Genomic DNA, 72,089 nt, shown 5'->3' on the forward strand with positions numbered 1-72,089 from the left:
ACTTCTAAACAAATATTTATTAATTATAACTTTTATCTGAAGTAACTCATGAATGGTGATGACCTTAAAAGAAAGATCCCAACTAAATGACTTTTTAATAGTTAAAAAGTGGAAGACCACCACCCCCCAAAACATACTACAAATATGTACAGACTCTATGTACATGCACTTTACAAACACACACACACACACACACACACACACACACACACCACACTATGGAAACCAACACATAAAGGCCTATTTTGGGAAAAAATAATAAATCTGACTGTTTAACTGTTAAACATTTTTATTGTGTAGACTTATTACAGGACATGCAGGATAAAAAAAAGTGTAAAATATCAGTAAGCATATAAAAATTTCAGCAGTCTTTTGGACCAGCACTTGATTTGCACAAGGGACTAAGCATCTATATAGAACAGACATGTCTTGGGATACACAGTTTACAGATTGAATCACAAAACAATTTCCCAAGTGATTTTCCTCATATAAAGATAAAAAAATCTTTGTACTTAAAAATTATTCAGTATAGTACATTTTCAGTTATGTACACAGTTTAAAAGTAAAACTATGTCCATGCCAGTGTCTGTTTTAATGCAGAAAACCTAAATAGGTAATAGGTTGGCGATTAAAGTGCCAGGAAAACTGGAAGAGGCAAAAAAAGAAACCAAGCAGAATTCCAACAGGTGTATGGAAATAAAAGCATAACTGAAGGTTAAAAATAAAGTCCCCCAGGGAAGAATCTTACTATGAGCAGGAGGAATAAAAAGCTTTTGGATGTACCAGGCAGCTTTCTGTATGACTCAGGTTTACAGGTAAAATTCCTCAGTTTGAATTCAGAAGAATTTGAATTTATTCCAGCAAAATTACCTCCATCTTTTATTGCTGCCTCCTCCCCCATCTTCTCTCTGAGCAAAGTGATGCTTGGCTTAAGTCCAAAGCTCATGGCAGGGGGAGGGGCCATGTGTCACAGCATAACAGACAGTTGCAAGTGCTTTAATTTGAAGGGGTCACATTTGCAACAACTCTGACAGTCTCACACAATGGCCTCCATTTTATGAGCCCTTCCCCCGGAGGCCCACTGATCAGCTGAAAAGGGAACACAATGTTCAGCCACTAAACCACCCCAGTGATGGATTAGTTTGGAGTCAGGAAAGCGTGATTATTCTTGAAAATAAACGAAGCTGAATAGACATGCTGACCTCATTCAGCTAGTGAGAGGCAGGGAAAGTTGGCTTCCACTTCTGCCAGCCCAGAGGGCTTGGCCCCATTTATTCACCTTAATTCATTTAATGGGGCTGATGTGGACCATACTCAATATGGATAAAGATGTTGTGTGATCAAGTACAGACATGAACTTCATCTGATCCCATATCTTAGAGTCGGAAATAAGTGTGAAGAATTAGGTAATGGATTTTTCTAATTTTGGTCTTCAGGAAGGCTGCTGACCTAATGAAAGTTGATGAGGTGGACCCTATTTTAAAAGGAAAACCTGAAGAACAGGAAGGCACTTAGGTGTCATCATCTATATAACAAATATCCAGGCATAGAAGTATCTATCACAGGTTAAAATTTCAAGAAAGTAAGGCAATAGATCATGTGCAGATTATGTTTTCTAACTTGATGAAGATCACTAGATCCCATTGAATTATTACAGGGAATGGCAGCAATTCACTAAACACTTCAGAGGGAAGAGTTTGCTTAAGACTGCCCACATATCTGTACTCTCAGTGACAATAGCCTGGAATACTTGAATACTTCCCTTACCATAAAATGATCGACATTTTAGAACAGGCAGTTGAGGTTGTTAGTTCTTTTCTTCCTCCTCAGTTCTTTGTATTTCTCTCAAGTTATCTTTCAACAATAGGTTCATATGTCAGCCAATAGAACAATGATCCAAATGAAAGAAAAATATTTTAAATGGGTTTTAAAAGTTCAGACAACCCCCAACATAGATGAAATAGAGGAGAAAAATAATAGTTATGAAAACTGAGAGAGTGATATCTTTGTTCTGAACCAGGAAATTCATTCATATGTTGTTGCTGTACTAGCAACTTGAAATTGGCACTGAGAAAATTAAAAGGGAAAAAAGAATCATATATACTTCTATCCTTGAAACGTCATTTATATTTCTTTCTGCATGTTGATGCGGATATTGCTGAATATTTTGCCAATAGCCTCAAATAGCGGGTCACAGAAGGTGTGGACGTAGATGGAATAGACACGGCTGATGCACTGAATCTCAATCAGGAAACTCTTAATGCACGGTACAACTGCCCAGATGTGCAGGAAAGAGAGAATGGCAAAGTAGATGCCCCAGATGAGTGCCATTGGGATGCCAAAGAGGGCAGACAGCAAACGGTAAAACCAGTACTTTGTCACAGTGAAGGTGGTGAAGCTGGCCTTCCAGATGCCGTCGAAACTGTGTGTTCCTTCTGGTTCTGCAATCACATCTTCAAAATCAATCTGAAAAGAAGAAGTGACACAACATGAGCTTGAAATAGAAGAAAAAAGAAAAAAACCATTTCTGAGTATGCATAAATATATATTAGCTTTTATGTACAGGTTCTGTGTAAAATGCTTAAAGGCACCCAGCAGCATCAGCCTCACTTGGAATTTGTGGGAAATGCAGATTTGGGTTCCACCCAGACCTCTAGGGGTAGTGTCAAGGTGGATTTCTAACATGTTCTCTGGGTGTCTCTTTGCTATGTGAAAGGTTGAGAACTGCTGCTCTAGGGAAAACTAAAGGGATATGATAAAATTCTCGCCTTCAAGTAAAGCCCAGCAACATGGATAAGTATACTAGGCATTCAGTAAAATGTAAATAACATGACCTAAGTTAACTGCATTCCAAGACAACTACACAAACAATGTTAAGAGGTAGTTAGTCCATATGTACTAAGTCACTTCAGTCGTATCCGACTCTTTGCGACCCTATGGGTTGTAGCCTACCAGGCTCCTCTGTCCATGGATTTCTCCAGGCAAGAAAATGGGTGGGTTGCCATGACCTCCTCCAGAGGATCTTCCTGACCCAGGGATCGAACCTACATCTTACATCTTCTGCATTGGCAGGTGGGGTCTTTACCACTAGCCCCACCTGGGAAGCAGTTCATGACTGATTATCAACTCTCCAACACTCAGCTGGTAGAATATCTTCAGGAAATTAGATCATTGTGGGCTCTGAGGATTCAATAAATCTTCATGGTGTGATGGGATTTGAGCAGGGATTGGAAAATGGGGTATGACTTGGAAAGGAAGGAAGAAAGGCTCTGGAAAACGCTGTGAGCAAGACCCCAGGACAAGGAAGGATGATGCAGTGAGTGTCACAGGCAGATAGACCTGTGTGGCCATGGCTGAAAAGAAAGGTTAAGGCCAGACTCAGTTTTACTTTATATACAGTGGTGATGGGGGTGGCGGGGGGTGGGGGGTAGGGCGGTGTCTGTTGAAGATGTTGGAGCAGAGGAATGCAGCCACAATCCAATTCAGTTATTTACCAACATGAATTTGATAGCAGTGTCTAGGCTGGGGGAAAAGGAAAAGAGACTCAAGGCAGAAAGATTCTTGCAGTATCCCAAGTTTGAGATGGCAGGGCCAAAACCGGAATAGTGACCATGAAAAAAGAAAAGAATGAATTTCAGGGATGTTAAAGGAAGAGTCCCCAGGACTTGGTTACTTCAAAGATAGGGAGAGAGAAAAGCCTAAGATGAACTTTGAGCTTCAGGCATGCCTGCTAGAGAGAGTTGTACATGCATGCCAAGTTGCTTCAGTCGAGTCCAACTCTTTGCAACCCTATAGATCATAGCCCGCCAGGCTCTTCTGTCCATGGGATTCTCCAGGCAAGAGTACTGGAGCTTGTCTGGATTGCTGCTTAATCTTGAGCTTTAAGGATTAAAGCCATGCCCTCTTCCAGGGGATCTTCCTGACCCAGGGGTTGAATCTGCATCTCTTATATCTCCTGCATTGGTAGGCAGGTTCTTTACCACTAGCACCTCCTGCGAGGCCCACTACAGGTTGAATTTGTCTTTATTCAAAACTTTACTGTTTCTTCAATTCAAAAACTAAGTTCTCTCAACATTTTCTTAACTGCCTTCCTAATTTTCTTCTTGGTGTTAATGTCACCTCTGCTCTCTTTAGGGGCTTCCCAGGTGGTGCTAGTGGTAAAGAACCATCTGCCAGTGTAGAAGACATAAGAGATGTGTGTTCAATCCATGGGTCGGGAAGATCCACTGAAGGAAATCATGGCAACCCACTCCAATATTCTTGCCTGGAGAATCTCATAGACAGAGGAGCCTGGCAGGCAATGGTCCATAGGGTTGCAAAGAGTCGGACACCACCGAAGCAACTTAGCAGCAGAAGCAACACCTGTACTAGTCCCTTTTGGTGGCCACTAGGAAATAACCAAATTAGTTTGTAGTCATGTAGCAGTTAGCTGTTACTAACTGCTTCTACATGCATTGTCTCCATGTGATCTAGGGTTTCAAACTAATCTGGGAAGGTAGGTTGTCATTTTACAAAAGAAGATAATAGATTCAGAGACATAATGGTGGCTTGCTAAAGTCAAACACAGAGCAAAGGTGGGGACAGGATGCAAGCCTGGCCCCTTTCCCAGTAGCATTCTTTCCCACAGAATTAATTTTCAGGAGCTTTTATCCATCTGGAAGGATTATATAGACTAAACTGAAGCATGGGGTAAAAAAATTACCACCAGAAGTGTAGGACAGAGCCAGTTTAACTGCAGAGTGGTGGCAGCTATATGAAGGAATCTAATGTGCTTTGAAATATAAACAAGTTGATGACTGCTAGCAGCAATCCAGGCAAGCTCAGGATTAAGGAATGAGGATTTATGTGACTCCATGGAGCCTCTCAGTGCCAAGGAGCCACTTTTGGTTAAACACAATTAACTTCTTTTGGAAAAAAATACATGATGCTTACCAATAGTTAAGGTTTATTTTCTAAAACATTCTGTTTCTTGATCTGTTGTCCAGTGTCCCAAGAATATGTAATACATGAAAAAGGTATGTCCATAATTATCTAAAGAAGTTAAATAAATTTATTGTTGTTCTAATGTTTCTTTCCCGGTTTAGATCTAGACTCAGAAGTAAACATTTGTGTGTTTTAAAAGATTGTTCTAAATGTGTGGCAAGTCAGATCAATCTTTTAATGAAGTTTCTGTGCAGGTACTTGTTTACTATAGGATTTTGCTCTGGTACTGGATTTTCCCAAAGCTGTTAAAAATAAAGGTCTGTGCTTTTCCTTCAAAAGGTCCCCAAATAATTTTATTTTAAAAAGATGACCCTATTTTGTAAGAGGATTTGGTGAAGTCAAAATGAATGCACTAGAGCAGGGTATTCTTAATCTGAATCAAAGGTTGGGCAGTGGTGGTCCATGAATGCCCCGAAGTGGGCACTTAATAGAAGGCGGCCATCACTTTTATAGAAAATAGGGAGTCTATTGCCAAGGAAGGCTGGTAGGGACTTTACAAGAACCAAGGATTCCTGTCTCTTTACAGAACAGAATTTAAGCATGTTTGCCTACAGATTCTTTTCCAAGGGAATGGATAGTTACTAACATTTGTTGACTGGCTATCATGATCAAACGCTGTTCTCATTTAACTCACAGCAACTCTGTAATTTATTATTGCCATTTAATAGAAAAATGTGAAGTTTAATAAATTGTCCAGGTAAATAAGAGGTAGATTTTAATTTCCAATCTGGTTTGAAAGTTATTGATTCTTTCTTTTAATACCACATTGCTTAAAAAATATTTTTAAAATTTTCTCTAAGGCAATTAGTATTTCATAATTAAAAGGCACATTGACCAGAAAGAAAAAAAAAGAGAGAGATTATTGAGTTTAACCCTCTGGTAACTGTAAGAATTCCCACAGCCTGGTCTCTGAGAACAGTGTTAGGATGAGGTCATACACACATATACACGATTGGTCCTTAGCGAAGATCTATAAACATGTGCCATATGTGTAAGATTTCTTACTGATAATTTAACTTTTCTAAGCATAAATATAAATGCTTTTTTTTAGTGAACATTTTGGAAATTCTTAAGTTTTGTTTTAAGTTAGTTAGAAAATTTGAGTGGCTACTTTTTTAATGCTTTCCAAAACAGCAATGAGTATGATTTATCTTCAAATATCCAAGTGAATTTAGAGCAAGTCTCCAGGGGTGGAAAGCAACATGACAAAAATAACATGTTATATAAATATATTCCTTAGTTAGTTGCTGCTTTAGTCTTAAGAATGTAACGTGGCTTAAAATAAAAGTAACAGCAATTAGGCGCAATTGAAGAGAGAAAAGGCAGGTTAAAGAAACACAATGAAGCCAGAAATAATCTTTAGTTTCTCTCTACCTCCATTTCTACAACAGTAATAGTAATATCGATAGGTGTTTGTGAGGAGGACATGAGAAAATTTATGCAAAGTGCTTGGCATGGGGATAGAGCATTGCAATATAGTAAATGCTCAATAAACAGCATTAAAAATTACTTGTTCTGGATGACTATGTTTTTTAATAAGCAATTGAAATAAGAGAAACTACCAGTTGCAAAGTACATGGTGGCTGTAAATTCAAACCTCATCAGTGCTTCCAGAGAACTAACTTCCATCTATAATCATCTTTACCACAACCTCTGAGGTACATGCCATTATCCTCATTTTACATAATGAGGCTACTGTTGGAGGTTAAGAAATTACTCAAGGTCACACAGATGATAAGTGACAAAACTGGAACTTGTCCTTCTCCAAGTCTAACTTCCTTTTGCTTTTGTATCCCTGGGACTATAAGCTCTTCTAATAGACCTATTTGCTTAATTTTCACCCAGAATGATATGTTTCCTGAAACATTCACATTTTGATTATTAAAGAAATTACTCTTGTTAATGTTTCTATTTTAAGTTAGGACATCTAGTAACTAGGATGTTTTGCCTTTTTGGTAGTGACTGAATTTCCATGGTCCTGCACATCATGTTCTCACAATCCTGGGCACCCAGCCAAGAATTCTCTGTCTAATTGGCAGATAAGGAAACTGAGGCACGATTTAAATGGACCAGATTTCTCAAGGTCCCAAGTGAATCAGTGGAAAAGCTGAAATTAGAACTCTAATTTCCTGATTCCCAGGCCTAGGTCCACCCATGCCCTCCACACTATTTCCCTACAAATGTACATCTTTCTCCTTATGTCCCTTCTCTGCCTACCCCATTCCTATCTCTAGGTCTCCTGTAAGTCTCTCATTGTCTTCTAAGACATAGACTTGAAATATATCACTGTGTGAGGTTAGGAGAAATGTCCTTTTCTCAACATAAATATAGGCATTTCTGTATACCTATATAGGGTGAATAGGTGAAAACCAGAGGGAATATTTTGAAAAATATCCTTATTTTTGAAACATTCATAATTGATTGAACCCAACAAAATTCTGTTAATCAGTCATTCCATTTAAAGGCAGTTCACAAATTCCATCCAAGCATAGTTGCCTTAGCAGATTCATAGATATTTAAAGCTGAAGGGATTCTTAAAGAAAAGGAGATCCATTTGAGAGAGATAAATTGATGGACAAAGCTGTTAGATGACCAGATCAAGAACAGTTTTCCACTTAATGGCAGACACAGGCTTGGAATTCAGGCTTAGAAACTTTCCTGGGCTTTTCCACTACTGACTGCTATCACCACACACCCTGCATCATCTGGATGCTGCATTCCATAGCCAGTTGAAAAGGTGACTAGGCTTGTATGTAAATTTGAACATCATTGAATGAAAAGTGGTGCCTTTTTCTGATTATCTCTAGTGTGCTCATTGTTCATATGCATCATCGGTTTGATTTATCCCTCATCAAAGCTGTCACTCTGGAGTCCCATTCCTCAGGGACGTGACCCTCTTACCCCTCTAGAGGAAGTCTCAGAGTAGGTGTTACTCAGAGCGAACTGTATTTGCTCACCTAGATTTGGAGCAGAGCGAGAATTAGAGGTTTCCTTTCGGACAAACATAAAAGCCAAGACATGCAGGTGCCATTTAGTTTCTTAGAATGGGGATGCTTCAGATGAGGTTGAGCTGCTCCTCCATGAGCTGATTTTCAGTTCTGTAAACTATGGAACAAGTTGCCCTTCTGGCAAGAATCAGACTTCAAAATCAAAGGCATAAATAAAGTTCAGTATTTGTATGTCTTAATAGATGCTTTATAAGGAGTCAAGAGTTTATGTTATTAGATTTTTATAAATGACATTAAATACTTTTGTAAAACATTGACTTATGATGCTATAATTTTTGAAACATAAGTTAGCAAAACTCTAGCAGGAGACGTCAAGAAAAGCAGTCTGTCTCACTGTGTTTTAATAATAGTGGTTGGCTAGTGCAGTAAGTCATTTTGTTAAATGTATGTGATGGAAATATTCAAAAAATTTTTTTCCATGTACACAGGATTAAAAAACATGGGCTCATTTTTTTGTCTCAAAATTTGGACATTTTATTTCTGGATAAAGAATTTCCAAGAAGGAAACTTTAAGTACATTTGGGATTTAATAAGCAAAGATGCTTGCCTGTTTCCATGGGAAAATATCATTTTAGATTTTTGTGAAAACTGTGATAAAATTATGAAACTGTGATTATACTGGATATATGGAACACATAAGTAATAACAAACAAGATGTTTATAGAAGATGTGTGTTGTCTTCCTGACACCCACAGTCCCACTTTTCTGCCAGTGAAGCTTCATTTGTTCAGGTCATGGAAATAATTCTTTTATCTTAGAGATAAGTTATAGATGGTTTAGACTTGCCATGGTAATCTTAATCTCCTTGTCAAGTGGTCAGTTTAGAGTAGACATGTGACCCTCTTCTAGCCAATGAGATTAAGTGGAAGTCTGAGGGGCTAGACTTCCAGAAAGCTTTAGCTTTCTTATGAAAAGAAACAGAGGCATTTTGTATGGCCCTTTGCCCTTTTCCTCCTACTTAGAAAATGATGTATTGCCTTAATGTAGAGAAGTCATCTTTTGACCAGGAGGTGACATATATAATTAAAAGACCAAGAGACTAGAAGATGCTGCTTTTGCTCTACCAATCTACTGAAACAATTCAGTAGCTGTCTGCCTCTAGACTTCTCCTTATGCTTTTATTTTTAAGCCACAGCTATTTAGATTTTCAGTTACCTATATCAGAAAGCCTTCTGAAGTGATATAGTAACTAACACTCTTTCCTTTTGGTTAGCATAATAGGTGTACAACTCCTCATTTAGAAACCTAAGTTCAATTAGTCACTTCAGAATCTTTTCAGCACTACTATACTCTACCCACAGAATATACTCCCTAACCCGTATCAGAAAAGTTTTACATTTACATTTAGTTTTAGCAAACCATAAGTAGGATGATAAATTGACAATAAAAAAACCAAATTCATGTGTTCTGTGATAGACAACATCTAAGATGGCTCCCAGTGATTCCCTCCTCAACTTCTTGGTATTTATGCCTTTGTGTAACTTACCCCCACTTTAGAGTGGGCTGGATTTGTTGATTTGCTTCTAAATGATAAAATGTGGCAGAAATGATGGTGTCGTCACTTCCATGACTAGGTCACAAAAGACCATGGTATCATCTTCCTTCCTTTCTTGCTCTCTTGCTTGCTTGCTCTGCGGGAAGCCAGGTGCCGAGTCATGAGCTGCCTTATGGAGAGGTGTGTGAGGAAGTTAACTGAGGCAGAACTCTAGCCAGTCGCCACTGAAGAACTAAGTCCTCAAACCAGAACCCTGGGAGGAGCTGAATCCTACCAGTGGCCATGTGAGTGAGCTTGGAAGTAGGTCTTCCCCAGTTGGGCCTTGAGACGAACTCCAGCCCTGCTACCTGGATTAAAGCCTGTGAGAGGCCCTGAACAGAACCACTCAGCTAAGTCACATTTGGATTTCAGACACATTGTTAGATGATTTAAATATTTGCTGTACTAAGCCACCGAATTTTGAGGTCATTGGTTATGCATCTATAGATGACTAATACAATTCTAAAACAAACCACCTTTATTTTGATGATCATGTTTTATTTTCCATTATATTTTTTTTGTTATATAATTCCATTTTCATGCTTATAGAAAAATATACACAATGAATGTATGTAAATATCCTGCAGTTTGGTCCTAGAGCAAAGTCCAGAAATATATGAGAAGGAAATACAGTATTTTAGACTTTCAACAATTCATATTAAACTGAATATTAGAAACACTGTACACAGTTGATAGTGCTATCAGCTCATGTTGCTAATGTGCTTGGATTTCTACCCATATATGCACCAAAGACTAAGAGTCAGCTCCACCTTGAAGACATGCCACTGAATCTGGACTTTTGAATATAATGTGTTGAATGCACTGGCACAGTGTGTGGGTAGTGTGGCAAAGGTTAATGGGAGGGAGGGAGGATACCTGTTAAAATGCAGATTCTTAGGCTCCTTTCAGACTTAGATCACACTCTCTGGGTGGGCCTGGTGAATCTTATACAAAAAAGTGAACCTAGTGAATGACAACATCTGTATGGATTTAATGACAGCTTCTTTCTGTTGTCAATACTCTTTTCCCTCTGTGCCTGGAAGCCCTAGTCTGCTTCCTGCTTCTTTCCTGAAACTCCTCCAGTGCTGGCTGGCATATGGAAGTTTGTGGACAAAGAATGAATGGAAATCCTCTTGAAAAGCTTTTCCTAATTTAAACCTATAAATATTTATTGGACAAGGATGAATGACTTATTTATTATGAAAAACACAAAAACTGGCAATAGAAATCCTGATTTTTTTTATGATTTTAAACCCAGTATAAACAAATGAATGTTTTAAAAATCGAATATGTACTTCTAAAATCCTACCCTGCATGAACCAAATCCACACATGCAGAAAGAGGGTTGAAACTAATTTCAAACTCCCCTCAGTGTTCCCACACATATTTCCAACATGTTGAATGGCCTTTGAAGTCAGTGGAATAAATGTGGTCCATGAGTGTGTGGGTGTAGACAGGGTTGAGAACCAGCACAATTAAATGTTACCAGAACACAGGAACTTGCCCTAATGCCTCTGTGTTTTCTCAGGGGCAAGGGCAAATATCCATTTGTTTACTGAACTGAACTGGCATCATTGAGGGGAAAAAGCCGCAGTGAAAGCTGCAGTGTTCTTGCAGCCTCGACTGAAAAGAGGAGGCCTGTATTGTATCCTTAATGCTTGTGATTGTTTGGACTTCCAGAGAATCTACACGGAGAACTAGGAAGAATTTAAACCAGGGGTGGGAACACTGAAGCGTTCCTGGATTGCCTTGGGGTAGCAGGTGCTAGGCAACTTCACCCTATGGGAGAGCACTGGGCTGCCTTTGGACCTAAAGGGAGAGGGCTGCATTAGTAGTCAGAGTTTCAAACTGGAGAACAGGAAGGTGGGTATTTGCATACCTCTGTGAGTGACAGCAGAGGGCTGGGTGTACAGGGCAGAGTGCAAAGGGCACCTGCAGTCCTGGACCTGGGCCTCTAGCTGGAACCCTTGTCTCTCCCTCTGGATTGCTTCTCAGACATTACAGAGACCTCAGAACAGACATTGTACACATTTAGTGTCCTATTTCACTCGTCTGCTTCTCTTCACAAACTTGTGAAGTTCTAGGTTATTTTCATAATAAGAATAGGAAATTGTCTTTTATTTCCCTGACAAGAAAAGGTCACTTAACTAATGAATGAATGGAACAAACCAGGATCTAGGGCAAGTTGGTGTCCACTGCACCCATCTTGGTATCCTCCACAATTCCTAATAGTATTATGCGTACATTAATTAGCAAATATTCCATCAATATATATATTTTAAAGGTGCTATAAATAGCCATTGAAAGGATGTAGGCATACATTAACCATCATATTATCTACTATGAATTCTAGTCCTGACTTCACAAGTACACTTTTATTTATCAAATTTTTTTGGTATCCTATTTTATTCAAAATTATATTCTTTTTTTACCATAGCTCTGTAATACCATGATTTGATCAAAATGAAGTGGAGGGCAAGTTAGTTGAAAGGCATGGAAAGCCTACAGAGGAGGAGGCAATTCAGACTCAGAAGTTTTCAGATTTAAGGAAGAGTGATTTAGAAAATACTGATTATGTTGTTGCTTGGTTGAGTTTTACTGCAATGATCTGAATAATTATAATTGTACCGATCTGGCCCAAAAGCAAGGGGTGTGCACTAGAGTAGGCTGAAGAGGGCAAGCAGAGGTAGAAGCAGAAATAGCGGCCCATCTCTTCAGAGCATTAATAGAGCACACCAGTGTGGATGAGATAGGGTGAGAAGAGTGAATTTGTCCTTTGTTGTCTTTAGCCTCCACTTTTCCTCGTGTGTGTGTGTGTGTCCCAGTGCAGCAGGCCTACAAAATAATTTGTACTTTAGAATGAATTTAGGTGACTATGTTGTCTTTCCTGGCAGAGTCATAGGGGGATGCACAGAGTAAGGCAGAGCATCATTTCCAGTTGGCCTTTGTTGTGTTATTAATGGTCTTAGGGCATGAGTGTGGCATATATATTCTGAGTCAAGAGATTTTTAGAGGCTTTGGAATAGCAATAATGTACATAATAGAGTACTGTGTCTCAATGAGTTCACATCCTATATGTGAGGACCTTCAAAGCAGGTGTTATTTCCCCCATTTTACAGATCAAGAGCCTGAGCCTCAGGGAGGCTGTAATCAGTGACTGAACCAAACACAGGACTTAAGTCTCTTGGATCCTCCATCATACCACTTGCTTTAATCTCACACCAGTACTCGTTCTGTTTATGAAACCCTGCTCATTCAAATACTCAGAGTAAGAATTTCTGAATCTATGTGCTCTGGTTGCTCTCCCTTGCCTGCAACCATGCTTTTCATCCAAATGAACAGAAAATGCTGTCCTGACTCAGCAAACAACCATTTCTAACAGGACAGGGCATGCATATCCAAGTCAGAGGCTGGGGCTGGCCTACTTCTGCTATCAAACCCCCATGTTCAGCATTACCTTCATTCTCCAGCAGCCACGTTCTTCTCTGCTCAGGACCCCCTGAGTCATCTGACCATTGATTACAGGGTCCCCATTGCCTTGTCTCCTCTCTGTGGCTTTTTCTAGTTAACCTTAACATTGGACTTTTCCCTGTTCTGTTCCTGTAGGGTCAGTGGTTCTCAAACATTAATCCCCTCATTTCTTTGTCAAAATGCAGATTTCTGGGCACTAAGATTCTGAATCAATTGTGTCTGAGGGTAGAGTCCAGGTGTGTGTACCTCTTCCCTCATTTTGATACAAGTGGTACAGGGAAGACACTTTGAAAAACAAAAAACTGTTTGCTGTCTTAGTTCTCTACTGAGAGGATTAAATATCCTAACACTCCGATCTAAGTGGGCATGACAGTAAGTTAGTACTGTGTCTCTCCCTACTGTTGAAAGGCAATATGGTAACATGGTTGATAGCTTGGGGCCACTTTGGATCTCAGCTTTGCTAAGATTATTAAATCTCCCTGTGCCTTAGTTTCTTACCTGTAAATTGTAGGTATAATAGCATCTACTTCATAGGATTATTCTGTGTATTAAATAACTTAGGCAAAGTATTTGGAACAGTGTCAAGTCAATACTACATCGGGAGCTTCTGGCCCAGGGACCCAAACCAGGAGAAGTGGGGAAGTGTCAAGGGTTTCAGTAACAGTGTTGGAAGGATGGAGGAGCTCTTTTGGAATGAGAGACTTGGCATTCCTGATATCATTTTGTGCAAGTGGGTGCTTATTCTGCATTCTGCCATTGAGCAAATAAGAATTAGTTCATCTCTTGTGTGTGCATTAGCCTTCTGGAGTTTATTATAAACTTGAAGCATATGTGCCCTGGGGGAGAGGATGCTCCAGCTGACTGAGTTCATGGATGTGTCTGAAAGTGGCAGCAACATCAAGTAGACATGACTCTTTGCTTTAGATTAATTCCTTTTTGCCTTATTCTTCTTTTCTTTTCACCTTAAGCCTGAAGGGAGCCACCAGGTGTCTCCATCTTTTGCTCTTTGTAGGAGGGAGTATAAATGATCCTTGGGTTTGTATTAAAGTTAAATTTCCCTGTTTTGATAACAAAAATATACGTGCATAGTTTACATCCTGTTGTGCCTTGAATTGTGTTCCCCGTCAAAAAATATATTGAAGTCTGAATCCTCAGTACCTTGGAATGTGACCTTATTTGGAGACAGGATCTTGTACATGTAATTAGGATGAGGTCACACTGGTATAGAGTGGGCTTCCCATCTGAGATGGCAGGTATCCTTTTAAGAAGATGGTGTAATGTGAAGACACAAGAAGGCCATGTTATTGATTGAAGTTATGCAGCTGAACACCAAGGAATGCCAAAGATGGCCAGAAAACCAGGAGAAGTTAGGGAGAGACATGGATGGATTCCCCTGCAGGTTTCAAAGGCACATGGTCTTGCTGACATGTTGATTTTGGACATCTAGCCTCCAGAACCATGAGACTAAATTTCTATTGCTTTAAGCCCCTAGTTTTTGATACTTTTAAAGGAATTTCTTTGAAATGAATATACATCCTTCTGAAATTGTTAAAAACTGTCCTCGATGATGAGATGATTTGGGGGTTCCACAGCATTTTTATACCTCCTTGAGTAAGCTGAGTACTCTTACTTCTGGGGATCCCAGGCAGGAACCTAAAACCATGTTTGGTGGACCTGAGACCAGTTGACCATGAGCCTTTTTCAGGAATCTGGAACCATCTCTCCCATCCACATGGTCTCACATTTTCATTATTACAAAAAGTACCTAGTTTCAGATGGCTTGGTACAAAGCAGGCTGCATGTGTTTTGATTCCTTTTTTTAAATTTTCAGGCTTCTGGTATTGATTTATTTGGTGGCACTTGTTGATGTCGAGTATTACCAAATAAATGACATGGAACAGCGAACAGTGTAAAAATAAGCCAAGCAAGGGCTGGTGATAGGAGCACTGAGACTAGAGCGCTGAACTTGAATGGGGGAGGAGTCATACCTTGGGGGAGCTTATGTTTGTTATCCTCGAGAAGTAGCTACTTCCTTCAAAGTGGTGGAAGCTTACTTCCCAAACAGAAACTCTTGTACTGTTTAGTGCATGGAAATCTTGTTTTATCCAAGCATACAATGATAAGGATTCATCCAGAGGTCTCACTTGGTCACAAAATTCTGTGTTTACCCTTGGGAGTTTGTTATTCTTTAAGCTTTAGGGCAGGTCATAGGATAAATATGAATGATTACCATGCTAAAGAAAATAAAAGCTCTTTCCATTCTATCAAAGACATAAGAAACGGAAATGTCTTCACTGTTTTCAAGCTACCCATTGGTTCACATAGACATTTGTTTAAACCAGAGCTTTTTAAACACTCTTAACTTTTTTTTTTTTCAGTTTCTACAACTCACTTCCTGATGGCAGATGTTGTTTCCTACTATTCACTTAAGTCAAACTACGGTTACTAATAGCTTTCATCTTACTTCACTGCTGGAATATTTTTCCCTCCAGTGCTTCCAGTCTGTTTATTAAACAAATAGAAAATGAATGAAATAAATCTCTGCAGGTTTGAACATTGCTTGGCTAGTGAGGAAAAGGATTTACACTAGGGTCCTTGTGAGGCCTAAGCAAGGATGATCACAGCTCATTGTGTGGTTCCCAAGACGCAACTTCCAGTCTCTCATACAGGGTTTCTCCATCTGGGCACTGTTGGCATTTTGGGTCAGCCAGTTCTTTGTTGCTAGGGTGAGGGTTGGGGGGCTGTCCCAGGCACTGTAGTGTGATTCTCAGCATTCCTGTCTTCTAACCACCAGACGCCACTAGCACCTCCTAAACTGTTACAACTAAAAATGTCTCCAGACATTGCCAAATATACCCTGTTAGGGGAGCAAAAAATTATCCCTGTTGTAATCTGCTGCTCTAGAAAATCAGAATATGTATTGATGAAGCTGTAACCTAAACTTTAGAAACATTTATAGCCTAGAATGCTTGCATATTTATTTCAGGCACTTTTGGTTTACAGTACTGTGGCCTTGTGAGTTTATTCAGTAGTTATGAAGTACTTACTCTTTGAGGATGGAATAAATGAAATGAAGAAACAGAACCTAGATAGGATCTATGATTTGGGTATGAGTGTCTTTCAAAAGGGGACAGTGCAAATAAAATAGGGATGGCTTCTGGCTGCTCAAGCCTGCTCAACAATCATTATCAGGGAGGAGTGATGTCTTTCTGTGGTACACTTCCTTACTTTCAAGGTAATAGAATCACTTTTTTTGCCCCTCCCCAAATCACTAACCTCTTGAATTTAGACCAGACCATTTTTTTTTTCATCCAACCTATCCCACACTTAGTTAATGGTTTGATTGTGTGTGTGAGGTTATTTCTGCTGCTAGACTATAAGCTCCCCTGGAATGTAGTACATACTAAATTAATGTTTGTTGAATAAATGGATAAATTAATTAACGCTTCCATTTGCCAAGTTATATTTCTCTCTTTCTCCTATTTATAAGAGCACAAACTTGATAAAATCTCCGTTAGGAAAGAAAGTTTGGAATGTGTTATTATCTGGCCAGGGGCTAGTGATTGCATTTGTTGACTGCATTCTATTGTCCTAATGCAGTCATAGTAATTTTGGAAAAAGAATGATCAGAGACAGGGAAGACAGATCTATTCAGTTATTGTTTATCATGAAATTTAGGTTGAAACCTACAGAGTTAGATTTAGATTTAAACCTATACTTTAGCTTAGGGAGCTGATGAGTTCCCAGAGAATATTCAGGGCATCTGGAATTCGAACAAATTCATGTTTTCCTTCAGATTCATATAGCCGGGGTGCTAAGTGATGGGATTAAAATCACATAGGGTCTTAAATGCTGAACTTTATATGGGTCAGAGAGAAACAGACTCTTTATAGCTGGGTAATGGGAAAATCTGATTCAAAGTCATAGTGCTTCTGCCCTGTAGTTCTTAGTCATCTGATCCTATTGCTCACAGATGGGCTGTTGAAAAGAACTTCAGAAATGTGGCCATATGAACTAGGTGAATTTGACAACTGTCACCACTCAGAAAGTCTGAGCATTTTCTATTTAGCTAGACCTTATTAACGCCATTGCTTTAACTTAAGTTGCAAGTGATGATGCATTCTTCTGTTATGTGAACCAAGAGGAATTGGCTGGTTAAAAAAAATAAAAAGTACAGAAAGTTTGTAACCAACTTTGGAACTGACCTATCTTGGAACACAAACAGCCAATTTGGAGGCATGGGCAATAAAAGGAAAGACCACAGAGTTCTGAACCCAAATGAGAAGGGGAAATGAACTCCAGTTCTTGATCTTCTTCAGGACCAAATGTTTGTTTGTGGTATATTTGTATTCAGCATGCCATCTGTTGATAGCTCAGTATTTCAAAAATGATTAATTAAGTCCCACAGCCTTAATATTAAAAGTGAAAATGACAATTGGTAAAATCTAGGAAGAAGGTAATAAAAATAGTATTGATGAGGGGTCCTCCACCCTTCTCTCTGCATGGACTTCTATGTGCTTTTATAGTGTTCTGCACTTTTATAAATACTGGTTAACTGGAATCACAGAATTTTAGAAATAAAAAGTGACTTAGCAATCTTCCAGTTCAACTTCTTAATTGCTATAGATAATGAAACTGCTGCCCAAAGGGTCCAAGTGACTTTTCCAAGGCCCAAGGTAATACTTGAGGTCAGTGTCCAAGAGAGGGCTGCAATTCAGGTTTCCTCTGAGACTCAGTTTCCCCATCTGTTCTGAGGAGTGATTGGCATCAGTAAAGTACTTCTCAGGTGACTTGGGGTCTCTTCTCTGTGCCAGGTCTGGAAAAATGTAGGACACTGCCATCCCTAGGTCCAGTGAAGCTTCCTGTGACCTCTACACCATTAGGAGAGAAACCAGGGCATGTTGTCAGCTCCATTCCTAGTATATGCCTGAACCATGAACCCAAGTTAAAAAAGGAAGGACAGGGATGATGTTCTGATACTCTTAACCAGCTGACCTTCCTTTTGGGGAGAATAGAAAGAATGAGCAAAGCAAAGGGAAAAACATCAGGACTGAATTACGTAAGTAACACGAGATTTATCCTATGTACAAAGTCTATCTTATATAGCTGCTAGAGCAGAGTTCCAGAAAGCATTTTTTTTTAAATAGGAATTTGAGTGACGAACACCATATTCCAATAAAAATTCTAAGGACTCTGCCGGATGAGGACCTAGAGAAGTGATAATTTTTCCACTGTAGTGCTTATAGTTTTGTCATGATGCATTGTTTTATTATAGAGAAATTCTGAGTTGAAACCAGACTCAATTCCAGCTGTACATTAGCATCACCTGGGGAGCTTTCTAAAAAATAAAGTTAATAATACATAGGCCTAGGCCCCATCCTAGACCAATTCAATCAGAATTTCTAGGGATGGGGCATGCACAACAGTATTTTTAAATGTTCCCCAGATGATTTGCAACTAGTATAAAGAACCACTGGTCTAAAGTCACAAAACAGCCACCCTCTGCAGAAGCCACACTGTCTCATGAGTTTAAATCACAATAGGGGTTTATACAAGCTGCAAAATTGTGTGAATATGCAATGTGTAGGAGGGAGTGGATGGGCAGGCTTGCCATAAAGATAATGTTTCATACTGACCTTTTGGAACATACAATGCATGCATTTTTCAGTGTTCTACTTTCAGATGTTTACACTCGCATTCTCAACCACTGTTAACACAATGCCACATCAACTCCTCTTTGCCCCCAAACAAACCAGGTATCCTGCAGGAATAGAGGAAAGTGTTCATACATATGCCTAGGCTTAGTTATGAGACTCTGTGTCAGTATTCTTAAACACCAAATTGTAATTGCAGAGACAGAAGGATTTGAGAAGCTACATAGACAAATTAGGAATTTAACACACAACTGTTACAAAACAACCTCTTGTGACACATTCCTGGGATTAACCACTCATTACTGGGAATTTCTTCTCCCATGTAATCTAATGTGTTTTTTTTTTTTTTTTTTAAACTAACTCTTTCCTCCTTTTTTCTTGTCCTAAGTGGTGATTGTATCTGAGCAATAATTCCCTGCTAAGTCTCATAAGATCCCAGCAATAACTAAAAGCAGCTGACATTTTATGTTCCCTTTCAACTCTTCTAACAAATTGCCAGACAAGACAGTCCCTCCCCAGCCCTACCTGGGTATTTCTCTTCATCCCTATCTCTTTCCTTTTGCTCTTCTATAGGATCTTTCCAGCATCTCCACCTCCCTCGTAAGCTCAAAACAGAACCCATATTTAGTAAGTCTGATTCGTAGCAAATAAAGTAGAGAATCTTGTCTATGACTTTTTTTTTTTGTTGCATTCTCCTTTTGAGTCTATTTATTATATTTCCTTTAAAATATCATTAAATTATTGAGATGTTTAATGTTCAGGAACAATTGATAAGACTTAGTTTGGGTCCCCTATTGCCCAAGGTGTATGGGACTTGATGGATTCATTCAAGGGTATGTTTACAATAGTGATTTTCACCCAGGAGATCTTGGTCCCTTCGCAGCTAGGGAATTATTACAAAGGGTTTCCATATCCATTGTGTTCACCAAGCATCTTGATTTTCCACATCACAAGCTCCCACAGAAATACCAGGAGAAACCCTCTCCTGGTATTTTCTTATTCTTCATACTTTTGCCTATTTGTTTCCCATTAATAGCTATATGTTGTATTCCTAGTCTTTTAACATTATCTCACTTTGTATTGGTTTTTAATCTTATTTGTATAGAATATTTGTAACTTGCCAAAAATCACTTTGATATTATTTTTAATCGTAGATGTTAGCAAGGTTGTTATAATTCATGTCATTTGTAAGTTGAGAGTCCTCTTAACTTGCTTGTGCCACTCATTGATAAAATGGTAAATGTGCTAAAACTGTTCTTGGCTGTGTAAAGTCACATCTAAAATCCACATTACACATCACCATCCTTTTTTAATGGCAGCTTTCTAGTTCTCCCTATGCTTAACTGAATAATGATTTATATTATTATTTAATTGATATTAAATTATTAATAATTAAATTATTATTAATTTATATTAAATTATCCTGATTTCCTATACTTTGTTGATAGGGAAACTCTTTGGGATCAAACTGGCATGTCTTGGGGCTTCCCTGACGGCTCGGATGGCAAAGAATCTGCCTACAATGTGGGCAACCAGGTTTGTTCCCTGGGTTGGGAAGATCCCCTAGAGAAGGGAATGGCTACCCACTCCAGTGTTCTTGCCTGGAGAATTCCATGGACAGAGGAGCCTGGTGGGCTACAACCTATGGGGTCGCAAAGAGTTGGACACAACTGAACGACTACCACTGACATGTCTTACTCTTATTCTTATTATAGTAAATCCATCTGATATCACAGGAGATGTGAGAAAGAAGTGTGTCTGGAAAAGGAGCCAACATTCACTTGGTCCAGATAGCAATAATGAAACAAATGATGTCTGACTCCTAGAAATATTGAAGTGTTTTGCTTATTTTGGTTTGTTTTGTTTTGTTCCTGAGAAGAGATCTGAAATCTCTGAGAGACCACCTATGAAGTACAAAGAAACTTCTATGCTGTGGAAATGGTAGATTAACAGTCACCACCTCCCAGCTAGTAAAATCTCAGAGCTCTGTATAATTAATATATAGAAGTAATAAAATGAAAGAGCAGGAAGACGAGGCTTGGGATCTTCAAAGCTGTTGTCTTCTTTAGGCTTTGTTTTTTTCTTCAGGTTTTGGGTTTTTCTTCAGGGCTCTCTCCTGACCTAGTCATTCCTCTGATGTTGACCCCTGTAATTGTCCAGAGATATACGGGGAGTCTGAGAGGAAGTCCTCCTACCCCTCTCTTGGCAGGGGAGTTCTCACATAGCCTAAGACCCGACTCTCCGCCTTCATGCTTCTGGCCGTAGGAGACAGTGCCAAGCCGCAACAGTGGTATCGCTTGGCATTCTGGGAATTTGCCTGCCCTGCCTGCCATCTACTTAGGAGATTCGCCTTATCCTGCAGGCCCTGGGAGATTGTCCAGGTGTCTTAGCTGCTTATAGGAAGGCTCAGGAGATGCATATTTGTGTTCTCTTAAAACTGAGGATTAAAATGAATTTTTAATAATAAATATATATACATGTTAGAATGAGTTTTCTCTTTACCTGAGATAGAGTGAATGTTTTTAGATTTATTTCTTAATTATTTGGATATGTTTTTCCTTGTAAGGCTTTAAATGTGGCCACCACAGAGAAAAGGAACAAAGGAAGACAGTGACATAATCCCACTGTCTTTTCGCTCACTTAAAACATTCAGTTAAAAAAGAAGTTTCAGATTCTTTTCAGCAGATTCAGTTCGGCATCCATTTTCTGATAGCAGACTCAGTGGGGGCTCTGGGTAAGCACTGGGCAGCCAGTCCAGGGAGCCACTATTCTGTTCCAAAGGACTCACACATGATGTGGGAAGAGAAGAGGGGAGACAGCCATGAGGATAGAGAAGCTGAATGCTTAGAGGGCTTTGATACATGCTAAAATAGACACAAAATCACCATGTGGTGGGAGCCAAGAGAAGAGAGGATCAGTGTTGAAGAGGGCCATCAGGGAGGACTGAGAGAGGCCCAGATATCCGAGGTGAGGCTTAGCAGGTGGCTGTGGTTCTGTCAGGCAGGTTCTGGTGTGCCAGGATGCATGCAGGCTCCATGCATGGTGCAGAGGAAGTGCTTCCTAAATATCTTCTGAATGGACTTTCTGGGATCACTTTATCTGAGAATGACTCTCATTCCTACCTTTATAGCTAGAATAAGAGAAAGGTTTACCCAAAATATTTTGGTGAACTGGTGGTTGTTAACTGTTTTAGACAATTTCTCCCTACATATTAATAATAAGGCTGACACTAAGAACACGTGAGAAATAGGGATCTGTTGACCATCCAAAATAACTGGCAATGAACTCCAATGAATGCAGTTCCATTTCCTGAACATGTCTTGGTATGCCCATTTCCAGCTGTATATATATTATTGCTAATAATATAGAAAAGGCAAACAGTGAGCTATGATTGACAGAACATTTTAATTGTTTTTCTGAGAGATTAATGCTGCCTTCTAAAATGCACTATTAAGTCTGTTCCTTACTTCTGGTATTTGTTTTTGAGAACAATTACGTAATTACCAGAGAGGAAGTCTCAGAGAAATTTCTTTCAGGATTAAATAGGCATTCTCCCACCAGCATAAAACCTAGGAGTTTTCTCAACTGTTTCTTATTTTTACAATGTATTTCTATAATGGCACGAATATCTGTAGAAGCTGAGCAGACAAACTGAGAACCTTAAATGAAGCTGTTAAATGCAAAGTGCATGTCAGGACCTGCTTCATTTACTCACACCTACCCCTCCCTGCACATCCAGGCAGGATCAGCTACAGCCCAGGAGCTATGGCCAACCTGGGCAGTCAGGGTGCTCTAAAGGTTCAGGTAATTCAACACAAGCTAGCGTTGAAGCTTGTCTCATCCCAAACGTGTATTCCACTTCTAATCACTGGGACACATCCCTACTTTTCACCCCACTTCTGTCTTTGGGATTTGACCTTTGCTGCCTTGTTGGGAGCTTGCTTGCCCACCTTGCATATTGGTTTTATCTTGGTCTTTACATTGGTCCTTTCTCCTCCTCCCCCAACTCACCTACCAGGATCTAAAGGTTGACCTTAGAACTGTAGGCCTGTCACTTCACAAATAGACCATGTCTGGATTCCCCCCTGCCAAATGCTGCTCAGCCGCTATGAGAACACGGTCATGTCTTTCCTTGCTGTGGAGACACCACTGTCTGCTTAGATGGTGATCTATTACAGAGAGGCACTGGGGCACAGTGGTTGAGAACCCAGGTCCTGAAGTCTGGGTTCAGATTCCGAGAGTAATATTTCCTACCTATGAAATCCTGAGCAAATGGTTAGACCTGAATTTGCTTATCTGCCAGGTGAATATAACTGAAAATAATACTACCTCCTCAAAGGGCCATTGGAAGAGTAAGTAAAATAATCTTTGCCAGCAAGCTAGCCTACAGGAAGTACTGGAGAAAGCTCTCCATGCCTATTTTACTACCACCTGTACATCTGGCATCCCTTGGTTTGCCCAGTTGCACTGAAGTTAGCCCTTTCTATTAACAGAGGTCTCACCTCATCAGGTCACTTCCTGGCCTGAAAACACCTGTGTGGGCTGCTGTGGACTGCAAAGGAACAAATGCTCTGGCTGAGCACAGAAGGCCTTGCTGACCTGGCTCCTGCTTGGATCCCTTGCTCTGGCTACACTGACCTGCCACTGGTGCCCAAAACATGCTAGGTGCCCTCAGGCCTGCATACCTTTGCTCCTGCTGCTCCCTCCGGTGGCAATCATTTCCTGCCACGTGTGTTTAGCTTTAGAGATTGTTGAGAACTCTCTGCTTTGTGCCCAGCTACAGGCCATCTCCAAGTTACAGTGACCACACTATTTGTTTGCATCTGTGCTTTCCTGATAACCTCTAAACCCCTTGGGGGCAGGGGCTGAGAATTAATAGTCAGTGCCTGGACCTGATCATGTCATTAGATATGCCAGCACTATGCAAAGCAATGGATGTGGCAGGTCCTGGAGTTGGCATATGTAAAACCTAGTCCAGCAGAGAGTGAGTGGCAGGGCAGGGAGAAGGGGCCTTGTTGTCCTTTCTTTATCTTTATTTCCTTCCCTCCCAATTTCCTAGTTTCTCACTACTTGGGTTCAGAAGTCAACATCTTTTTCAGTTCTTCATTATAAATGAGAAATTGTGTTTGATGCCTACATCAGTGAGATGACCTAGTGCGGTCTCTGGATGCAGTTTATCTTTTTACATAGAATAGATCGATGTCTATGTGTATTATAATGCCCTTGCCGCTGGGCTCAAGAAAGGTTTATATACTGAATGCATTTTTAAAAATTTCACTTTTAAATTGCTCTAATATATTAAGCACATATATACACTACCAACACTTAAGTCTTATAAAAATTAAAAATGACTTGCTCTTCATTACCTAAATAGCTAACGATGACTAAGGGGAAGTTCAGTTGTTTAGGAACATGTACTTCCCCTGCTATGAAATAATGACCGACAAGAGACGTCTTCTCAAGGCTCAATAAAGAAAACAAAATGTATTTTATATCTAAAACATTAACATAGGAGAGGCAGGAAATATGTATTATGTGCAGGTGTAAATCTGTTCTACCAATTAAATTCCCTTGGTAGTTGCACAGTACATGGATCATGCAGATTTCCTTTAGGACAAAATTAAAAGCACTTCCCCCACCCTAAACAATGGCTCATATGAAAGCACGCCATTTTATGTTTCCTGGACTGAATGAAAAAAATCAAAACTATTTTAAACATTTAAATCTTTGATTGATGCTGCTGCTGCTACTCTTTGATTGAGTAGCTGACAAAACATGTGATGGAAGGATGTTGGTTTATTAACCCTGTGTTGCAGGGAAAGAAACTTAAGGTCTGAGGGTAGAGTATATTGGTACTTAAGAGCATGTTCCCCAAGTTAGAGTGCAGCTTGATGGCCCAGTGAAGGTAAGAGAAAGGTAACACTGGAGAATGGAGAGGAACGAAAAGCATGACATTCCTAGAACGTGGAAATTTTGCCCATTTGCTAAAAAAATAATGTAAGCAGGGACTTCTGGTGAATTCCAGGTATAGGAATCAGTTACAGGTCATTGCCAATTCACTCATGAGCATATACTTTTTCTTCCAAACTGGGACACTTCTGAGCATGAAAAGGGCAGTGTTAATAGTTACTCAGGGGCATGGGACAACCTAGAACATATGGCTACCCCAACCCTAGGTCACCCTGAGGCTCTAAGCTTGCAGTTGGTTGTAAGCCCAAGTGGCCTCAAGGGATGGAGGACCGTTAAGCAAGGCTGATTTGGGAACTGTCTATGGTGTTTCAAAACTCCCTGATTTAAACTGGCCTAACCTTCAAGTGGGGCTTCCAGGTGGCACTAGAGGTGAAGAACCCACCTGCTAGTGCAGGAGACATAAGAGACGCAGGGGCTGAGAATCAATCTCTGGGTTGGAAAGACCCCCTGGAGGAGGGCATGGCAACCCACTCCAGTATTCTTGCCTGGAGAATCCCATGGAGAGAGGAGCCTAGCAGGGGTCGCAAAGAATCAGATACAACTGAGCTACTTAGCACACATGCATGCAACCTTCAAGTATTCTGGCAGGGAGAACATCTAGACTACACAGTGTGACTGTTCTCTTAGGATAATAACATCCAGGTGTATATCTTTAAGCTGACCTTGGGTACAATCATTTCTAAACTTGACTTCACAATCCAGGGAGCCAAGAGCCCCTAGTTTAGGCCTTATTCCTATATACTCTTAATTTAGTAGCTCTGTAGTGGGTCCAGGTATCTGTATTTTTAAAAACTCCTGTGATGACTCTGATGCCCAGGTGAATATGAAAGCCCTCTTGGGTTTGCAAAGAGGCAATGAGGTTTTTAAAAGGTTGGAAATTTTAAGTTTTCAATAGAAAGATTAAAGGTTCAGCACTAATATGGGAAGAGAGAATATTAGAGAACTGAAATATTTTCTATAATAAGTTAGTTACAATTTTTATAGGACCTAAACAAGGGCAAATTGTTTTAAAAAATATATGCTCCTTATTTTCCCCTAGTCTTATTTACTGGCTCAGGAATAATCTGAAGCATTATTGATGAGGCATTTAAAAAAGAAAGTCCTGAAGGTTTTAAGATTTTAACAGACAGTAGAATTTGGTAAAGGTATTTCAGCAAAAGTTTTCAAAGGAAACTGTGTGAAGAGAGATAGTCAAAGGAGATAGTCAAAAACTCTGTGGGCCGTGCTCCTGTCTAGTTTTGTTCCAACCAACCGTAATGTGCAGTGCAAAATAGTAGGTATATAATAGTCATTTATTGAAAGATAAATGGGTTTGAGGGAGGAATGCTGTTATATGAGAATGACTCTCATTCTTTTCTTTATAGTTAGAGAAACTGAAGCATAGATACGTAAAATAGCTTTGCTAAAGTATTGTTAGGGCTGGGGTTTACTAGCTTTCATTAATCAAACAAGTTTGCTCTTTGTTTCTAAGTTCCACTCTTGGGGACTGCTGAGGCTGAGAAACCCGTTGTCCTGACATAACTTCCCCTCTTCCTTGGTGTTCAGTCCCACACTAATGGGATAAGACACTTTCCAGTTGATGGAGACCGCAAAAGCATTTGGTCTTTAGGTTAAAACCAACACTGACCTGATTATTGTGTGCATGCCTTTTCTTGATTTTTAAAGAAACAGAATTTTGTGTCTAATATATTTAAGAATCATTATGTTCAAGTTTTAAAAAATAAAGTTATCAAAGTCTCAAAAATGTACTTTCCTGACACAATACTCTTTCTATTGTCAAGGTGCCTCTGAGCACCTATGGTTAAACATATTTCTAGTGGCTGATGGTTAAGCATATTTCTAGAGGCTGATGGTTAAGCATATTTTTAGGGGCTGAAGGCTTTTTTTTTGTTAAATAAAAACTTCTTTTAACAGAAGTATAGTATGCAAATCTTTTTCTCTAGGGCCTTACTATAGTAACTTAGATTTATATATATATAAATAAATAAATAAATATATGAGGTCGGAAAAGTGGAAGAAGAGAGTGAATTTCTTGGTCTAAACCATCTTCATATGAAAAGAGCAGCCCTACCCTTTTCCCACTGCAAATTTGGCCAGGAGAATCACAAAAGAGTCCAGGACCCCATAGTTCAGGGCACACAGCCCTCTTCATCTAGGGACCAGCTCACTCTAAACATTTCATCATAGAAGATGATAACTTATGCTTAAAAGTAGGGCAAACCAAAAAGCAGTTTCATGTGGAATATGAAAGTGCTATTTTATGAACGTGAATGGGCAGAATGCATGAGCAGGTGGGTTTATAAATTACTGAACTTTCCAGATGCTGCTTACTCTTGCAGCTGCTCTTACTTCAAGTCACTTTAAAATGTAGCCAACACTGCTATTAATTGGAAGAAAACCCCACATCATGAACTTTTTAATAATTCAAGAATATTTGGTATATTTTGTCTTAAATTTTAATAAATAATATGAAAGTTTATTCAGTTTGAACCAAAGTTGAGCTAATGCTTCAATAATTTTTGACTGAAATTATGAGGTTGAGAAAGAAAAAAAATAACACTTTATTTTAATAAGCATTTAAAATGTATATCATTGTTGACTAAACTTGAAAATATTTCAGATGGTTATGAACGAATAATGTCTCCCATTTTAATATCATTATTTGCTCAGTGATGTGAGAATAATTTCCCACCAAACACGACCACAGTGCTCTTTTACAAACTGGGGATTCTGAATGCCATGCATGATCTTACATGTGGTAGAGTATTAATAACCATCTTGTGTGCCTATCTCCTAAACAAATAAACAAACAAAACCAATACCAGTTCCAACAGAAGAGACTATTAATATGGTGCTGAATGCTTTGGGTCAATCTGATCTTTTAAATCTTGTGCTCTGACTATAAGTATAGTAAGCAAACATAAAATTTAAAATTGGTTATATTGATATTAATCACTAATGGCTCTAAAATGCTTTATAGTTGAAAGGGATCATGGTGGCTTTAGGCTATTATTTTGAATCCAAAACTGGTCTTGATTACCATTTGTATGCTTTTTCCTTGATTGCTAAAGAAAACGTTATATCTGTGTATATTTACTAATATTACATTAAAATTTTAGAAAAGAAAGTTATAAATGCATTATTTTTATTTTCAAAAATATCTCCTCTAAGATGTCTTGATTTGTCTCAGAGCTAGGCTCAGAATTCTCCTTTAATGACACTAATCACATAATCTTATCTATTCATCCCTTATGATATTTGAAAATATCTGTTTTTGTACAGTAACCATGTGAACATGTGTATAAAAATTTAACCTTTCTTAACCCTTAAATTTCTCTTAATGTTAAAGGAAAAAAAAGGAATTGGAGGTTAACTTGATAACCATTACATTCTCTTCTATTTCTAAAATTCTGTCCTTTTGTGCTTATGTGGTTTTATTCCAATGCCACCACATAACTGTTCTTCTCATTTCATGTCTGGACTGTGATGCAGTTACATCATAACTGCTCCTCATCCAGACTGGCTACCTTTTTATTACATCTCGTACCTCCACCAGTCATTTTCCAAAAAGCCCCACCTTCATCTTGTCATCCCAAGCTTGAAGTTTTCTTGGCTTCCCGCTGCTGACATAATACAGTTTAAACTTATCAGGAATGCTGGACTTAGGACTCTATCATCTGGCCACACTCAGTGTTTTCCTCATTATGACCTGTGACTATGCCATATGAACTCTAATGTCAGTCAAAATGGGCGACTAAACCTCCTAGACTTATGTCTTGTGTGGGACATTCCCATTTCTGTGCCTTTTCATTAAGAATGTTCTCCTGTAATTTTCTCAGCTATTTGAATTCCATCTGTCCATTATGACCCAACTCAGATTGTATCTCCTTCATGCCCTTCTCCATTAAACTTTCTATAATATATCCTTCCTCTCTCACCTTATTGCCCTATCCAAGTAGGGCCTCCCTAACAGTATCAGGTCCATTCACTTTTTAAGAAACTTTTAAAAAAACTTTACTGAGGAATAATTGACAAATATAATATTTAAAGTGTACAACATGATAACTTGGTATACATCCATATTGCAGAATTATTACTAAGATCAAGATAACTGATATGATTCACTTTTAAATAAACTTTTTTATTATGCAATGCTCAATACTATTTTCTTTTAATTTATTATAGTATTGTGAGTGCATGCTAAGTCCCTTCAGTTGTGTCCGACTCTTTGCGACCCCGTGGACTATAGCCTGCCAGGCTCCTCTGTCCAGGGGATTCTCCAGGCAAGCAGATTGGAGTGGGTTGCCATGCCCTCCTCCAGGGGTTCTTCCCGACCCAGGAATTGAACCCAAGTCTCTATGTCTCCTGCATTGGCAGGCAGGTTCCTTACCACTGAACCACCTGGGAAGCTCTTATTATAGTATATATCTGGTCTCTTTCCAAAATGATGATGAGAAGCATTACAACAGAGGGCACGTAAAACAACATGCCAGTTGAAAAAGTGAAAATTCAAAACTATATGTGAGAGGATAAGTAACATGTATTAATGAAACTTAAAATCTAGTTATATGTTTCCTGGCAGTCAAAGTGAAAAAAAAAAGGACCAATTAGTTAACATTTGGCAGTGACTTACTGTTGTGATAGTGTATATGTGTGTATGTGTGTATTTTTAATCTATATGCATCTCATCTTCATAAACTCTAATCTTTGTGATTGCTAGGGCTTATTTTAGGAATTACCCTTGTAGAACATAGCACAGTGTCTATTCTAGCATATGTTAGGAATTTAATAAATTGATCAGTGGCTATTGTGATACCAGAGTAATAAATCTGAAGCCATTTTCTTTATTTGAAAATCAAAATAGTACACAGTAAACATATAAATGAAGAAGACAGAAATCTCAGAGGGAGAATGGAGAGTGTGAAGGTATGACCATTTTAATTAGAGGAAATTTTTAAAATAATCTGTAACTGACTTTTTTTGGGATAAATACCTATACAGACATCTTATAATATGGTACAACAAACCTTTAGTGAAAGAAGAAACCAGTTTTATTGGAACTAAATTGTAGTCTAACTTATGTCATTATCAGCAGTGGAATAGGTAATAATACTCCACCTTCATGAATATAAATTCATGGCACCTCTAGCTTTTGAGTTTTCTTCTCTACCCTAAATAGCTGTTTTATGAGATTAAAGGATACTGTGGAGACACACTGGGCTGCTCCTTACACTTACAACTATGTTTCATTTCTTCTCCATCTACAAGTTTCTAACCTTGGTATGGGGACATTTTTAACATAAAGAGAAGAGTCTGGTGCTGTCCAATAGTAATTTCCATGAAGGTGGAAATATTCTATATCTGTGCTATCCAATATGGTAGCTACTAATCTTAAGTGTTGAGAACCCAAGATGTAGCTAGTGTGACTGAAGAACTGTATTTTAAATTGCATTTAATGCCAATTACTTGTAATTTAAATGAAAATAGTCACAAGTGGCTAGTGACTATAGTATTGGATAGAATTGGCAGCTTTTACAGAGCTGCTTGCTTTTAGAATAGACTTTTTCTTACCTGACTGGGTAGCTCTAACAGTACATTCATTTGACCACCATTTCTTTATGAAATTTTAAGTTACCAGGCATTAAGAGTGAAGCTTTGAGTGCTTTATTATTTTAAGAAATATATATTGTCAAAAGTAAAATTTGCAGATTTATTATTTATTGTCATGGTAACATGGAGAGAATGATCACTGTTTCTATCCTTACATTTATGATTGGACTCAAAGAAAAAAAATATAAGATAGGCGTCTACACTGGGCATAGGCCCCCTTTCCCAGCCCTACTGGCAGATGGTACTCTTTGGGTCTTTCTTTGCAGGGCATTCTTGAAAGGCCTCTTTAAGCAAGACCTCTAAGTAAGTGGGCGTACGAAATTCTTCTCAAGGTTGATTTTTCTGTCTGATTGTCTTGTTTTGCTCATAGTTCTATGAGCGAGTGGGTGGGATTTGCTTTCTCTAGGCCATCAGAAGCTTGCTCTAGCTCCTCCTTTTAATTTCTTTAATATGAAGATCCCCACACTTGCTCTTTGAAATGCTGTTTTGTAAACTGCTATTTCCACTAAGCCTGTTATGCCTTTTTTCCATCTGTGTTGAAGTCTCTTTTCCCAGTGGGGCCTTTCTCAACTTAGTCATGCTATGTGTAGAGACCCACATCCACACTACTGGCCTCTCTGACTCATCCTGGGAGGTTCTCTTGCTCCAGGCATACCTCTCACACTGCAGGGGAACAACAGGGAGGCTGAGATCTTTTCCTGACACTTTTCCTTCTTGTTCAAAGCTACATGAGAAGGGAAACAAGCAAAAATGCCCTTTGCTCCTTTAAGGTAATGTTTTTAATAAATAGTTTTCAGCAATTCTAATTTCCAATTTATAAACTACTTTTGTTGTTGCTGTTGCTTTTAAGTATTCCATAATCTGGCTTGTAGAAAAGTCTGTTAAGGCTCCAATTCTCGTTTTTCCTCCACCAGCAAGCCAAGAGACTCAATTCTGACTGTTCCGTTTTCCTTCCAGTTACAGATTAAATTGTTCCCCTTTTTGAAATATATTATTCATAAATGTGAACAGTCTCTGAACTATGGCTCCTCCCATCCTGGATAGGATGCTGGGTAGGTGGAAACTGCTCATCCACCCCATTGGCTGCCCCAGGGGTCTTTGCACTTTAATCTGGTGAAGGGCCAGGAATTCCCTTGACCTTCCCTTTTCCTAAAAGAAAACCCTCTGCCAAGGATGGCTCAGGCCTATGATTTCCCAATCAAGATGGGTTCAAGCAACAAATTCCTCTGATAAAATTTACTAAAAGGGTCAAAGTTGAATAACACAATGATAATTAAAAACTGACCACCCAGTCAGATCTAAGTTTAGCCAATACCCATTCAATTAATGTTTTTAATCTCACCAAGCACATCCTGGAAATATAAAAAGGAACTCCAACCTGAATGTCCCATAAGCTCAAGAAGCAACTCTCCATAACTAACTAGAGGTCTATAGGAGCAATCAAAAGACATATTATTTTTGGTTGTGTAAATATGCTTAGCTGTGTACCACAAACACCATGTTTTTTCCAATACCCTTCTTATAAATATTAAATATTTGATTCTATTCTGCATACATATGCACACACACATATTTCATCTTTAGTCAGGAGCATTTCCATCCATATTTTTAAGAAAATTATTTCAGGTTATTTTAATTTTAACCGGGGGAACCTGCCCCCTTAGTACTCCAGTTGTTACCTTTGGCATAAGACCTTACAAAACAATCTCACTGCTTATTAATTCTATATGCAGTGGAGCACCACGCTTCACTGATGACCTGCAGAGTAAAGACCTCCCGCTCTCAAGGGGTACAGGGCTGTCTGTTACTGAGACCTGGAGGTTCATATGCCAGGAGAAGGGTGCAGTTATATGAACTCCTACAAAACTCAAGTTAGCTAAATTCCAGCTGAACTAACTGGCAGGAGCGGGTAGGGGAGATGTGACATTTCTGACGACCGCGGTTCCCGCACATCAAGCCCCAGAAAATGGTGAGTGTGTGGCAAAGACAGGGAAAGAAACACAGGCTGCCTTCCTGACAGAGGAGAGCTGTCCCGCCCTGTCAGCGCCTCCTCGGGGCACATCCCTTCCTTGCTGGCCGCCTCACCTTACCTTGACCACGTCGTCGTTGAGATGCTTGGGGTCGCGGTTGACCAGGTCTATCTCCTTGGTGTGCGCGTCGTACACTTGCTTCTCGTTCATCTCCTCGGCCATGGCCTTGTTGTTGGGCTTGTAGATGTTGCCCTGTTCCCGGATGGGAACAGTGTAGAGATGTCCCTGCAGAGGGCAGACGGCCCGGAGGGAGAGGGTGGCACCGGCGGTGGGAAGGAGATTTCAAAAAGAAAAATCCGCAGTCAGGAAAGTTAGCCTGGCAGCGAGGCAAACCTCGAGGCTCAAAATCGAACTAACCGATTGCGAAGCGGTGGCTCCGCGCACAGTAAACTCCTTGGCGCCGCAAGCTTTTTAAGAGGATCGGGGAGAGGACACCACACCCCTCGGTACCAGGCTGGGAGCTCCTGCCTCCCCCGCCCGCCACCGCCAGGGGTCAGGGCAAACCCCGCAGCGCGGTCCACCCGGCCCCAGCCCAACTCACTCCCAACCGGCTGAATCCCGCGGAGACCCCCACAGGGGAGCAGATCCGACTTCCGACTTTTATCCAGACCCTCTCTCCGCCAGGCCACCCTCTCCCCAGCTCTTCACCTGCTCCAGTCCCTGGTCCCTATTTCCCTTCTCTCCATAATTCCTTCTAACTTCATCCTTAAGATCCAGCTTGAACCCCCCCGACCCACGCGGTGTTCCCATTTTCGTTCCTTTCTGGCCAAGTATCCTTTGCACCTGCCTGCGTCCTCCACCCTCCCTCTGCGGTTTCTGTCTCTGCACAGCTACCCTTACACCCCCCTCCCCCCGGTGCACACAAGCCAGCATCTCCTATCTTTGGATCGAGCCAAGTGTCAGACCCCCTATACTGTCTAGAACGATATTCCACCTGCACAACTCCTCCGACCCACCCTTAGGTCACTCCCAGACCCCTGGCCGGTGGCTGAACGGCGGTGGCTGCGTTTGGGAAAACTAGGTTTCCACACCCAGGCGGAGCCCGAGCGCCGGGAGGTGGTAGGAAGGTGGGGGGTGGGGGGAGTGGTAGTTAGGAGGAGGGTGCTTTATCCAAGCACCCCTGCCAGGCGCCGAGATGCAGGAAAAGTTCTAGAGGTGGCCCAAGAGCTTTGGAAAGTGCAAACATGACGCGCGCCGCCGCCCCGGCCAGCTGGTTGAGGCGCCTGGTGGGGAGTCGTGGGGACTGTCCCCAAGACTGCGAGTGAATGAGTTCCCACCCTGCACTCTAGCTCTCCACCTCCCAGCAGACAGGGGCCGGACCATGGGGGTCTCTCAATAAGGCAGTACCCCTAAGCCGTTCAGAAACGCGCCCTCAGTCGACCAACCCAACTTCAGGACCCCGACGATCCCCTCTTTCCGCGACTTAGGCCCCTAGGCTCGCTTGGCCCCGTTCCTAATAGGGAAACATGAAACATTCCTGCCTCCTCTTCACCTCCCCGCCCAAGCCCATTCCTCAGCAATGCCAGAGCCAGAGGAGTGCTCCAACGTCGAGAGAGGGCTGGGGCGAGCAAAGCAGTCAGAATATTTAGAGTGGGAGATAGCAGAAGCAGCACTCCTTGCGCGCCCCGTCCCGGAGCGCACCCACCCAAGCGTACCTCTGAGTCTACGTATTTGCCCCCCGACATTCTGGCTCGTGGCTGGTTGAAGGCTCTGGGTAGATTTCCCTGGGCTGTGATTTAAGGGAACTGAGGAAGGAAGATCTTGTATTGTATGGGGGGAAAAAAAACAGGCGCTGGGGCGGGGGGGGGGGGGGGGGGGCGGTGGCTGGGAGGGAGCCTCCTGGCTCTCAGCCAAGGGTTTGTTCTGCTCGCGGTTGGCCGGGATGTGCGCTGAGCCGGGTCTAGGCACATCCCCAAGGTTATGGCAGCAGGGGGCGGGGAGAGCCCGCAGGGAGTGAAGAGCAATGAGAAAGCGTTTCACCGCGCGCTGGGCTCCTTGGGCAGATATTTTAAACCTGGGGCAACATTTTCTCAGCTATAAGCCACTGAGAGGCGTACTGGGGAGAGCTAATGTTTTCGCAGTGCATCATCCCAGCAGGGTGGGGACGGGAGGAGGGAGACGAAGACCGTGTGCGGTGATGCCCAGTATGGGCAACCGAGCTTCAGAAAGAATTCTGCCTTGTTTTAAGCCGTTTCTTCCCATCGCTCAAGTTCCATTGCTGCCTAAGATACAACTATCTCCCAGTTTTACAGAGGAAGGGATGAAAAGTGACCCAGAATCTTTAGGTGTATTTCATATCTAAACACAAGGAAGGAATCTGTGTGGGTGCGTGTGTGGTGTGCTTTTGGTGACACTGGTTTACATCTAGTCTGTGTGAATGGAAACTTGGAAAAACAGGCCTGCAGAATTTAACGTTTACCAACTGCTTCTGAAATATCTCCCAAATGCTTTGAATTTGAAATAAGAAATAAAAATGTTTAACATTTCTATAATTTTATTACTTTTTTTTTCCCCTGGAACAAAGGAAATCTGTGCCAATAGGTTATGCCATATTTACAACATACATAAAATATTTACAATTGTACAGCTATGTAATTGGAGTTTCAAGTTTTCCAGACATTTTTTTAAAGTACTTGACTGTGAGTTAAAGGAGGCTTGGTTTTTTCAGTAATTTATTAGAAATTTTAAAAAGTTGTTAGAAGTTAAAATATCTTATCTAAGAAACTTCCTAAATTGGGAGCTTCTCTCTTTACCTTATTATAAATCAGCACAAGATGAATTGAGTGATAATCAGTCTTTTTACTTTAGGACAATAACAAGTTCATTTATTATTGTTAGGAAATTCACTCTCCAAAAATGGAAAGGACATTTTGCATTATGTTCCACATGCTATCAAAAGTCAGATTATGACTTGAAAAAGTTAGGACTATACCAGAAATGGCATAGAATACATGGCAGTCTAGAAAAGGGAATATGGGCACAAAAGGAGGAGAAGGAGAAATAGAGGATGGAACTCCTAGAGTAGATTATGGAGGTGAAGAGAAAGCAAACACATAAAGGGAATGTGTTTCATTCCCTTTATAACAAAAGCACAGGCTTTTGTTATTGTTGATGGCAGAAAGGCAGTATACTTTTTTAAGAAAAGATAAATTTCAACTATAAGGGAGGAGAAGTGTCACAAATGTTGGCATGACTAATTATGCTGACTAGTCATCATTAGAATACTAAAGATCTTCCCAAAGTTGAGTTTTTAATTTTACTTCTAAATGCTTTGAGCAGATTACATGTTAACAAACAAGATATTCTAGCAAAGGGGCGGGGGAGGGGGTGTGTGTGTCAGGGTCAGTGTGTTGCGTAGTGCCTGTGTGTGCGTTTAGTCACTCAGTCATGTCTGACTCTTTGCAACCTCCTCTGTCCATGGGATTCTCCAGGCAAGAATATTGGAGTGGGTTGCCATGCCCTCCTCCACGGGATCTTCCCAACCCAGGGATGGAACCCAGGTCTCCCACATCCATCTGAGCCACGAGGGAAGCACAAGAATACTGGAGTAGGTGGCCTATCCCTTCTCTAGGGGACTTCCTGACCCAGGACTCCAACAGAGGCCAGCGGCATTGCAGTTTACCAGCTGGGCTACGCGGGAAGCCCTGTGTAGTGCCTAGTCTCCCTCTAATAATTGCTGAAAGATTACTGTTCCTCTGACTCCTCCTGTTACCAAGTATGAATTCATTCTGCTCCCTGCACTGTAGGCCAATAAATCTGAGAAACTAGCGGTTAGGACAAGGAAGGGACTTTATTCGGGGAGCCAACTGATGGAGAAGATGGCAGGCTAGTGCCGCAAAATAACCATCTTGTTGGGGTCTGGATGCCAGGTTCTTTTGTAGAGTCAGAGAGAAAGAAGTAAAGAGGAACTAAAACCAAAAGGCAGAAAAGAGAGGGAGAGACAGTGGGGAAGAAAAGTTCACGGGTCTTCAGTCTTGCAAAACAACTCCAGGGAATGGCCAGCCTTTGGAAGGGGTGTGTTAATCTCTTCTATTCACAGGTGGGCAGGGTCAGATTATCTATGAATTTAACAAAGGCACTTTAGTTTCAGGCAGAGGGGTAGGGTCCTTTGAAGCAAGCCCTTGTGTATGATTATAATAACAAAAGCAATGAAAAGCAAGTCAAACAGTTTTCAAAATGGAGTCAGAATTGGCTTCTTCTCTGCAGCAGGGTCAGAACTGGCTTCTTCTCTGAAACACTCCTTCGTAAATGTTGGCTGCAAAGCAGTTGAGTTTTGTTCTATGGAAAAATGTGGAAGCTGTTTCCCATCTATTGTTATCCAGTCTTCAGCTGCGATGAGTAATCTTGACTGTGAAAAAAGTCAACAGGAACAGGGAGACAGCATGTCCTGCATTCCAGCAAGGAATGGACTTTGTGGGGAGGCCTGAGTGAATGCTTAACTAGCACTTAAAGCAGGGAAAGCAGCCTCCCTGGGGATTCCACCCCAAAGTCAGCGTAGCACATAGAATCACAATGATCAGTGAAATGTCTTCAAGGCCAAAATGAATTCCTAATGAGAGGAAAAACCACAAATTCTTCAATAACCTGCCCCAACAAGAAGCTGGCACCAAAGAGAAACAGATCATATTCTGGTTATAATAGCTGATTTGGATAATTGGCTGCATCCAACTTTATGAGATATAGAGAAAAGATGAAGTATGACATTGTTAGCAGAGTACAAGATTGAAATGAATAATCATGTTAAAAAATATATTTTTTTTCTTTGATACCAACACAGATAACTTTAGGCTTAGAGGCAGGTTAATAACTTCTCTAAATCATTGACTAGGAAAAAAAATAGGTAAATGGAGACTTTTTCTTTCTTTCTTTCTTTCTTTTTTTTAATAAGAAGCTGTCTTAAAGATCAGCTCATGCATTCAGTGTTACTGTATAGAGAACTAAAAAGGATGTAGATCATCAAACTAGCCATCTTCGAAATGGAAAAACTGAAGTTTAAAGACAAGAAAATGACCTTAAGGAGTTTTGTGGGGCAATGAAACATTTTAAAGTTGGTAAATAACTATGGTACCTGTTAACATCTTGTGGGGTGTGGGATTCGTAAGTGGTGCGTGAGGGTAAGACTGTGAGGTTCATTGTTCTCTCACCCCCTTCTCTCGGCCTCCTAAACCCCTTCGCACAGCTTCCTCTTCTCATCCTCACCTCCCTGGTCCTCTTCATGCTCTCAGCTGGCTTCATCTGATTCCTACTCCAGGATTAGGAGTCTAAGGTTTGACCACTTATAATGATATGAAGGTTTGAAAATGCAGTCATCTTTCCAAGATTTCTTAACACACAGAAAGTTGAGACTGCCCAAATGTGCCTTTGTTGATGAGTTCAAAAAGAGTATAGCTTGGATTATAATAAGGATTATCACTAGGTGTGGTATAGAAACAATTTAGTAACCAGTATGCAAAGCCACTGAGGAGTCATTCCAGGCCCGGTCCCAGCCCGGGAGCTTTGCCTTCGCGTCCTGCTGGCTAGCTGCTGTCTCAGTAGGATTTGGGGGCCCTTGGGAGAAGGACAAGAGGGGAGGGAGTACATTTTAGAGCAGTGACTATTTATATACAAGCACATAAATGCCAGTGTTTTTACAGCTTGTATTTCCGCTGAGTATTTACCCTGTTTGCACCACCACCACCTCTCATACCTTTCCCTATTCACCCTCATACACCAGAACCCACTGAAGCCTTCTTCCCTTACCTGCTGTAACTTCTTCTATACCTTTCATTTTATAGATGGAAAAAAGTCACTTTCTAGAGAAGACTTTGCCTCATTACCCAATCCCTTCCTGTTCCTGTGCTGGTTTGAAGCCCTCACTGGAATCTTCCTGTTTCAGTCTTTTCATTTTGACTCTCTTAAATGATTTCTTTCTATTTATTTTCTTAAAAAAAGACAACTATTTCTACATCTTAAAAATCTGATCAAGATGGCTAAGAAAGTGTTCTTTTTATACTGTTTCTTTAAATTAGCTTTCCTTTCTTTATTTGTAAAATGGAAAATATAATTGCCATCTACCCAAGAGGAGTGCCATGAACATTCAATGAGTGAATCACTTAAAAGCACTGAGGATACTGCCTAAATCATAACAGATGCTAGGGTTCAGGAGGCAAATTTCAGTCCATAGATTCAGGACTGGAATAAATATATTTTCTTTTGCAATATTTCTTTTGTAAAATAGTTCAACCATCTAAGATTACCAAATAGTATAATGAATACCTACCATCAGCTCAATGAAATAATTTTGTTTTGCCTGGTTTGATTCAGATTTTTAAAAGTAGAAAACATAGATTATTGAAGTCCTTTGTGAGATAAAACTTTCTCTTTTTTAAATAACTGAACTTAATTTCTTTTACAAACCCCCATTCCTGCAGGTGGCAGAAACTTCATCTCAGTCAGTTCCTAGTTTCTTCCATTTTGTTAAGATTGTATTACATATAAATTCCAGGGGCTTATTGCCAAGGACTGTCAGGGTGGGTCTGTGGAGGAGAGTCTCTTCCTTAGTTTTACATCTTGGATCTGCTGATGGGTACATCATCTTGTCTGTCCTCAGTCACTGGTTTGATGGGGATGCTGCTGTAATGTCTTTCGTGCTCATTCAATATGACCTTTAGGGCTAAAGACACTTTTTGATACTTCTTTCCTTTTCTTGGGGCTCTGTGCAAGTCTGATAAATCTGAGTGAGCAGGCCTGCTGCAGCATCATGGAGCCTTGTATGATGAATGTGGTGTGGAGAACAGAATAAATGACCTGCACTGTGCAGGGGAACTACTTGGAAGGAACTACTCAGAGGGCCCTACTCAAGCAGGTAGCACAAGTACCGCTGCTTTTAGATTCTCCCTCATCTGGGTCAATGCTAGAGATGCACATGTGTCAAAAATTACTTTGCTTATTTTCCTAACTTACTCTCCCTTGACCAGGAAGTCTTGCTCATATATCACTCAACAGTTCTTTTTCATGCCCTAAATCCCCCCAAGACCAAGGTTTTTGGAATCAAGAGAAACCTCCTCTCTTCATCTCTGCTTTTCTGTTGTAATAATCTTTCCCTAGGTATGGTGGGAAGTGGAGTAGGGGAAGGCTCCGTGGGCATCCAGAAAAGAACAAACATATCAAAAGTGTCATCATTCACTAGCTTTCCTCCTTCCCTTGGGATTTAGATGAGGGTAGTTGGGAGGTATAAATTCCTAGTTGTAAGGTAAGAGTAATAGAGATCTGATGTACAATGTGATAAATGTAATTTACATTGCTATATGTTATATATGAAAATTGTTGAAAGAGTAAATCCTAAGAGCTTTCATCAGAAAGAAAATTTTTTCACCCCTGCCCCCATTTCTTTAATTTTGTATCTGTTTTAAATGATCAACGTTTACTAAACTTTAGGATGGGCTTCCCTTGTGGCTCAGCTGGTAAAGAATACACTTGAAATTCGGGAGACCTAGTTTCATTCCCTGGGGTGGGAAGATCCCCTGGAGAAGGGAAAGCCTACCCACTCCAGTATTTTGGCCTGGAGAATTCCATAGACTTTATAGTCCATGGGGTCGCAAAGAGTTTAGCACAACTGAGTGACTTTCACTTTCAAACTTTGGGATAATCATTTCACGGTGTATATAAGTCAAATCATTATGCTATATACCTTAAATTTATATAGTGCTGTATATAAATTATATCTTAATAAAACTGGAAGAAAAAATAATCCTGGTGAGATATTGTTGGTAGCATCTAAGATCTCTCTAGATCTGTCTAGTCAAAGCTATGGTTTTTCCAGTGGTCATGTATGGATGTGAGAGTTGGACTGGGAAGAAAACTGAGCACTGAAGAATTGCTGCTTTTGGACTGTGGTGTTAGAGAAGACTCTTGAGAGTCCCTTGGACTGCAAGGAGATCCAACCAGACCATCCTAAAGGAAATCAGTCCTGAATAGTCATTGGAAGGACTGAGGCTGAAGCTGAAACTCCAATACTTTGGCCACCTGATGGGAAGAAGTAACTGACTCATTTGAAAAGACCCTGATGCTGGGAAAGATTGAAGGCAGGAGGAGAAGTGGATGAGATGGTTGAATGGCATCACCAACTCAATAGAATGAGATTGAGCAAGCTCCGAGAGTTGGTGATGAATAGGGAAGTCTGGCGTGCTGCAGTCCATGGGGTCGCAAAGATTTGTACACGACTGAGTGACTGAACTGAACTGAGAAGCTATCTGGTCTTTTTGAATTATAGCAAACCCTTAAATTCCAAATATATAATTTATATAAAAGCTCAGTGGAAGAAAAACTGTTTATTTTCACAGATCTACGGGTTGATTTGGCTGGGTGCCAGCTGGTCTAGGTTGGGGTGGCTGGGGCGTCTCTGCTGCCCACTGCAGGTCTGTGCTGGCTCTGCTCTGTGTGCCTCTCGGCATCCTTGGACCAGCAAGTTAGTCAGGACAGGTTCTTCTCAGGCTCTAGGAAGTAACAGAGGCACGAGAGTCAGATAAAATATGCAAGACTTAGAGAAGTCTACACTTGGAGATGACGTGCTGACACTTCTGTCCTGTTCTGTTGGCCACAGCAAGTCACCCAAAGTCAAGGGACTGGCAGATAAATCCCAAGATGAGGCCAAGGCAAGGGTGTGAATGCAGCAAGGTATGAAGAGCCCAAATCTGCATCAACTGTGTGTGGTCATTAGAGACTGGCTTTTGGCTTTCAGTTTTTCAAGTCTTAATCGAATTTATGATATATACCCTCTCAGTTCAGTTCAGTTCAGTCACTCAGTCGTGTTTGACTCCTTGTGACCCCATGGACTGCAGCACGCCAGGCTTCCCTGTCCATCACCACCTCCTGGAGCTTGCTCAAACTCATGTCCATCGCGTCAGTGATGCCATCCAACCATCTCATCCTCTGTCGTCCCCTTCTTCTGCTTTCTTCAATCTTTCCCAGCATCAGGGTCTTTTCCAATGAGTCGGTTCTTTGCATCAGGTGGCCAAAGTATTGGAGTTTCAGCTTCAGCCTCAGTCCTTCCAATGACTATTCAGGACTGATTTCCTTTAGGATGGACTGGTTGGATCTCCTTACAGTCCAAGGGACTCTTAAGAGTCTTCTCCAACACCACAGTTCAAAAGCATCAATTCTATATACCCTTTGCTTCTTTTATTTCATTCTCAGAAAGCTTTATATATTATTTTAAAAATCTATTAAACCATTTGTAATAATAATAACAAAATATCTTCATGTTAAATGCAGATTTTCTATGTGAAGTTTCTTAAATGTTGTCGACTGAAAAATATAGTCACAACCTGGAAGTAGAGTTATTTTATTTGGTGGGAATGTTTAGGACTCCAAGCCCAGGAGACAGCATTTCAGTAGCTCTGAGAAAACTTCTCCAAGAAGGCAGGAGGGGAAGTCAGTCTGAACATCAAAGAGATCAGGTATCAAGTTAAGGAACTTAGCTTATGTAAATGGGTAGATGAAAGGCTCTGGGCTCACTGAATTCATTCCTTTCATATACACCTCAGCTATTTGGGGCCAATCCTTGTTCACCTTGCTTCTTGAATTCCCTCAGCTCCTCAGTAGTCACCATGGGGGATTACAGCATCCCTGGATTGAAGTTTTAGGAGCTCTCACTCACATTTGGAAGCCAGAAATCACTGATGGCTATGACATTTCTTATTTATTAATATGGCCAGAGATATTTTCATTTCACAATATGATGCTTGACAGAGGGCCTCAGATCGAGGGGCCCAGCAGGTCACAAGGCACATTCTCTTGCCTTAAAGCAGAATATGATTTTCAAGGCAGCTAAGAGTCTACCTTACCTTCAAAAAATTAGACCATCTTATTGTCATCGTCTTTATTATTCCTCTGGCCTCAGAACTCAATATGATGAAACATGATTTTTCTTTGAAAGAGCAGCAAAATTTTGTCTTTAAGAATAGGTATTCAAAATTCAAAGGTTTGTTTTTTCTTTTTATCATTCAATTTTTCCTTGATTTTTTTTCCATAAATTACATTAAAAGAAAAATCATAATACAATCTGATTTGTTAGCATATAGGTAAATTTAAATACTGAGAAAATACTGTCGAGAGAGTGTGTAATTTCCTTGGTCCTGTCTTGCCGCAACAAAGATTTGAAACAGTGGACCAGTGTTACAGCTTGGTTACAGCTCAGAGTTTCATTCGGCAAACAAGTTCAGTTCAGTTCAGTCACTCAGTCATGTCCCACTATTTGTGACCCCATGGACTGTAGCATGCCGGGCCTCCCTGTCCATCACCAACTCCCGGGGTTTACTCAAATTCATGTCCATCGAGTCAGTGATGCCATTCAACTATCTCATCCTCTGTTTTCCCCTTCTCCTTCCTTCAATCTTTTTCAGCATCAGGATCTTTTCAGATGAGTCAGTTAGTCCTTCCAATGAACATTCAGAACTGATGTCCTTTAGGATGGACTGGTTGGATCTCCTTGCAGTCCAAGGGACTCTCAAGAGTCTTCTCTAATACCACAGTTCAAAAGCATCAATTCTTCAGTGCTCAGCTTTCTTTATAGTCCAACTCTCACATCCATACATGACTACTGGAAAAACCATATCCTTGGATAGTACAACCGCGAGGCGTGAGGGCCAGCTGACCTCAAAGGAGAGGCCTCAATCTGTCTTGGCTTCCTCTTTTTATACATTTTGTTTCCTCCCTGCTGAGCCCGCCCTATGCAAGGTAGGCTAGCCAGGAAGGGGGCGTGTTTGTTTCACCCAAGGTTCTCACTCTAGTCCTCAGATTTTCTTTTGTTCCATTTTCCCAGGCTTTTACCTTTGTCTTTTAGCCACCACCATTTTGGACTCCTTTTTCCTATTCTAACTACCTAACAATACTAAATGTAAGCAAACACAAATCACATTGAGTTCTCTCTTTTTTTATGCTTAAAGTCCATTTAAAATGCCAGGTTCAGCTCATCATTTCATCATGATGCCATAAAAGAAATCAAACTAACTGCTATGAAATTGCTACCTTGACTGTTTAATAATTGGCTTATAATAGCCCTACTAAAATCATCCTTCTAGCTTTCATTAAAGAGAGGAAAAGTCTTAGTACAAACACTGGCATAATCAAGGAGTAATATAGTTAGAAAGTGTGAGAAGGGATGTAAAAAATACTTGGCTTATTTTTTTTTTCATCTAGGTAGATTTATATCAATATAAAATTAATGATAATAGCAATCCTAGCTAATCCAAGATTGGGATTGTTTAATTGCAGGCTTAAGCATAGCAATTTTTCAGAAAATTTTGGGTCAAGGTGTGAGCCAGATTACTACATTATATCTAGTTGAGAGAAGTAGAATATTTAGATATGTGGACAATGACTACATTTCCTCCTATTCAAGTGAAACAAAATTCTGATCACCCTTTAGGAAGATGGAAACTCCATAAATCTTATTCAATGTGTGACCAACTCTCAGAAAACCTAATAAGACAACAAAATGTAATATAGTATGATTTAATATAATGTCATATATACCTGAGATATTTGGCATTTCATAGTATACTATATATATACTTATACTATATATGATATACTTAAGCAGCATATGAGAACATTTTAACAAATAATTTAATTTTTTATTTTAGTTATAATGAAATGATAAAGAATAGAAATGATAGTAGTGCCTAAATATTACCATGAATTTATAAGGAGATACACACAGTAAAACTTCTTTTTTTTTTTTTTTCCTTAAGTTAATGTAAATATTTGGGAGGAGTCCTTTACAAAAGCCCTTTGTTTTGTAACCAATCCATCTGGCTTAGTCAGAGCTCTATTATTTAACAAAGGAAACTCTCTTTCCTTTTGGCTCTTTCCCTAGTAAATAAACTATTTACCAGGAGTTGCTTTTACCTGGGGGAAATTTATGTCTACAGCCACTCCCTGTGAGGCAATGATGCTTAATCATAAAATACTTCACTCTTAAAAACTGCATATCAGTTCATATCGGCCATTTATTAAGTGGTCTGGTCTTCATAGAGAACTTCCTTTTACTTACATATTGAGGTTTTTTCCTGTTTCTTTTTTTTTAACCAATTCTAGAGAAAATTTGGGATTGTAACATCAGCTTTTGTACATACTGGAGGATAGGTTTAATTCTACACTGCTGACTTTTCTGTCAATTAATTTACCTTACTTCAGGGGGAATGTGAATGTGTTTTAAAGCTAGTATTGTTCCCGAGTGCGAACTCACTCTGCTTGCCACAGGACAAGCCAATGAAACCGAGAGACGAGGTGTTGAGGCAAGGAAGAGACTTTAATTGGGGAGCTGGCAGACCAAGAAGATGGCAGGCTAGCGCCTCAAAATAACCATCTTTTAGGAGTCTGGATGCCAGCTTCTTCTGTAGAGTTAGAGGAAAATCAATGAGGAACTAAAGTCAAAAGGCAGAATAGAGAGGGAGAGGCAGTGGGGAAGTAAAGTGCAAGGGTCTTCAGTCTTGCAAAACATCTCCAAAGGAATGGTCAGCCTTTGGAAAGGGCATATTAACCTCTTCTATCTGCAGGTGGGTAGGGACAAATTATTTATCTGAGCTGAACAAAGATACTTTAGCTTACAGTCAAGCAGAGGGGAAGGGTCCTCTGAGGCAAGCTATTAAGTATGATTATAATCATGTCCCTTGTGACTCAGCAGGTAAAGAAGCCCCCTGCAATGTGGGAGACCTGGGTTTGATCCCTGGGTTGGAAAGAATCCCTGGAGAAGGGAAAGGCTACCCACTCCAGTATTCTGGCTTGGAGAATATTTTTTCCAGGGCTTCCCTGATAGCTCAGTTGGTAAAGAATCCACCTGCAATGCAGGAGACCTCAGTTTGATTCCTGGGTCGGGAAGATCCACTGGAGAAGGGATAGGTTACCCACTCCAGTATTCTTGGGCTTTCCTTGTGGCTCAGCTGGTAAAGAATCTGCCTGCAATGCGGGAGACCTGGGTTCAATCCCTGGGTTGGGAAGGTCCTCTGGAGAAAGGAAAGGCTAACCACTCCAGTATTCTGGCCTGGAGAATTCCAAAGGGGTCACAAAGAGTCGGACATGACTCAGTGACTTTCATAATAACAAAAGCAATGAAAAGCAAGTCAAACATTTTCCAACATGGAGTCAGAATTGGCTTCCTCCCTGCAATAGTATGGAGGGGGGTTATAGGTATGAGACAGACTGTAGAATCTTTTCAGAGGGCCAAGTAATCTCTCTTTCAATTTATTCTTTCCTCTGACCGAGAGCTACTTTATTTTCACCTCTCTCCATGTCTTACTCAAGTTAGTGACTAGGATCCTGCTACTGAGAAGGACCTGCAGCATCCAGGTCCAAACCTGAATCTCAGGTCCAATTCCAGATTTACTGAGACAGAATCCACTTTTTAACAAGATATCCAGGTTATTCATGTGCTCATTAAACTTTGAAAAGCAGTGATCTAGGGGAAACTTGAAAATGCTTATTTTTTCAATGTGTTTTAAAAGGCAGAAGTTGGGCAGCGAGACACACATTGGTGAGTATGTGGGTGTGTATGAGATTGGGCCAGTGAAGCTGGTGGCCTTAGCATGTGATATCAGGCTGGCTCTGTTGCTTGGTGGCTCTGTCTGTCAGTCGGTGCCATATTGTTGGACTTGGCCAGTCACGTGCTACTTGGTTCCGATTTCACCATTCTGTTCCAGCTGCTTGTGTATGTGAAGGTGCTCAACCAGGTGGGATATGAGCCTCTAACTCCAGCAATAGGACAGATATTTTTGGGCAGCAAGTATGTCAGCTTCCTGGTCTGTTTTGTTATGCTCAGCACATTGTGAATATCTATGGGAAGCATAGGTTGTTCACAGGCTTAACTCCAAGACTGTTCAGAAATCCTTGGAACTGTGGTCCATGATAAAGTTTTACAGAATTACGAGAAGTGTAACAAGGTTGAGGAGTCAGGATCTGGAAACACAGAGAAAGAAGTTTCATCTTCCTTTGACAGAGTTATAAGGAGACAACTGGAGAGATGATGGTGCATTGTGCTATTGCTGTCATCACACATCCCTTTCACATGACCACTCTGAGATCTATGGTACAATTCAGTGGGAGAGAATCCAAGTACTGTGGATTTTGTGACTCCATAGTAATTGTCTGCCAGGAAGAGGGCATCCTAGGATTTTTTGCAGATCTTATTCCTCACTTCCTAGGTGACATCATTTCTTTGTGGCTCTGTAACTCACTGGTCTACCTCATCAGTGTTCATGTGTTGGACAGTGGACTTTCCACCATGAATGAAATGAAGAGTTGGTTTCTAGTTGTCACATGATTTTTTTCCAGTATGTTTACATATTCCTTTATGCTTGTCTCTAGTCTTATGACTGTCAACAGCTGTGGAATTGCTCATGGATGCCCTCCTTACCCCCTAATATATACTTCTTATTTATATGGCTTGTGCATGCTACAAAAAAGGGGAAATATTAGCCAAGAAATAACATGTCTTTCCAGAAGTTCCCCTTTGGGAAGACTTATTGTTGTGATCCAAGAATGTTAATTTGAAGATGTGGGGCAAGGGCAGTGACATTTCTATAGTCCCAGATGCACAGAAATATGGAAGAGAGTATTGATTTCTATAAAGTGTGGCATATTTTTTTAAATAATTAGTCAATCTTGAGAAAATGAATAAAAATGGCAGACACTATGTCAGCAAATAAACTAAAAAGCTCCCTCCCCAAAATGTCCTCTCCTGAGTAAGAACCTCGAATGAAGAAAAACCTTCAAAAATAGGAACATAGAAGAGCCTGTACATCATAATGGGAAAGAGCAATAGAAAGGCATCCTGGATGACTTAACAGGGAATCCCAACTCTGAAAAGGAAGTGACATACTGTTAGAGAAATATTTGTAAGCAAATTGAAGGAAACATCATTTAAGGGGGAACCTGACAGGCTACATTTGCCAAGTTGCTTGCAGGGAACTGGCAGTTCTTTCCATTTCTATAAACTGAAGGCTTCTTGGAATGTGAAATCAAGAATTATAAACTGGGCAGCAGCCAAGATGAGGTTTTTTGTTGTTGTTGGTTTTATTTTTTTCCTGCTTGTTTGTTTATGGTTTTTGCTACAAAAATAGTTGAACTGTTTTAAGTTCTCCCATTTTGTGCTAAGTCCCTTAGTCATGTCCGACTCTTTGTGACCCTATGGACTGTAGCCCACCAGGCTCCCCTGTCCATGGGATTCTCTGGGCAGAATACTGGAATGGGTTGCCATGCCCTCCTCCTGGGGGTCTTCCCAATCCAGGGATCAAATCTGTGTCTCTTATCAAACCTTGCATTGGCAGATGGGTTCTTTACCGCTAGCACCGCCTGGGAAGCCAAAGTTCTCCTATTAGCCAGACCCAAAAGGTATTGACTGTGACAAGAGGTGAAGCAGACCAATCTTTACCTTTATAAGAAGACAGAGCAGTTTCTTAGGAAAGGCTTCAAGGTAGCCCAAACACATCCTGCACTAGAAGTGTGTCATGCTGGGCCAACTTCATAGAAGATTTTAATATCGGGAGGACTTTCCCTTTCCAATTCTGAATTTATTCAGCTCTAAGAATCATGAAATCATGGAAATCTTTATGTGAATCCTTAGTTCATCATGCATGATAGAGACTGCCTGTATCTGATCTGTCTCATCATTCCCAAAGTTCTTTCAGGAAAAACATTTTAAGATCTTCTTTTTGCCATTTCCCCTTGTTGAATATATTTAGGATCGCAATTCTTTTTGTGTGTGTCTACTCCAATGAAAGTATCACTTAGGATGACTTCACTTAGACTTTCTCTCAGAAAAAAGATAGTTTAATAAAGGAATTTTTGTACAATATTTTTCATCTTTTAGGTGGCTCTTTAATCACCTTTAGGCTTAATAGTGCCAACAACTCTTGTCTCTTTTTCAGGGGTCTGTTTTCAAATTTATAATCATCATAGGATCTTCCTCTTGTCTAAATAAAAAATATATAAATAATTCAGTTAATTGCTCACTTGTCTTTTCTACATGATGAAAAAAGGTTTTTGGTGTTTTATTTCCAATGCTTTGGTCATGGCCCTCCCTCACCCCTTCTGCCCTTTTTATGGCCACTTCATGCAGAGGATCCCATAAAATTGATTGACTATGCTAGATGCTCTGAGGTGATTTTAATTTAGTTTATATTATCAAATAACCCTAAATAATGTGTGCTCTTCCTGTGACTGCCTCAACAAGGTCATATCTAAACTGGAGAGGAAGGCTTGCTTGTATCTTATGCTTCTTTTTTTATATATTCCAGTGACTTTTATATATTCTGTGATGTTTCATTTTCCATATTGCTGCCTATTTTGCTATTGACTTTGTGAGGAAATATGTGTGTAATCTTAATCAGTGATTAAGTGCCTGAACTCCAGTGTCAGATTCTCTTGGTTTAAATTTTGACTTCCACGTGATCTTGGAAAAATTGTTCAACTTAAGGGCATCAGTTTTCTCATCTGAAAAATGATAACAGAACTCATATTATAGAGTTGTTGTGCAAATTAAATAAATGCCCATGATTGCATGCTCAGTCACTTCCATGAAATTCTCCGAGCAAGAATACTGGAGGAGGTTGCCATGTTCTCCCCCAGGGGATCTTCCTGACCCAGGGATTGAACCCACATCTCTTCTATCTCCTGCATTGGCAGGGGGATTCATTACCAGTGAGCCATCTGAGAAAGTGTTAGTTGCTCAGTTGTATCCGACTCTTTGATCCCATGGACTGTAGTCTGCAAGCCATCTGGGAAGCCCCAAATAAACTTTCAGCAGGTAATAAATGCTCAACAAATGAACTATTATTTGTACCAGAAATCAGAATTCTCCCACTGTTGTATTGTATGAAGGATTCCAACCAGTTTCCTTCTCACTAAAAGAAACATGTTATCCTTGCCACCTGCCTCCCTGGGAAATGGTGTTTATCCCTGCAGCTTTCCAAATATCTCCTTGTTTCACTGTCCCAGTTAGCTGAGCCAGCCCTTGGCTGGAACTTATATGCAGTTCAGTTAGAGGCAGATCCTGCCTCCTGCCCTTCTCTCCCCTTTTGTTACTGGCAGGTGCTTGATGACAAGTTACTCAGAGGCAGGGAGGGAAAAGAATGCTCCAAAGATGACCTGTAGCTCCTATCTCTTCCTGGTCCGTTTGTGTCTGGGAGAAATATTTGCCCTTGGTTACATGCTCTTTCCCACTATGAGTCATGTCTCTTCCTTTCTCTCTTCATTCTCCACCCCTACCTTTTCCTATAATGGCAAAACGACTTCTCCAGCTGTGCAGCCAAGCCAAATGACCAAACACGTCCAAGTGCAGGCGGATAGGTGTCTGTCCTATTTTTGGATAAATGTTGAAGTGGTGTCCTCTGATTTCTCTGACTGCTGCCTGGTCTTCTTTGCCACAGATACATGGCAACAGTCAAAAGCACAGAGAGGTGAGGTGGAGGAGAGACAGATGGTCACAAGTTGTGGTACAGTTTTCATTTTAGTTTTTGCCATTGTCTTTAGGGCACTGGGTTCTAGGAGAGCCCCCATCCCCCCTACCAGGGTGCTTTTCATTTAAGAAGACATAAGTAACTTTCCTTTATGGTCTTAGCTGACTTAAGCTCCTTCCACTCAGTTCAGTTTCCTTTGACCCAATTCCATTGACTAGAGGTTTGAACAGAGGTTTCCAAAACAAATCAGTGAAGGGTGAAGATTGTGTCATTGGAACCTCCTGTTTTCCCTTTTCTGTCTTGATTTTCTCTTTGGTGGCGTGTCTGTTAATCAGTGTTGGATGCTCTCAAGTGGCACCCCACTCAAGGCCCTCTTGCTCAGGTCCCTAACATAGTTTTCAGCATTCTTTTTTTTCAGATCATCCATTCACATTGAAGTAATGGATGTCTACTAATAGATTGAAATGTTACCTCACCCACAGCTACCTTTCATTTAAAGAAGCATCACAGTGTAAGGTTTCAGAGGCAGCAGTTCAGATATAGTTTGAAGAAAGAAGCTGAAGAGTGGGTACAAAAATGATTTAAAAATGCAACAGGGTGCATTCTTTTGCTTTGGGGGTTAACAGGGAGGAGAAATTGGGAAGATTAGATATGGAAGCCCAAATTATTTTTATTCCTAAGACGTATAACCTGAATATCTAGTATATCCTTATCCTTTGCTCCATCCTGCTTCAAATCCTTCTCTTGTCCTCCCTATATACATATATACCTTGAAGGAAGGAAATATACCAAATCCTGATCTATGATAAGTTGCAGTAGTAGTCTTAATTTTTAATCGCAGCACTACCTATTTTTTATCTTAAAGTAATATGTAACCATGTAAAAATTCTTTAAACTCTTGTTATCTTAAGTAAACATTCAAAAATGATAAGATTGCAAGCTACAGAAACCAAGCTATTATTTATGTGATTTCTCCACTATGCTATTTAATTTGTCCTGGATTCAAATGAGACATTGTATGAGACTGTGTTTTCTAAAATGTAAAATTCTATAAAAATAATATTTTAGTATTATAAATTTCAAAATGGGAAACAGGGTAGTAAAAGAAATAGCAACTTTCTAAAACGCCAGAGAGAATGGTTCCTAACCAGTTTCTATGTATTAATACTAGCATTTCCTACCCCTGAACATGTGAAAATAAATTTCAGATAAGAGAATTGAGAGTAGACAGGCATTACCCTGAAGGATGAAATATACTTGATGTGCTTTACATATAATTTTCCTAACTTAATAACTTATGAGTGAGAAAAATGGTGAGAAGGAACATCTTATTAGAATCAGTACTTTTCAAACTCCTCACTCAAATGAAGAAAATTATGATGTCAAAATGTGATTTTCACTCCAGCTCAGCAGTCATCCCAAATTTTCTTCAATTATTTTTTCATGTAGCCATTCATTCAGAAAATATTGATTGAGCCTGTTAAGTGCTTGGCACCATTTTAGAATCCCAGAAAACAATAATGAAGTCACATTTTGGTTCTCAGAGACCTAACCAGCAGTCTAATGGGGTTAGTCAGCAGACATAGTTTTATCATGCGGCAAGTGATAATAGGGGTCCTTACAAGATTTTACATGAAAACATAGAAGAGGCATTAATGTGAAGGAGTTTTGGAAACAGGAGGGGTTAGCACAGGCCGAGGGGAAGAGTGAGGCTGCCATGGAGACAGGAGAGGGCTGGGCACTTCAGTGAGTGCTTCAGAAGAGAATTTCTGAAGACCGTGTGTGGATAGTGAAGGCCTTGTGAACATTGCTGAAGAGTTTGAATTTTATTAAAAGGGCAATGACGTGTAATTGGTAATGTACACAGGGGAGGGGCATGGAGTCTTGATGAGATCACTTCTTTTTTGAAGGGGAACATGGATTGGAAAAGATCATATTGAAACTGGGAGTGAGACCAGTTAGGAGGCTATAGCAACTAGATAGGCAAAAGAAGATGGCAATGATCATGGTGGTGTAGCAGTAATTTTAGAAGAAAAAAAAAATCTACAAATAAAATAAAATGTAATTAATTTAAAACATAGAGTAATATATTATTCGGGGGGAAACTTCACAATGATGGAGATAGAATTATTATAAATCTAGGAATCCCTGTCATGAAAATTAAAGTCTCAGTCAACTTAACTGTGCATTAATTCCTGTATTTATAGCATGCCAGTCCTTTGTTAGAAAATTCATGATTTTAAAAATTGATTTAAAAAAATTTCTGGACTGAACAACAAGATTGCATATACATAGCCAAACTTCGTTCTAAGGAACTCACAGAAAACAAGAAGATGGGAAACTCCTAAGAGATCCTTGAGTCCAATCCTTCCATTAAAGGTAGGAAACTGAGACCTTGAGATTAAACCATTTGCAGGAGGTGACATACCTCAGTAATGGCAGTGCTGAGATAGGCAACCAGATGCCTGACCTGGAGGGGAGGGCTCTTTTCACTCAAGTCCAACAGTTTCCCAAGAAAATTATTTAAGTAAATTCATGGGATGTAGACAACTACTGAAAAGGTTTCCCAAGAAAATTATTTAAGTAAATTCATGGGATGTAGACAACTACTGAAAAGAGGGACTTTTAAGTTCTCCACATCTTTAAAGAGCATTTCACAAAGCCAAACACATACTTTATTATTAGAGGTAGGTCATTTTTCCAGATTAACTCACAGCAAGAAAATCTATGCCAATATCAGCAGCTACTCTTCACATACTAACTTTCCAAAAATAATTTTGGACTCTGGTCTGGTACTAGTATCCAAATACATGTGATTTATATTGTTTTCCTTTCTTATTTAAAAAATTGAAAACAGAAATATGAGTTTATTTAGGATTAGCAAGAGACTGTTTTATGAAGAATATGAAGTATGGTTGGTTGAAGAACATGCTATTCTATCATATTCATCAAGTGATAGAAAAATTTATAGGGAACCTCTTAAGTGCTGGGAAAATAAAAAATTAAATTACCAATCATGTAATTTTTCACAAATATATTCCTAAATAAGCAATAACTCATGTGTGTTTACCTATTATAAGTTTTTAATAAGGAAAAATTAGTTTTAAAAGGTTCTTTATTAATGAACTTGATATGAAATAAAAGCAATAAACACATTTTATAAGTTTTAAAAAGTTTATTATAGATACTGGGAAAGTCGACCATCACCCACCTCTTCCCCACTCACAAATAAAAGAACCAACATATTTGTACATGAAACCTAGATCCACTTGGTACAAAATTTCAGTCTCTGAAATAAAATAGTTAATGACAAATCTCAATAAAAAGTAATTTTGAAAATGATCAATGCTATTCAGAAATAAGGATATCATATAGTCTACTTGTTACAAGTTAATAGGTTACTTTTATATGACTATGTATGTATATTTTGGCTTTAAAACTTGCCAATTTGAAAAAACTTGCTATTTGAAAAGATAGAAGCCATTATTTATTTAAATAGATATTTTATTAATCAAATACTTTTGCTCAAATGACATATCCAAATATTTTTTAAAAACATCTTAAATATAAGGTATAACTATAAAGTCATGAGACTGATTGACCTTTTTGACTAACATAGTAACATCCATATTGTCAAATGAGTAGTAATGCTTTAATGATCATGAGTCTTTTCTAATAATGACCTAAGACAGTTTTGAAAAAAATCTCTTTTGTAGTTACCTTCAAAAGAATATAAGCTTCATAATTTAATCATTCATTTGCTTGGTTCCCCAGTAGAATTCCAGTTCAATCATCCTTTATATTCACCAGTCTTAGAAACTTGGGAAAATAAAATTAATTTTCATTGAATGAGGAGTTGTCATCTATGAAACTATTCAAAGGACTGTTAATCCAAGTTCTGATAGTAATTCTGAAATTTGAGCATTGACACACTTTTAGGATGTGTAAATTATAGTTAACCACTCACATTATAGACATCTTTTGTATAGGCCTATCATTTTAGAATAGAGATTTTTAAAACAACAGTGACTCATAACACTGAAATAGGACTCTACAGTTCAAAAATAATAATTTTATACTGTGCAGTAAGACTCATATTAGATAATATTTTGAAACTTTGTAGCTATTACTTTTTAATTTATATATACATAGCTCAGTAGCATGGACCCAATAAGTTAACAACTTTGCTGAAGTTAATACATGAATTACTGTAGCTGAAATTGTACTTAAGTATCAGAAATAGCCATTATTATACAGTGTTATTTAATAGCACCAATATCACTTGAAGGTAAAGAGAAACATTAATAAGAATGCAGAATACAGGATTAATTTTTAACTACAAGACAGAAATAATCTCTTAGATGAAATATCAGTTAGGTTTGTATTAAGATCACAGCCAGATAAACATTAGTCATGAAACATTTAAGGATTTCGCTTGGAAAAGTAAGAAAGAAAAGCCTTGTATATCTCTCTTTTGCATTCAATTACCAAAGAAGATGCATATGCTTATGTAATCTAGACAGTGCCATCTCACCAATGAAGTTCCTTATGGAAGATACATTTACTCCTTCTATATATTAGTACAAGAAGATAGCAAATATAAAAAGAGTGCTTTAAAGCAATCTGATTAGGGCAACATGTACAATAACTACAAAATATACAGTAAATTGAAACATCTTATTAAATATACCTGTAAGTTAACAATACCCTATTTAAAGGAACATGTCTTCATGAATCTATTTTCACATTTATTTGAGAGCCCCTATCGTCACTTTTGTTACTGTAATTTCTAGGATCTTTGTATTATCTTATCTCTAAGCATCCCTATGACTTTATCTGCAAAGGTTTTAAAAAGTATTACTTCCAGAGTGAAAAAATAGGAAATTCCTTATTTTTATGAGCAGTTGTACACAAAACTATTGTAGTGTTTGAGAGAAAGTTCTCTTGATCATTGCAGATTCATCATTATAAAATGCATACCTTTGTACTAAAGAAAAAACTGTCTGCCTTTAAAATTAATTGTTGCCTACTGAATAATTCTGGCTATAAAGTTAGATATGAAATCCTTGACTTTTAATTAGAAAAGCGTTATTTGAAAAGACCTGCCAATAAACATTCTACATGTGGTTGCCCATCTTAATAGCTTTCTTAATCTGAACAGTTGGGGAAATAACAGAACAGTAGTGCTTTCATGTTATAAAAACAAGTAGTACAGTACCCAGGTCTCTGGACCTGGGGCCCAAGTATTCAGTCGTGGCTCAGTTGCAGGCTCACGGAAGAGAAGCTGCGTCCTACACTCGTACACAATGGGGCAATGACAACATCGGTCACACTCTTCCATATTGTCTGCACTGAAGGCAGGACCATCAGGCAGGTCTTTACAAAAGGCATTATAATCCTGGAATGGAGGAAGAGAGATATGTAAGGATTGCTGCTGTTACCAAGTAAGGCCGCTGACTCTTGCACATGCATGAAAAGATACAACAGTGGTCCAATTCACCCAGGCCAGGTTGAGCATTTGAAACAAATCAACAGTGACCTACATTGTGATAAGATACACAAAAAATATATTAAAAAAAATAAACAGGCATATATGTGATCAACACCAATATTATTTCTATTGGTAGCAGGCAATTTAAAATAGTAAAGCAAAATTAAACAAAATAGTAAATTTATTTACTTGATCTCTGGCCCTAAATATTAACCTGCCTAAATCTTCATATTTCTTTGAAGTTCCACTTCCTGGTAGCTTTTCCTGTTGTCTTCCCTCCCCATTGGACCACGATAGGTTGGATACTCCGTTTTTGTGTTTCTGAAGTACTGAAACAAATTTCTTAATTCTCAAATTTACCAAAAGATATCATAAATAGATGATTATGTTTCTCTTTCATATTAGAATGTAAGCTTTTAAGCGAGGACATCCTTTACCCTTGGTAAACGTTTGAACTGAAGTGAATTTAACATTCTCTTATGCTTTATATTATTAATTTTTCATAGTAATTACACATACTGAAAAGGGTTGTGTAGTGTAGCTAAAAGAGTCGTGCAATTATGTCAGAATCCTTAGACAAGAAGAACTCGAATACCCTGAGTTTATTTTTTCTGTATGCCTTTTCTTAAAGTAACTACATATTTTCATATTCCTCAGGTTGGTTAAGTTTTTCAGTAATCCTCTGAATAATGTTCTTTGTCATTGTAGTGCTTTTTGGGCACAAAAGTATTTGTGAACTCTCAGGCATTGCTGGAGGGCTTTAATAGAATTTTTATTATTACTTGGGTGAGCACAAAGAAGTAAGGTTGATTTTCTTGGTTTCCTATTAAACAGTGACTTAAATAAAGGTCTGTTGTATTTAGCCGAAAATGAAGAGGAGATCAGGCATTTGTCTGATTTTGAGATATTTTTAAACTACTGAATTATTCATATGGACTTTCTACAAAAATTATATTTATCTTGTGTTTTTTCCCCAAGTGCTAAAGATTTGAAGCAATTTTTTTTTTAAAGAAAATTAATTACTAGGTGTTTTAGAGCTAAATGGTTGAATAGAAACCTGAGTGATGGTAACTTTTGACTTCTTATTCCATTATGTTTCTCACTTGATGTGTGGCTTTGGGCAATTCCCTCCAAATTAATGTAAGAACAGGAAATCTTAGAGACCAGCTATCAGGCTTACCACTTACTATGCATCTCTGACATGTCCATATGATGCTGCCATTATGATGAACAATAAATAGAACTATTATGAAGTCAGAATATATAATAAAAACAATTATGACAAAATAATCTCAAATTGACTTGTTTAGATTGGAACGCTTCCTAACCAAATTCACTTTCCTCAGTATATAACGCATTTTCCATTCTTTCTTAGGCTGAGAAATTTTCTAACCTCTAGTGCCTTAGATCTCCATGTCCTAAGAGGGAAATAAGCACAGGACAAAAGTGTAGTTACCCACATTTGAGGACTCAGTTCATAGGATTTTAACTTCATTTTCTTCAAGTTGTTCTCTCACTTTGGATCAGAGGATCCAATGATTCTTTGACAACAAACTTAAATTGTGTTCTAACATCCCAGCTGGTTCCCTTTCTGAAACTCCAGGCGATCTGGAGTGACCCACAATTTCGTTCAGGCTCAGTGTCAGCCTGAAGAGTGTCAGCCTCAGTCATTTCTTAAACACATTTTATAATTAGCAAAATGATATATTCATCCATTGGACAATAAATCCCTGAGAACTGGGACTTTTGTTTAGCTTTGTATTTATAGTGTCACGCAGATTGCCTTGTCACAGCAGTTAGCTGTATTAAAACCTTCTGGGAAATGAGACTGTTACTATTGCATTTCTATCAGTTAGATTATATATTTGAATTACATTCAAGCAAAAGTAAAAGGCAGAGTAAAATGTATCAAGTTACATTTCTTTGATATGATCCACTTATGACCTGCGTTTGTCAAATGGCATACAGATTCAAACCTGTCTCTGATATGAACTCAAACCAATTCACCTGTTCCTAATGTCCTATATACTTCTGTCCTAGGATCCAACATCATCAGACTGAGTTGTGAGTGCTTTGTTGCTGTTTGTTTAAATAATCTAAAGTCAGATCTGTTGTGACCACGGAGTGTGGTTCAAAGAGCTTTTAACTGCATATTTTCATAGCCTTGACCACCAAAAAATAAGGTTTTAAAATAAGTTAGCTCTTCTATGAGACCTTTCCTTGATCTGGTCTTATTGTGTCACGGGAATGTAATCCATTAATAATAAACCTATTTTATCAAGATATAAACTAACTTCTAAACATTTTTGTTTGAAGTCACTCCTCTACTTGCAATCACAGCTGCCTCATGACAGATGTATGACAGTTAAATATTAATGTCCCAACATGAAAGTAATTTGAAAAATAAGTTGAAGTTAAATAATACAGTTTCTGTGGTTGGAAAAAAGTGGTTTGATGATTCTCTGCTGGAAGCACTACACCAAAAACATCTCCCATTCTCAGAAGAGCCAGGTGTAGAGAAGCATCATTTGGTTAATTGTAGTTTTACTTATATCTCTCTACCATTTGGTAAATAAAAACCCTTTTGTTATCAATTATTCCACAAGTGCTTTAGGAAAGCCTAGCTTTGTTGACTGGCAGTCTGTATTTCCAAATAGTTCCATAGCCAGCATTTCATAATATACGGTGTGGTCACTCAGTTTTTCACATTTTGGAAAGTGAGAAAGTGGACATAGAGGTTACATGACTGGTTTTATTCAAAAGATGTGCTGATTTATGCTAATACCTAAATATGACCTGCTTGTAAATCTGGCCTTTGAGGAGCGGTTCATGTAAAAAAGGCAAAGATTTTCATTCCTCTTAGTAGTCTTTTGACACTTTCAATATAGTTTGTTTACAGCTTTTAGTAATCAAATTAAATTGATGTTTGTTATTTTTAATCTCATAAATTGTTAATTTTAATCTCATAATTTTTAATCTCATAAATTGAGTGAACTTCAATTTATCCTTAAAAAGTCTTTTAAACTCTTTTCTTTCTACAAAGCCTTCCCTGTGTTTCCCTCCTCCACAGATTTAGGTGTTTCCCTCAGCAGCCACCTCTGTACCTAGCCAGTTGCCCTGATGTGCTGTGAGTAAGCTGAAGGCAGATCTTGCATCATATTCATCCTGGGCCCAGTACCCGGCGCAAACTCAGTACTCAATAAATCTTCTTAGTTGAATTAACCAGCTAGCTAACTGACAAATTAATTCAGATGGTAAAGGCAAATGTAGAACAATTTCATAACTTCTAACAATGAACACAAGATGTATTAGGGTGTGGTATTACCATAGAAAGTGATTAAGAAAAAGATATGGCAGCATCAAGGGTTATGTATTTCTCCAGGACTACCCTAAAAGACAAGATTCACAATTGTTGCCATACCAGGGATAATCTGAATGCTCTTCCTCTCAGAATAAAGTGGACATCTTTTAAAACAACAATAACACAACTTACAGGTCAAATGTGACATTTCCCTAAAAATTTTTTAATGCTTGAAAATGTTCTCTGAAGCTTTATGATGCATTTTTCTGTGAAGAAAGTGACTCAAAACATCCTAAAATGTCCAACAGGTTTCTATATTTATTTTCCCTTTAATGCCCTAGATGCCACTCCTATCGGTGTTTCAGAGGTGAAAAAGTAACTTGGAAGCCTTCTCATTTTCATTATCTGTAGTTTGAATTTTCATTCATTTGTGCTGGGAGCCTATACACCTTAATTGCACACACCTTGCATCTTCTCTGGTCTTATCCTTGCCATTTGCCAGTGGCAGGCATGGAGCAACCCCTCCATAGCACTGCTTAACCCGGTCTGACATCCCTCTGCAATGATACTGTCCCTAGCATTCTGTTCAGAGATCACTTTTGTTTTACCCCAAACACGGGTGGTGACTGAATGAAAGGTAATAAAAGAAGTAAGAGCCTTGCCCGGAACCAGAGGCATAAGTCAAAACAGGGCCCTGGGAGGGCGCTGCCTGTGGCAGGAAGCACGGCCTCCAGACCTCCACCTCCACCATCAGCTGGGCCTTAGCAACTCAATGGAAAAGCACACCCGAGGACAGAGGGACACACCTTCTGTTTTTAACTCCTAACCCTACCTACAAATCGAAGCACACTGCCTTTCCAGGTCTCCCAGTTCCTGCTACTAGGTTGGGAAATGATGCACATTCTTCTGCCCAGCTGGAAGAAGGGGAGGGCAGGGGGCAGGTGGCAAAGAACATTCCGACGTCTCAGAAAGCTGGCCCATCCCAGTGTGCCCCTTCTCACCAGATATGCAGACAGCTGAGGGTGGCAAAGAGAATTCCCGCAGCGAAAGCCAAGGGAATAGCCAGGAACACCGTCAGGAACTTGTAGATCACGTATTTGCTCATTTCAAAGAGAGCATGGCTGCAGATCCACACTTTGTCGAAGGAGTGCGTGGACACTGGTTCTGCGATCACATCCTCGAATCCCACCTGCGGAGACAAGACTCGCGGATCCTGAACTGCCCTCCAGCCGCCTCACCAGGACCCGGAGTACTCAGGACAGAGACTTGACTGGGATGCCCCACCTTCTCTTAGGGTCACGGTGCGAGAACAGGGATTTGGTAAAAAAAATTCCTGGTTACGTAGGCGGCCCCGCGGCGAGAATCTGGGCCCCAGACCCTGCGGGGCTGACCCAGTGGCAAGTGTGGGAGTTGGGGTCGGAGCAGGGTAGAGGAGGCACCCTCATCCTAGGCCTTGGCGGGGGTCCTGGGACGCCCTCAAACCCAGGGGAGGGCCCGCCCTCGGCTTCACCTTGAGATGCGAGTTGAGCCGGTGGGGATCTCGGTCGCTGCCTGGGTCCACGAACTTGTCGGGGTCTGCGTAATCGACACTACTGTGGCGGCTGTAGGAGTCGTCATCCATGAAGAGCTGGACATCCGCCTTCTCGGTCTCCAGCCCCATCGCGGCGCTTGATGAGCGGTGGAGGCAGCCGGGCTGGTGCGGCGCGGCTCCGGGCCCGCGCGGCTTCCCCTTCCCGTCGCGCCCGGCCCCGCCCCGCCTCGCCTCGCCCCGCGCGGCCCGGGCGGCGGCTGCTTCCCACTGCTGGCTCCTGTTACCCGGCCCGCGCGACCCTAGTCCCGCCCCGCGGCCGGGCGAAGGGGCGGGGGCCGAACGCAGCCGGCTAGGTGGCTTCGGTCCCGCACAACCCGCCGCCTCTTCCTGGCTGGGTCCCAGTCCGGCCGCAGGCCAGGAGAGGGATCGGGGCGGGGGCGGCGGGGGCTCCCACGGGGGGCTCCCAATCAGGCAGATCCCGGCTTGCTCAGGTGGGCGAAGCGTCTCTCGGGGATGAGGACCCGAATTCCGCCCACAGAAGGGCTGGAAGGATTTTGGGGTCACGTTGTACGACACTCAGAACTGGGTGCCTAAGAGCCAGCATGTTGACAAGAAAATAGACACACTGGAGGGAGGCAGCTTGGTGGTTAAGAGCGTAGGGGTATCGAATAGGAAGGTCTGCCTTAACTTGCACTCTGCCGTTTACCTGTGTGCTCTGGAGCAAGGTCCCAAGCTTCTTGGAACCTCAGCTGCTTCCTTGTAAAATGGGAGCCGGGTCAGGGCTGCCTGCTTCACAGCGTTGTCGCGTGAGAATGAAATGAGGCAACCCAAGTCAAACTCTTAAGGGGTCCCTACACAGAGTCCACTTTCATTCAGCTTTGTTATTGCTGCACCATGAGATAAGAAGCCATAACACACCTGATTGCCAGGCGCCCCTGCAAGTGCCAGGGGACCTTGCCAGTGCTTCAGCTATTCAGTTATCCCAGGCCCATAGAGTAGGCGAGTCTGCTGGAGGCCATATCTGCATACGGAATTGGGCACCTACGCCTCCTGCCCCTCAGGTGTGCCCCTTCAGACCCTGAGGGGAGATCTGATTTCTCTCTCTCTCCCCCAATTATAACTTACTTTTCCTTTGGATCAATCCTGTTGAAAGATTTCAGATTTCTCTAAGATGCACTCACATATTCACTACCTTGTAGGAACCATGTAAACAAACCATTATCATAAAGCCACATTGCAGTAGATGAACCAGCCTGTGAACTACTCACACAAATGCTTTTGGAAGGGAGGCGCTTGCATGTTCATAAAGGATTTAAGATATGAGAGGAGGAAAAGTACTTAGTGAAAATTTGCCAAAAGCAAAATAATGGGTCCCAGACTTGAGGGGGTGCCTGCAAGCTTGCTCAGAGCATAAGACTCAGTAGGCATCTGATAGGTATTGCTGAATACAGTGCATTTGGAACTCAGCACATCAAATCCCCTTGTGTGAACTGAATTTGAAGAATTACTTCTGAAAGAAAAAGACTATTTTTAAAACAAAATTTACAAAAAAAACAGCAGAATCGATCTGCATTGGAAAAATACTCTGGAGCCAAAACTCAATAGTCTAATAATTAAATTAAAATTTTACCTACAGGGCTTCCCTGGTGGCTCAGACAGTAGAGAATCTGTCCATGATGCGGGAGACCCAGGTTCGATCCCTGGTTGGGAAGATCTCCTCGTGAAGGGAATGGCTACCCACTCTAATATTCTTGCCTGGAAAATCCCATAGACAAAGGAGCCTAGTGGGTTACAGTCCATGGGGTCACAAAAAGTCAGACCAGACTGAGAACCTAACACACTGCTGCATATGGATGGCAGTGCTATCACACCGTAGAGTGTTACATGGTTGAATCTCTTGCAATCTGTGCCCCTTCTCTCTTAGAGGTGGTTCTGCTCACTCATTCCCTTATTTTTTTACTTTCTTTCCCAATTTTATCGATGTTCAATTAATTCCAAAATGATAGCTTAAACATTCTTCTTATTGGGTTTTCTATATTTCTCGACCTCCTCCATTCACCAAAACAGACTTGACTCTGAGTGCTGGGATTTTTCTCGAATTGTTGCTGAACAACTGTTTATCAAAGTGAATAGTAAATGTTATAGAAAACGTTAATCCTTAAGGAAATCCATTATATCAATTACCAGGAAAAGGAAGAGCTTACAGCGCAATAATGTTTTGTACAAATTTGTTTACCTCAAACTTAAAATTCCAGATTTCAAGATGTTTCATCCAAAGAAAAAAGTCATTCCCATCATGCTAGAGTGGACTTAGGCAGTGGCTGGACATCTTGCATTAAGACTTCTTTCCTTATCCTTCCTTGTCCTCTGGTCACATTTACATGTCCAGTGGGATTAGTAAGACATTTTGCAATAGTTATCACAATTGATTCGTTTTTGTTTTTTTTTTTTCAGGTGGCAGGGATAGGAGGCCAAAAGGAAGGTGAAATTAACATGGTTTTACTGGAATAGTTTAGGTTACAGATTCACTTGTAAAATGATAGTTATCTATGAAGAACTGTCTCTAAGATTTAAGCTAAACGAAAACCCATCTAGATTCATCTAGATATGTTGTATTTAATGTGGAATTTAAAAGAGTGCAATTCATTTGTCTATTTGTTTACAAATATTTACTGAGCACCTCCCCCATAATTTGGATTTGCTCAAAGTTATTATTTTTTAATTGAAATGTATTTGACTTACAGTGTCGTGTTGGTTTCAGGGGTACAGCACAGTGACTCAAATACTTTTTCAGATTTTTTTCCCTTATAGGTTATTGCAGAATATTGAGTATAGCTCCCTGTGCTATACAGTAGATCCTTGTGGGTTGTCTATTTCATGTATAGTAGTGTGTATATGTTAAGCCCCTTCTCCTAATTTATCCTTCCCCCACCCCTTCCTCTTTGGTAACCAAAAATTTGTTCTCTATGGAAAGTCTGTTTCTGTTTTATATTTATTTCAGTTCATTTGTGCCTTTTTATTTCAGATTCCACATGTAAGTGATATCATATATTTGTCTTTATCTGACATAGTATGATAATTTTTAGGTCCATCCATGTTGCTGCAAATGACACTATTTCATTCTTTTTTAAGGCTGAATAATACTCCATTTTATATATATATATATCTCACACATCACATCTTTTTAATATATATGTTATATATTAAATAAATATAATATAAATATATATATATAAAGTATATATATTATATATCTCTCATCTTTTTAATCCATACGTCTGTCAGTGGACATTTAGGTTGCTTCCATGTCTTGGTTATTGTAAATAGTTCTGCAATGAAGGTTCTTATTTTGATGAAATTCTTGTCCATTTTACCATTTTAATACATAACATTTTTTGAGAGGAGCTATAAAAGTGATTTTGTTTATCCTTTTAGTAACTGCTTCGATGTTAGCTACTGGTGTTCTCAAGAAGTATAAACCAAAGTGATTACCACAGCAAATAGTATCCTGTTTTCCTCTAACTGGGAGATCTACCAGGAAAGAGATACCACAGCAAATAGTATCCTGTTTCCTCTAGCTGGGACTTCTACCGGGAAAGAGAGGAGGTGGGTAGGGGCTAAATGGCTGAGCACACTCTTGGATCTCCCAAGCCACAGAGTTACTTTCCAATAAATTCTCTTTAATTTTTAAAAATAGCCCTATAACCCAAGGAACTAAAACTTTTTATAATGAATCTCATATCAGTACATTTATTTTCTGTTATCAAAGGCGACATGACAAGAGGGCTGATTTTCCAATGGTTGTGGATACATTTGAAGAGTAACAACTTGATAACGGATTAATATTTATGGGTAGCATAGTTTATAATCATTTTGTTTTTCACCTTCCTCAGAATAGTGTCTAAGAAAGAAGGTTATTTTTCTAGTTCCTTGAAAATTGTATGTGAATACTTTTATAAATAAAAATATATATATTTTTCTCTTTAGTTTTTTCATTTTTTCCAGATCACTTTATGTGTCTTTTTCCCCCCTCTGTATAGCTTACATACAGCTTTAGACAGGGTTTGTTCAAATGACCTTTGTGCAAATTGGTATTTAATGAAAATAATGACTTCTTGATTTCACTATTATCACTTAATAATATTTAAAGCAGTTGGGTTAGGCAAGGCTTCTCAACCTTGACACTATTTATATTTTGGACCAGATTATTCTTTGTTGTGGAGGGCTGTCCTGTACACTGCAGATTATTTATCAGCGTCCTTGGCCTCTACCCACTAGATGCCAATGGTACTTCCCAGTCATGCCAAATGTCCTCTGGGGACAAAATCACCTTTCACTCTCCTTTATGGGCTGAGAACCATTGTATAAGATATTGCTGAAACAGTTCTTCATGTGAATGGGAAAATTTCATTTTCATTTTCTGTTCATTTACAAACCCATGCTTAAATCTCAGAATTGTAATACCAATTTTTCAGAAACTCCAGGGATTTTTAAAATTAAGCTTAAGGACATAATATTTACCCTGTACAATTTTCAGAACTCATTATCAATAATTAAATTACAGATTTTCAGTATAGTGTTGGCATTATTTGAAAGATGTACATATATCTCATTAAAAGAACAAAAAGAAGCAACTGCTAGGCCCTGTATACCTTGTAGCCTTCTACACTTTCCTTACAAAAGCCAGGACTGTTTGAATGATTATAGCTGGAAAAATGAGAATTGGAGACTTCTTGATTCCATCTTAAGACTAAAATTTAGTAATTTTTTATGTTCTTCAGCAAATGAATAACTTTTGCAAGTTTTAGGTGACCTTAACTAAAAGTCCATGGATTTGTTAGTGGAAGAGCTAGGTGGTTGTTTACCGAGTTCTTTAAGCATCCCTTCCTAGATTTGCTTGCTGGCAGCAAGGCAAAGTTTGAGAAATTTGCAAAGACCTGCAATATTTTTCACTAGCCATTCTCTTTGTGCATAGTGGGATTTGCACAAACTTCCTTGCATAACTTCCTGCCCCTACTCCATCTTTATTCATGTATCTTTTCATCTTCTCCCCTCTCCATCCCTACCCTCCAGTCATCCTTTCCCCAATACATAGGACAGCCTCGCAACAAAAAAGTTTAAAGAAATAGATTTTAAAAATGTCTGTTATTAAAATTATTCAGTAATCAACTTTTGTGGACTGAAACCAGAAAGTTGCATAGTATTTAATGAAAGCTTGTTCATTTTTTTTCTTACCTATCACTTGTTTCTTTGTTCACATTTTGGGTAAAATTAGTCTTATACCAGTGAACTGGGAAATTTTTAGTTTAATATTAAGACACAGTATCTTGTTTGTAATTGATGCCAGCTTAATTTTCTGTCTGTTTCAAATAGTACCTCCTCTGGCCCGGAACCTCTTTTCATACACAAGAATTTCCAGAATTAACTTTTGTTTGAGAATACTTAGTTATTAGAAATAAATGAAGAAGAAGGTATACCCTTGAAAAGTCTGTATTCATGATTAGAGCTGATAGGATAGGTCATTCCATTCTCATTAAAAACAATGCATGACAATTTATTTTAGATTTATTTTATCCTGTTTTCCATAAGTAAAGGATGTTCCTGTTTAAACTTTTGAGTATCCCATTGATTTCTGAAATACCATATTGTATAAATATGACATTTCCCAGGACTTTTATATTTTATCTTTCCAGAACATGAAATAGGCACTAAGTGTTGGTGAACACTAACTTTCAAATTAAACTCTTATTAAGTACAATTTCCCCTACATTCAAGTGGAACATATTTCTGCAAAGCTGCAGAGTTAAATGTTTATCAAATACCAACTGAAATGTGCATGATAAAACTACTAGCTACAAAAGATATAGAGGTTGTTTTCTTAATTTAGGGTTTCATTTTGGACAAAAAATATTATAGCTCAATTTAAAGCCTTTGTTTTCTCTAATAAATGTTTTTTTGAGAATGTTATTCTACTTTCTTTTAGAGTAAATGCCAATTTTTAAAAATAGCACAGTTAATTTACAATGGTCAAGAGAAAAAAGTATGGGAAGTTTTTTGTTTGCTTGTTTTGTCTGTTAGTTTTTGCTTTTAATAAATTTTAATCTTATTGTATATTTCCATTAGAAAAATAAAGACAAAAATACAGAATTCCTTCCACCTGGTTCTTGTAAATTACTGTTTTGGTGTCTGTTAGGTGACCTTTAATGCCTGAGAGAGTCATCTGGGACTCAAGAGCAAAGGGAATCTAACTGCATGGAGCAGATGGAAGACTGGGAGGTTGCCAAGGGGGCTGGGCAGAAGAATTTTTAGATTATATTTTCCTATCAATAAATATCTTGAAAGAATTTTGTTTCCAGAAGGTTTACTAAAAGTACATCTATTTTTGTTCTGTGATTACATGAAACTGTAAGGCAGATTTCTGTACTACATAAAGACATGAAATAAGTCAATTTAGGTGTCTGTATCTGTTCTTTTTGGGCCACTGAAGGCTGAAGGTCAGTTAGGCCCTTACTGCCTGCCAACTGCTTATTAACTTGTAAGTTCCTTATTTATAATAGTGAGAGGATTGAATCCAAAAGTAGATATTTAAGTTACTCTATTAAATACATTACCAACAGGGCTATTGACATTCTTGTGTGTCTGAATAAGGTAATTTTTCTCTCGTTAAATAATTATTAAATGTATTATTTCAAAAGCAACTTTAGTAAATGCTTGCATTTCCTTTAAAAAAAGACAGCAACCCTTTGAAACATCTGACCATTCTCATCATGCTAACCTCAAAAGAAAAAACAAACTTCATTGAAATCGGCACAGTTTCCTATAACATCTGTGTTTATGTCACCGTCTCACATTGGGATATGATGACAATTATTTACCAGATAGGTAGAGTGGCTATTTTCACTTTAATAATAGTAAATGCATATCAAATCCTGCTTGTCACTTACTATCAGTTTATATGTATTCATATAATTACACACTTTACTAATAAGTAAAGTATGCTTTTTTCCTTTTTAAACTATATTATGGTCTTTGGACGCTCTTGGATAAACAAGCCACTGAAAATAAACTTTTATAGTAAAACACTGTGGTCCTGAAAAACTGCACACTACTTTATTTGGAAATAGTAGAATTTGCAGAATGTTGCTGTAAAGGGCATGCTACTCAAATTACTTGGTTCTAAAGACTCTTACTATGAAAGCAAAGTATTTTCTGAAGGAGTAGAGCACAAATAGCTAAATGTTTGAGCCAAAAAATAGAGTTATTATTTTAACATCTTGGAAAAGCCGATCCAATTTCACCATGTATGTATTGCAAGTCTTTTTCATTAAAAAGGTAGCATGATAGAATAAGCAAGAAGTTACAAACAATTGTTAGGCTTAAGTTAGGATGGATAGTTATCAGTGCTAGACTGTCCTTTAGAAAAAATGATTAAAATGCAGTTAAATTTTTAGGATGCTGATCATCTTATTGGTGTTAGACTGTCCTTTAGATAAAAGATTAAAATGCAGTTAAATTTTTTTTAAGTGTGAGGAAATGTTTGGGGATATTAAAACCTACTTTAGAGCCCACATTCCTGCAATGTATCTTATTTTCTCTAAAATTTCTTTAATGTTTTCTTTTGGTTTGTTTTTTTCCTGCCATAGGTAGTGCCACTATGACAACTATTTCCCCCTTTCTCTCCCTTTCCCTTTTCTTTCTTCTCTCTTTCTTGCTTTCTTCCTTTCCAAATATTATTTTCCCCAGTCACAGTCTTACTCATTAACAATACCTCAGGGTTGAGAAGTATTTTAGAGGTTCTAGACTAATGATCACTCATAAACAAATCTTCATACATGACATGCAGTCTCTGCTGGAATATCTAGCAATGGTGAATTACTTTATAATTCACCTAAATTTCAGCAACCTAAATTTGGCTGTTAGAAAATTCTTTATTATACATGCTGGGGTCATCTATCTACCTAAAATTCTCCTTCCCTCCCCTCCTTGTTCTTTTTCTATCTCTATATCATCTTCTGTCCTCTATAGCTAAAACAAAGGATGAAATATCTGTCCTATGAATATTTGAAAATAGTTTCCAAACAAAAACCCCTGTCCCTACTGAATCTCTTTTCTAGTTGAACAGATTTCTATTTCCTTCAGTTATTCTTCATGTGTCACTGTTTTCAAATTCTTCTTGTAATTTTCTTATTCTCTGAACCTAGTCCGTATTTCAAAAACCACACTTAAAGTATAACACTTGACCTGGAGTCTGAAAAGTATAGAATAAAGCAAGAATACTATATTACCTTTGTCATAGTGATTTCTAGACTGTTTGATTTTTTGACTACTCTATCCTAGTGCTGATTCAGATGAATCCTATTGGATATTAAAATCTCTAAGTCTTTTGTATTCATTTGTATTTTAGTTGGGTCACACTGCTAGTATGAAGTAATTAATGGTTTGAATCTAAGAGGATAAGTACATTATTCCTATTAAATTGTGTCATGCTTTGTTTTCTTCCTTTTGTTACTCTGTAATTTTGCTTATATCTTTGTTGAGAGTCACTGATAAAATATTGCGTAAAGCAGGGTTGAAAAGCAAGTTCTGAGGCATTCCAATTTGATGGCTGTAAACAGAGACAATTTCCAAATTTTTAGCTCTAGCTGTGCCTGCTTCCAAGCTTAAAATTCATATATCCTGTTGACAACTTTGACATTTTACACCTTATATATTAAACAAATTAGCCCTTAATGTCTACTGACAACCCTCTAGACATTCTCATTACACAATTGGTCATTACCCAGAATTACGAATCAGCTTTATTTTCTCCATTTCTCTCATTGTTTCCTTCCCCATCAAGTCTATTAGTTCTATCTTCAAAACCAATGCTTTCATCTTCTTCCATTTTCACTTCCCTTCCCTGATCTAAGTTTATGTCTTACCTGAACCATCTCAGTAGGTTCCATGTTTAATTTTGAATCCATTCTTCTCCCAGAAATTGCTTTTACCACACACAGCCAAAGGATCTTTTAATGTAGAACTACCATATGATCCAGCAATTCTACTTCAGGTTATTTATCTGAAGGAAACAAAAAACACCAACTTGAAAAGACATAAGCACCCCCATGTTCACTGCAGCATTATTTACAATAGCCGTGACATGGAAAACAACCTAATAACCCATCAACCGATGAATGGATTTAAAAATCGTGGCAGATATATACAGTGGAATATTACTCACCCATAAAAGAAAAAACTCCTGCCATTGGCAAAACATGGGTGAAGTTTGAGGATATAATGTTAAGTGAAATAAATTACACAAAGACAAATACTGTATGATCTCACTTAAATGTGAAATCTAAAAAAAAGAAAGAGAACTCAGAGATACAGAGAACATATTGGTGGTTGTGAAAGAAGATGGAGAGTGGATGAAATGAATAAATGGAGTTAAAAGCTACAAACATGCAGTAATAAATAAGTGCTGGAGATGTACAGTATGGCAACTACAGTCAATTTTATAAAGTGATTGTTCTAAAAAGGCTGAGTGCCGAAGAATTGATGCTTTTGAACTGTGGTGTTGGAGAAGACTCTTGAGAGTCCCTTGGACTGCAAGGAGATCAAAGCAATCAATCCCAAAGGAAATCAGTCCTGAATATTCATTGCAAGGACTGATGCTGAAGCTGAAGCTCCAATACTTTGGCCACTTATGCGAAAATGCAAACTCATTAGAAAAGACCGTGATGCTGGGAAAGATTGAAGGCAGAAAGAGAAGGGGATGACAAAGGATAAGATGATTGGATGGCATCATTGACTCAATGGACATGAATTTGAGCAAGCTCTGGGAGATGGTGAAGGACAGGGAGGCCTGGCATGCTACGGTCCATGGGTTGCAAAGGGTTGGACATGACTGAGTGACTGAACAATGACAAATACTCCCACCAGCAGTAAATGCGAGTCTAGTTGCTCCACGTCCTTATCATGTGCTTCTACAACTTTGAATTTAAACAGCAAAAATAATATAAGAATTAGATAATTCAACAAGAATAGAAGGAAATATTAAGGTTGCAACATCAAAAGTAAAAGGTGACAGATCTTTGTGATTATTTTAAAATCAGGAGGTAGATGAAAAACAAGCCAAGAACTGATTTGTGACTGATGTTCTTTCAAAGGATGAATCGCTGGAAACCATATACTCATAGGAACACACAAGGATGAAAGTAATCAACCTAGTCCCTTTAGGGGATGCATTCTTATTCACTGTACTTGCTTTCTGTGAAGGGATAATATCAAGTGTTAGGGGAGATATACTGCTTTTACCAAACTGTCTTTTAAAATATCTTATTACGAGTGACCGAGTTATTTTTCTCTGAATATGTTGACACATTCAGTATCACATTTCTTCATTACATGTTAATGACTTCTGTATTTCTCGTCTTTGTTTTCTCTTTGGTTTAGTTGCTCACCTGGTTTTTATCTTCCTCAGACATATATATTCCCTTTTAGCTTAACTTCATACAACTTCAAAAAATATGTAAACCTGTAGCACATCACAAAGCTACAGTTCTGATGTCTAATGATGACAGTTGAGAAATACTGATCTGATTCTAATTGATGATTCTGACTAAAATTCATGGTGTAAAGACAGTGTTAGTATGTTAGGGGAGAAGGAAATGGCAACCCATTCCAGTATTCTTGCCTAGAGAATCCTGTGGATGGAGGAGCCTGGTGGGCTGCTGTCCATAGGGTCGCACAGAGTCAGACATGACTGAAGCAACTTAGCATGCATGCATGCATTGGAGAAGGAAATGGGAACCCCCTTCAGTATTCTTGTCTGGAGAATCCCAGGGACAGAGGAACCTGGTGGGCTGCCATCTATGGGGTCGCACAGAGTCAAACATGACTGAAGTGACTTAGCAGCAGCAGCAGTATGTCAGGTCCAAACCAAAATGTTTTCAAGAGTACGTTTTCAAGGAGGGCACTGTTGATAATTATATCAAGACAACCAACACACACAGAGATTGTCATAGGAAAATTGGGACCTATTACCATCCAAACTTGATAACAGTCTTCAGGTCATCTTACCTTCAAAGTTCCTGGACTATAGACAGTGGACACTGTACTTTGGTTGCTTTAAAGGGATGAGAGTTGTTCAGAAGTTCAAGGAAAGGAGAGTCCACCCCTTCCCCCCACCAAAGTATCATATAATTGAGAAAATATGAGTTTAGAGTTTTAATTCCTGTTTCTAAATTCATTATCTGTGTAACTTTGTTACTCAACTCTTTTATCCTTGGATTCTCTATTGAAAACGGATGATGTAAGAATGAAACAAAATGCTAGAGAAATTGTTTAACTTTACTATTGCCAGAAAAGATACTCAATACACATTACTCTTCTAAGAGGATCAATGCTTGCAAATAAGAAAGTAATCAAATGGAGAAGAGATGACTTCACAGTGAATAAGGTCCAATTTACTCACCAAGCTTATAATTCTTAATATTGTATGTATCTTTTATATTTTCTCCAAATACTTTTATATTTGCTTCTAAGAACTGTACTGTGAAAAAGGCATGGCCTTTTTTAAAAATTTTTATTATTTAATATTTAAATTTTTATTATTTCATATTAGAGACAAAGAAACAGAGGCTCAGAGAAGTTCATAGTTTTGACAAAGTTGCCATGGTTTTTAAATGTTAGGTTCAGGATATAAACTCAAGTCTCTTGCATTTTGGTCTAGGATTTTTTTTTTTTAATATGTCTGGCTCTTCCTGTCCTTTTTAGGTTCATGGATGGGTAATTAATTAGCTCTGTTAATTACTTGTTAATCTCCCAGGCTTGAGATAAGACACTGGTTTGAAAGGAAACTTTTAGTAAAATATTTAAGATGTGTTTGCTAGTATGATATGCTTTGCTTTATTTTAGAAATAAGTGAGATGTTGATTATAGTTTTGGAAGCAGCTAAAGGATAAAAATTACTAACTATTTACTATTTGCATACATATTACACATTTTATGGTTATTCTAAAAGGAATGTTCAGTTCTACAGTTGCTTTTCTCTGAAAACTAGAAATACCTCAGATAGTTTTCCATCAACC

At 39.2% G+C, this 72,089-nt stretch overlaps 2 protein-coding genes and 1 pseudogene across 4 annotated transcripts; 1 reads left to right on the top strand and 2 right to left on the bottom strand.

Annotated features, from left to right (window-relative positions):
* Positions 1 to 271: 271 nt before the first annotated feature.
* On the bottom strand, positions 272 to 34,043 carry CAV1 (caveolin 1). Of its 2 annotated transcripts, none has more exons than XM_061165313.1 (3): positions 33,916 to 34,043; positions 32,321 to 32,485; positions 272 to 2,466 (listed from the first exon to the last, which is right to left on the bottom strand). In XM_061165313.1, exons 1-3 carry the CDS (start codon positions 33,943 to 33,945, stop codon positions 2,125 to 2,127), a joined length of 537 nt encoding a protein of 178 aa, XP_061021296.1. In that variant the 5' UTR covers positions 33,946 to 34,043; the 3' UTR covers positions 272 to 2,124. The 2 variants fall into 2 exon arrangements, with proteins under 2 accessions (XP_061021296.1, XP_061021297.1); XM_061165314.1 differs by lacking the exon at positions 33,916 to 34,043 and adding an exon at positions 33,217 to 33,235.
* A 1,190-nt stretch (positions 34,044 to 35,233) lies between these two features.
* LOC133072698 (mitochondrial carrier homolog 2-like) lies at positions 35,234 to 46,789 on the top strand (annotated as a pseudogene).
* Positions 46,790 to 52,850: 6,061 nt separating this feature from the next.
* On the bottom strand, positions 52,851 to 60,227 carry CAV2 (caveolin 2). 2 transcript variants are annotated; one of them, XM_061165310.1, is made up of 3 exons: positions 59,998 to 60,227; positions 59,489 to 59,676; positions 52,851 to 55,093 (listed from the first exon to the last, which is right to left on the bottom strand). In XM_061165310.1, exons 1-3 carry the CDS (start codon positions 60,145 to 60,147, stop codon positions 54,943 to 54,945), a joined length of 489 nt encoding a protein of 162 aa, XP_061021293.1. In that variant the 5' UTR covers positions 60,148 to 60,227; the 3' UTR covers positions 52,851 to 54,942. The 2 variants fall into 2 exon arrangements, with proteins under 2 accessions (XP_061021293.1, XP_061021294.1); XM_061165311.1 differs by lacking the exon at positions 59,489 to 59,676.
* Between the last annotated feature and the right edge of the window lie 11,862 nt (positions 60,228 to 72,089).

The sequence above is a fragment of the Dama dama genome, chromosome 18 (assembly GCF_033118175.1).
Source record: "Dama dama isolate Ldn47 chromosome 18, ASM3311817v1, whole genome shotgun sequence".
Lineage (NCBI taxonomy): Eukaryota > Metazoa > Chordata > Mammalia > Artiodactyla > Cervidae > Dama > Dama dama.

Bases quoted from the DNA above. Each gene is read 5' to 3' on its own strand.
- CAV1 (XM_061165313.1), bottom strand. From the start codon at position 33,945: ATGTCGGGGGGCAAATACGTAGACTCAGAG. The intron at 32,486-33,915 runs GTACGCTTGGGT...TGCCCTCTGCAG, and splicing joins GCAAATACGTAGACTCAGAG to GGACATCTCTACACTGTTCC. The intron at 2,467-32,320 runs GTAAGGTGAGGC...TCTTCTTTTCAG, and splicing joins TCAACGACGACGTGGTCAAG to ATTGATTTTGAAGATGTGAT.
- CAV2 (XM_061165310.1), bottom strand. From the start codon at position 60,147: ATGGGGCTGGAGACCGAGAAGGCGGATGTCCAGCTCTTCATGGATGAC. The intron at 59,677-59,997 runs GTGAAGCCGAGG...TTGTCTCCGCAG, and splicing joins GGCTCAACTCGCATCTCAAG to GTGGGATTCGAGGATGTGAT. The intron at 55,094-59,488 runs GTGAGAAGGGGC...CCTCCATTCCAG, and splicing joins CTCAGCTGTCTGCATATCTG to GATTATAATGCCTTTTGTAA.